The sequence below is a fragment of the Pollicipes pollicipes genome, unplaced genomic scaffold (genome assembly GCF_011947565.3).
Source record: "Pollicipes pollicipes isolate AB1234 unplaced genomic scaffold, Ppol_2.1 Scaffold_7231;HRSCAF=8579_pilon_pilon_pilon, whole genome shotgun sequence".
Classification (NCBI taxonomy): Eukaryota; Metazoa; Arthropoda; class Thecostraca; order Pollicipedomorpha; family Pollicipedidae; genus Pollicipes; species Pollicipes pollicipes.
Genome location: NW_023597034.1, coordinates 22,678,191 through 22,747,731, shown reverse-complemented (window position 1 = coordinate 22,747,731; position 69,541 = coordinate 22,678,191). Strand labels below are relative to the sequence as shown.

At 53.3% G+C, this 69,541-nt stretch overlaps 5 protein-coding genes across 15 annotated transcripts in view; 2 read left to right on the top strand and 3 right to left on the bottom strand.

Annotated features, from left to right (window-relative positions):
* The first annotated feature begins 10,945 nt into the window (after positions 1 to 10,945).
* Pdf (Pigment-dispersing factor) lies at positions 10,946 to 20,846 on the top strand. The gene is made up of 4 exons (XM_037232749.1): positions 10,946 to 11,171; positions 13,109 to 13,220; positions 19,984 to 20,123; positions 20,434 to 20,846. The coding sequence occupies exons 2-3, from the start codon at positions 13,116 to 13,118 to the stop codon at positions 20,116 to 20,118; spliced, it is 240 nt and encodes a 79-aa protein (XP_037088644.1). The 5' UTR covers positions 10,946 to 11,171; positions 13,109 to 13,115; the 3' UTR covers positions 20,119 to 20,123; positions 20,434 to 20,846.
* ORMDL (sphingolipid biosynthesis regulator orosomucoid 1-like) lies at positions 20,842 to 27,484 on the bottom strand. 5 transcript variants are annotated; one of them, XM_037232743.1, is made up of 5 exons: positions 27,443 to 27,484; positions 26,252 to 26,317; positions 24,202 to 24,382; positions 23,305 to 23,456; positions 20,842 to 22,212 (listed from the first exon to the last, which is right to left on the bottom strand). In XM_037232743.1, exons 3-5 carry the CDS (start codon positions 24,370 to 24,372, stop codon positions 22,077 to 22,079), a joined length of 459 nt encoding a protein of 152 aa, XP_037088638.1. In that variant the 5' UTR covers positions 24,373 to 24,382; positions 26,252 to 26,317; positions 27,443 to 27,484; the 3' UTR covers positions 20,842 to 22,076. The 5 variants fall into 5 exon arrangements, with proteins under 5 accessions (XP_037088638.1, XP_037088642.1, XP_037088643.1 ...); XM_037232747.1 differs by lacking the exon at positions 27,443 to 27,484 and adding an exon at positions 27,419 to 27,434; XM_037232748.1 differs by lacking the exon at positions 27,443 to 27,484 and adding an exon at positions 26,958 to 27,184.
* A 589-nt stretch (positions 27,485 to 28,073) lies between these two features.
* On the top strand, positions 28,074 to 51,402 carry LOC119109166 (propionyl-CoA carboxylase beta chain, mitochondrial). Its single transcript, XM_037232742.1, has 8 exons — positions 28,074 to 28,259; positions 46,069 to 46,308; positions 46,569 to 46,715; positions 47,456 to 47,575; positions 47,918 to 48,105; positions 49,002 to 49,207; positions 50,176 to 50,384; positions 50,700 to 51,402. Exons 1-8 carry the CDS (start codon positions 28,083 to 28,085, stop codon positions 51,018 to 51,020), a joined length of 1,608 nt encoding a protein of 535 aa, XP_037088637.1. The 5' UTR covers positions 28,074 to 28,082; the 3' UTR covers positions 51,021 to 51,402.
* A 350-nt stretch (positions 51,403 to 51,752) lies between these two features.
* On the bottom strand, positions 51,753 to 65,218 carry LOC119110299 (NADH dehydrogenase (ubiquinone) 75 kDa subunit). Of its 3 annotated transcripts, none has more exons than XM_037234065.1 (15): positions 65,154 to 65,218; positions 61,687 to 61,843; positions 61,043 to 61,150; positions 60,525 to 60,662; positions 59,590 to 59,675; positions 59,087 to 59,228; positions 58,723 to 58,944; positions 57,719 to 57,805; positions 57,168 to 57,284; positions 55,823 to 55,952; positions 54,960 to 55,111; positions 53,413 to 53,791; positions 52,875 to 53,050; positions 52,457 to 52,591; positions 51,753 to 52,108 (listed from the first exon to the last, which is right to left on the bottom strand). In XM_037234065.1, the coding sequence occupies exons 2-15, from the start codon at positions 61,831 to 61,833 to the stop codon at positions 51,956 to 51,958; spliced, it is 2,172 nt and encodes a 723-aa protein (XP_037089960.1). In that variant the 5' UTR covers positions 61,834 to 61,843; positions 65,154 to 65,218; the 3' UTR covers positions 51,753 to 51,955. The 3 variants fall into 3 exon arrangements, with proteins under 3 accessions (XP_037089960.1, XP_037089961.1, XP_037089962.1); XM_037234066.1 differs by having other exon boundaries at positions 65,132 to 65,197; XM_037234067.1 differs by having other exon boundaries at positions 65,141 to 65,179.
* A 3,493-nt stretch (positions 65,219 to 68,711) lies between these two features.
* Positions 68,712 to 69,541, bottom strand: part of LOC119110709 (E3 ubiquitin-protein ligase NRDP1) — a 10,563-nt gene continuing 9,733 nt past the window's right edge. For all 5 annotated transcript variants that reach the window (XM_037234614.1, XM_037234618.1, XM_037234616.1 and 2 more), the window contains one exon: positions 68,712 to 69,541. This exon is cut by the window's right edge and continues 35 nt beyond it. In XM_037234614.1, coding sequence (XP_037090509.1) covers positions 69,419 to 69,541 — 123 coding nt within the window. In that variant the 3' untranslated portion in view covers positions 68,712 to 69,418.

The following is a 69,541-nucleotide window of genomic DNA, read 5'->3' as shown; positions in this document are numbered from 1 at the left end:
ACCTGGTAATGGGTCGCATTTGCACCAGAGCTACTCGGTGTTTATTTAACAAATTGCTTTATGGATTATCAGCATGGGAATCAATGCAACGGATGTTCAGCAAGTTGGAAAGAAAACCAAAATGTTGTCAAGGGCTGCCTGCCATTGTTTATCTCCGGCTCGCGTAATGAAGTGGTTCGATCTCGTTCAGAGGTCTCGAGACAGCTCATTCCACGAAGAGAAATTATTGCGCCATGACTGCACCTTTCAGAATGACTGTGAACGCGTATTCCCATTTACAAGAAAACGAAAATATGCAGTTCATTCCTTTTACTGTATGAAGGCCCCCACTTACAACAAAATCACCGGATGTACCCATTTTATTTGGGGGGGATTTTCTTCGTTCTTGATCTAGTCAATCCATACGGGTGCGTGCATTGAAGGCCGGTGGATTGGACACGTAGGAGGCCTGTTTTCTCTCTTAGACAGGGACCTCCGAGTGTAAAGCACTTAGGGGGCCATCAACTTGCGTGATCAGGGACTGTGGGGCCTTGCTGGTCCAGCCCGGGGCGCCTACCGGCCGCTATTCTGGTACACAGAGGCCAGAGTTACAGCATCGACCACTTCCGTGACGAAGTAAGCCTTCTAGTCGGAGCAGTTGGCCCTGGATCAACGCAATGGCCCTCACTGATGTGAAAGGATTCCTTATTGGCATAGAGGTCCAACCATGAGCATACAGACCCAAGTTCTGTTTGTCGGGACTCTGGCCGAAACAAGGCGGGACACCCTAGCGGAGGGCTGGGGTGGTCTCTACTAATGTCTCTTTTAGTCTTGATTAATCTCTAAATCACGTCCCCATTAATTGTCAGAGAGTTTGGACCCACGCAAGAGGCCTTTTCACGATCGGGGTCCCGCCCGTGTCTCTGTTCAGAAAATCTGTCCCCAGCTGGCACAGGATAGCCAGTTTGGTCCTGCCGGTCCCTTGATCGACGCATAGATCTCTCGCTGTTTCCGCGGCCGGATTAATGCAAGAGGTCTTCTAGCTGATATTTGCGGGCCCTGGCCATATGCCTGCATGTAAAATGAGCCTCAAGGCTGACGTTAGACCGACTGTTTGATATTGGCTGCCTCTGACCGCCAAGACGTCAATAATTATTGTGGGGGTCCGACCCGCGCACGAGGCCACCTGCGTGGGCGGAGGCCGCTCTCGGACCCTTGGTCGTTGGCTCTGAGGAACCGGAGTGGGCACGCGCCGCTTGGGTCCCTGCCTATGTCCTTGCGAGCGGCCCTTTCACCCTTTCAGAATCAAAGCATCTGCGGCGGGTTCCTTGTCGTGATGAGCTGTGATGAACCCAGAGCCTGTGGCAACGCACCAGGGCTCAGCAGGGAAGTTACGCTGCAGCTTGGACCACTTAGGACTACGATGACCACTTATGTTGCGTCAGCTTGCGGGATGCCGACGGAAACGGGACGCGCCCTTGCCAATGTCTAGCAAAACACAAAAGGAACCGGACCTGGGAACCAATCTCCCGTTTGATTTGAAGAGATAAGATTGCCGAGAAGTCGTCAACGCCTGATGTGATCAAAGCTCTTCGAATGGCGGCCTGGAGAGGCGGAGTCCTGACTGCGGCCGCCGACATGCTCCTCGCCTTCGACCAGACTGACTTGCCGACGGACGTCTGCAACTCGGGGCTGGTTCGTGTAGGCATTCTTGTTAACATAAACGTCAAAGGATGTGTTCTCACCCCGGTCTCAATGGGAGGCTTCCAATGTGGAACATTCGGCTGAGCAAATACTTACTGCAGAAACTTCTCGGCGTGCGTGAAGAGCTCTGTTACGGCTGGCACCTCTAGGACATGCTCCCCTCGCGACACCCCTTGACACGTGCTCCCTCGTGGCATCCCTGGCACGTGCTCCCACGTGACATCCCTGGGACGTGCTCCCTCGTGATATCCCTGGGACGTGCTCCCTCGTGACACCCCTGGGACATGCTCCCTCGCGACACCCCTGGGACATGCTCCCTCGCGACACCCCTGGGACGTACTCCCTCGTGACATCCCTGGGACATGCTCCCTTGCGGCATCTCTGAGATGTGCTTACTTCATGACACCGCTGGGGCGCGTGTGCCTCGTGACATCCCTGGGACGTGCTCCCCTCGCGACATCCCTTCGCACGTGCTCTCTCGTGACATCCCTGGGACATGCTCCCTCGCGACATCCCTTGGACGTGCTCCTCTCGTGACACCGCTGAGACGGGCTACCCTCGTAACACCGCTGACGGCTGGGACGTGCACTGGATAGACGCTGTGCTGTGTCAACCACGCAAAAGTGTCAAGCAAAATAGTCACAAGTCAAGTCACAAGTCAAGCTGTGTCAAGCAAAAAATATTTATGCGCGAGTTATGTTCAGCCGCTCCCGCCACATGCCAAACAGGAGATTTTGACCATCAGATGCATACGAGTTTCATTCCGCAAAACCAGAGGCGTTCGTTTGAAAACTCACCCAGAAGTGGACATGTGGCTGGTTCCCAATGTTGGTTCCTGGTTCCTAACGACCCCTTCGTGAAACGAGACCCTGGACGCCGGCTCACACTGGTTCCTTTGCAAACACCTGCCACCGGTACCTGGATCCCATTGGCTCTCTCATGAGCACCAGACCGTGGTTTCTGGATCCCATTGATTCTCTCGTGAGAGCCGGACCGTGGTTTCTGGTTCCTATTAGTTCTTTCTCAAACAGCAGTATCAGAACCTTGTCCCTGGTACCAATTGGTTCTTCCGTAAACAAGGGACACTGGCTCCTGGTTCTCACTGCTTCCTTATCAGACGCAAGTCCCTGGTTCTTGGTTGTTATTGGTTCGCTCACGAAAACTAGACATGAACACCAAACCTGCTTCTTACTCTGTGCTAATTTGCAACTGAACATATGTGTTGTTCGAAATGAAATATGACCTGAATCAATTTTGTAAGGCACGCTTATGGTATTGAACAATGCGCAGGTAGGTTAATATGAAAAGCAGCGGTACGTAATTCCAGCTCATGTATTATGATGTCAAGAGGCATTCTTGCGCCAAAGTTCAAGCAGATGACAACAATTTTGGGCACTGATTTGATTCTGCACTGCGCACTCACCTTGCAAAACACCATGAACGGGTTTTCGGCGGTGACCTGCCCTCAGGTAACCCACTGCAGCCGACGGAGGCGACCTTCGAAGGTGTACCACCTCAGTGGCTGTCTTTGACCCTGGCGGCCAAGCTGAGGCGAGTTTGCATCCGCCACATTTCACGTATGTGCTTACGGCACCTGCCACCTGGGTCTACCCTCTCGCTGCTTGGAGCGCAGATGGTTGGCATCGGAACTTCTCAACCCTTTTTTGTAGGAGACTATAGCGCGTACCAAGCACGTGTCGTTTGGAATGCGCCAACATAGACATACGCGGGGTGTCTCCATATTTAGCCAAAGAGTCCACACAGTTTCAACGCTGGATTACGAACACGTTTTGACATGCCATCTGTGTAGGCGTCTCCTTTGAACTTCAGCTTGGCGAGCTGCAGTGCCACACGTCACCTTGACAGTGCCACGCGTCACCTTGCCACTTTAACAGTGCCACACGTCACCTTGCCACTTTGACAGTGCCACACGTCACCTTGACAGTGTCACACGTCACTTTGCCACTTAAACAGTGCCACACGTCACCTTGACAGTGTCACACGTCACTTTGCCACTTAAACAGTGCCACACGTCACCTTGACAGTGTCACGCGTCACCTTGCCACTTTGACAGTGCCACACGTCACCTTGACAGTGTCACACGTCACCTTGCCACTTTGACAGTGCCACACGTCACCTTGACAGCGTTAGAGTCACCTGCTCGGTGTCGGTGCCACATGTCACCTTGAGCCCTTGGCAATTCCACACGTCACCTGGCCGGTGCCAGTGCCACACACGCCACCTTGACACCTTAACAGTGTCACCTACGTCACCGGTGCTGATGTCTGAGGGCCTGGCTACCTGCAGTGTCGTGGTTCAGCTGCGCATCTGGGGATCCATATCTTCTGGATTCGATTCCTGCCCGCCCTTCCCGCCAGGGTGAGCAGCAGGCGATGCCGCACAGCCCCAGCAACTGAGCGTGCCTGAAAGCCCCAGTAACCGTGTCGCATAGCCTGCTGGAATGATCAAATTCATGTACGGTTGCGATACAATGATGGATTGTCTGTTGTAGCTAGACCACAACGATGGGATCTTACGCAAGAGGTGCTCATCGCAGTCACCTGGTCTCAGTCAGGCTCTTGAGCTCTGACTGCGACTGCGCTCTGCGGATAAGCACTGCGCTTGATAAACTAGCAGACAGATTAGGAGGCCTGACGTGACAGTTGTCGGACGGGGAAGCCCCATTCTCACTGGGTAACGGACGTGATAGGGTGTGACCCCGCAGCTGGTGGTCGATCTGGGTGTGAATGTGCTTCGGCGCGAAGGGCGCTAACCTGGGGCTTGAGCGCGCGTCCGACGCGAGCGCAAAAAAGGCTCGAGTCACCAGGTTATTAGTCGGCATCCATTCTTAGGAGGAGGCAATTTGAGCGCAACTAAATGTCATAGTCTATTCCAGATACACTGATTAGTGCTTCTATCTTTAGGTACTAATTACTGTTGTGATAATATGCCGACTCTTTTCGCTTATTGGATGACACGTTTCTTGCCAAGGAGAAACACAGCCGTTATCTCCAGCATGTTCAGTGCAAGAGGGTAGTGAAGGAGCACTATCTAAAGAATGCGATCATCATATCCTTGTTTTTTGACGCAAAGAGGTAATATCAATATATCAAAAGTGTTCTGTGTGTCTAAAGAATATCTCTGTGAGCGCAGACGTATGCCAGAGGTTCTCGATGTCAAGAAAAATTATATTATGCATCGCAAATGCTACCACAATGTCGTCGTCCAATGCGAACGACATGCGACCTAAAATAACTTTTTGTTGTGAAAAATCCGGATCAAACGTTAGCCCAGCTCTTTATGATCTGACGTTGCAAAAAACACTAGACCACCACCTTATGACGGCGAGTATAGACAAACGCAGGCAAAAGCGTGGTTCGTTGTGTGCATCTAATCGCCCGTTCTCGGGTGCAAATCGCTTTTTTCGCATTTCGTATAAGGATGTTCGGATTTTAGCTGACTATGTCATCATGCTTGTTTTTCAAACTTTTGAAGCAACTTATTGCTCAGTGCATCCTGCGCTTGATTTTGAGGAAAGCTCTACTGAAGTTTGTCGTCCTTCCGTCGGTGTCCATGTTTACAAGATTATAGCCATCCTTTGCATGCTTTTAAGTAATGTAAATTTAGACGCAACTAACACACATGTGCACAAAGTGTGGTAGATTTGAAGTGGTCGTAAAATTTTGGCATTGTTGGTACTAAGGCATATAAAGCAAGCATTTGAAACAAAATGAGGGGACACAGGGTGTGGTGCAAGCAGTCATACACATCTTATTGCATAATCATTTAAGACAACACTTTCCTTCTCTATGCAAATTTCGACACCTTCGCTATATGATGAGTGTCAGAGACAAGCCAGGTACGACAAATAGGGGTGGTAAGTAGGTGTTGGGCCAGAAAGCTGACTACTCTTGAAAAAAATCCAAAGCGATGCACTATTACTCTCCAAAAGAATCAAATGCGACGCACTAACTGCTCCTCAGAAGAACCAAATGCGGCGCACTAACTACTCCTCAGAAGAACCAAATGCGGTGCACTAACTACTCTCCAGAAGAATCAAATGCGACGCACGTCGTCACGACCCTATCTATGTAGCGCCGGCGACTTCGTTGGCTCTCTTGGCACTCAGAGCCATGGAGCAACCGGGATTCAAGCCCGGGCTCCCCACGTGAGAGTCCAGGGCGCTAACCACCCAGCCTTTACGTCCCCTGTTTCTAGCTACTCATGTGGCCATATGGACCTTATTGGCGCCTCAGGTAAGGCAGTCATGTGTATGAAGGGCACAGCATTTGAAATCGTTGTGTAGAGTCGTTCGGAGGGTAGTAAATAAAGGGAGGGAACTGCCGAAATTTTCTGCAATATTTTAGTGGCTTGCGGTAACCGCAATCCTTCTCAACATTCTGAGTACGTATCTTCCCCCCTGAATACGTATCTTCCTCCCTCAGGTATGTGCAATTTTTGTTCTGTGATTATTGCGATCCAAAATGCATCCTGGATCCGCCCACGACCATCTGCATTCGATTAATACATACCATAACATGGTAATACAAGGTATGGGGGTCACCAATCAGTGTTCGGTAGGCAAAAATGGCGCCATGCTGCACTCCATCAAAATCCGTCATTCCCATTTACCCGCCCTTTTTCAGCCACGAAGTTCCGTTCGAGGAAAGCTTTGCGAATAGAGGCATTGATTTGTGGTTAATGGATGCCAATGCTGTGCTTACGTCATCATATCACAAAAATCGGCTAGAACCTCGCCTTCTCTTTCTTAGAAAATCACGTCTAATTGCTCTGCCTATGAATCTATGATTTTCAGGTTTTAAACATATCTAAACTTGTACCGCAGGCGTACAGTGCCGACAACGCTACTTCAATTACGTGAAAATCGGGGCACACATACTGCAGCGATGATTAATTAAATGCACTTCAGGAAGCTCTGGTTTTCTTCCTGTTGCCCCCTAACCCCTCTTCAAATCATCTGTTTCTGGCCTTTAATCTCAGCTCGTATAGTCCGATTTATGGAGGAAAGGGCCAGCTAAAATTAGCTTCTACGCTCTCCTGAGAAAACTGGCAATAAGTGATAGCCCCGCGCGGAGGGCTTATAGTGAATATGGGTTGCCAGAATCCCGCTTAAGTGGTGCGCAAGTAAGTTTGAGGCAATATGTTCGGTAGTATCGATGGCTATTATGGCGGCCGTAAATGGTATAATGGAATGCATTAAATCACTGTTCGTAAAAGACATATTGGGCCTCATACAGAAAGGTACAAGGTCAACCAGCTACATATGTCCGGTTCTTTTATCGGCTCGATCTTATCGTCTAGACTGAACCCTTACTGGTTAAACTGTAGTTACTTGTAAAAGTTACAAGAAACTGCAGTTTAAGGAGATGAATGCTATTGTTTTGCCTTTGCCCTGCGTGGGAAGCGGCCACAGGCAGCCTGAGAGGATAAAAGGAGTAAAGAAGAGTAAAGTGGTTTGTTTCGGTCAGCCTTCCACCATATGATCTGTCCATGGAGGAAATAGCTTTCGGCCACTGCTGCGCGTTGTATCAGGTTGCCTGTCTCTTAATCCTCGCTCTGAAGAAGCTCGGCTGTTCAGAGGCCAGTTCAGGATGACAAGTGGGAGGATTACAGTACACAGAGACCGTAGCAGGGAATATCAGCTGACGCCTGGCAGCGGACCGTCACGCACGGCGTGCAATCGCGTCCAAACTTTTGGGATCCTCTGGGGCATCTATGGGACTTGTCCTGCCATAAAAGGCGCACCTCTGGCAGTTCTGGTTTCTGAGAAGCCACCGCCTTTCAAGGGAATGTTCCACGTTAGAAGATGCAAACTTCAGAAGCAAAGTAAGGAAGCAAGCATCACGTGTGATGAAACAAGCTTACTTATAACTATCGGTAGACTTTTGAGTGGAACAGGCTGTTGGAGACAACACAGTTTCTCTGTTTAGCAAATACGCTTCACAATACGCCATTGTCTGATGACGCCATGGTAACTTGCACAACATTGATTCAGAGTTAATTGACAGCCGTTATATCTGGAAATCGTGTTCAAACACGCCAGATATGACCGACCCAACAATTATGTTTTTCTTGGTCTTGTTCGCTGCATGGCCAATAAAATGGTAAGATTTGAATGGCGTAATTGTGACGCCATAGATGCCTAGGTGACCTTGAAATAGTCTGCCCGAAATAGTCTGTACATCTTCGCTGGTGTGAAGCTCAGAAGTTAGAAAGGTTTAGGTCTTAAGAAGGGCATGTCTGTGAACTGCACCGAATGATTTTTAACATGGCCATTTCAGCTCAAAACCGCATACAAATGTGGAACACTCCCTTTAAGGAACACTACACGGCGGTCCACGGCTGGTGCGGGCCACGAGCGACAGCCGACGATTCCGCGGACGGTGCGCGTCGTGCTAACACCGGTGCGTGAACGAATCCCTATATCATATATATATATATATATATATATATATATATATATATATATATATATATATATGTGTGTGTGTGTGTGTGTGTGTGTGTGTGTGTGTGTGTGTGTGTGTGGGTGTGTGGGTGTGGAAATTTATAAGAAAGTTTTCGGAACAAATTACCTTGGGCGTGGTTTAATAAGGTCAGTTACTGACCTAGTAACACGCAGCTTATTTCTGATCGCGGGTTTTGTCATGCTCATCCACTGTTTTTTTTTCCGCGAGGCACTATCCTTCTTAGTTTCAAAAGACATCAACCACCCAACCTACATCAGTTCGCGTTACGAAAAACGGTGAATCAGGACGAAAGTTAAGCGCTCCGCAGCCTGGCGCCAGGGCTTCCCAGCCCTCCTTCGGACGTGCGGTTTCCCCGTGCGGGACACGCGGCCTCTCCTGTGTCGGACACGCGGCCGCCCTATTGCACGACGGCTGCTGCCGTACCGGACATGCGGCCGCTCCTGTATCGGACATCTGACAGTCCCATTGATCGAAACAGCGACGCTCTAGCGATCGGCTCACCTGCGACAGCCGCAATGAGGTACTGGCGCCAAACGCTCTGTTAAGATGCAGGACATTATGCAAAGAGTATTTCACGCATTGCTATATTTGTTATAAATTTGTGACATGTGGTCATTAGGTCCAAGGTCCATAGCTGGAACATATGAAATGCTGTACTGGGATGCACCCATAACAGATTTGTGGGCAAATCTCATGGGCGGCACCCTTCCCAAATGCTTCTTTAAAAGTCACGATTTGGGTTCATGAGCGGCGCTCAACTAGCAATTTTTAATAATCACTAAGCAAGGTTGTCACACAATGAGATAGTCGCAGCGGCCGAAATCCGAAATAATCAGCCAATCTCGCCAAGCACGGTTAGTTACGCGGACGCTGGCCCGCCATCCATATACTCCAGGCCATGAAGTAGATTATCCATTGCTGGATTTCTGGTTGTTACTTTTTGTTTGGGCTGTAAACATTTCGCAGACCGTTACGCGGAACGTGACCGCTAGAAGTCTTGGTTTTGGACACTATGGAAATTCAGACAACGCACTCGAATACATAGGCCACAGCCGTGATATGAAAACAACATAAAAATTATCTGCCTAAGTTAACAGTTTGCAAAACAGTGTAAAACTGATATGAATACAGTGGATTTGTATGGGTTAAACACTGATACGGTCCCGTGCGTCGTGAGATAGCGCATGGGGTTTGTTGCATACCATTTCTGGTGGTGATACGGCCGCTGACCAAACATGTTCTCGTCTTTCTCCGGACATGCGACGTCTCAGGTTTGAAGCAACCCAACGTGCTCACCGGCCTTCAGCCCGCTGCGCTGGCTACTCATGCACGAGGACTTACGCCCTAACCAAGGGGATGTTTGGCATTTCCAGCGAATGATGTTTTAGTGCAAGTGACGTTTGCGAAGCGAAAAAGTATGATGTTTATGACACATTGGATTTCAGTTACCTTTGTTTTGTGCCGTTTGCTGCTATTATAGTTCGGTTCAACGGTTTCTGATAAGTGTTGCTCCTGGTGGCAACTTAGGCTATTAAAAATTTCGTCTGTGACATAAGACACTTTTCATCCGTGCTTATGGGCATGCCTTCGTAGCTGAAAAAGATGAATTCTTGCTTAGGTGTCGAGAAAAGCTTGTGGCCAGCCTTGTTTGATGTGAAGCATATGAAGACCTACTTACCCACTTGATGACTTATTCGCTCTGGTACGAATGGCTGACTGAAGCTGTAGCTGAATCATTCTACATTGTATCACTGCTTCTCAATCAGCACTGATTCATTGAGTTTATCTGACATCAGACATCAATACATCGAACATCAGACACCCGTTGTTCATCAGACACCAATCACGTTTACTCAGAAAGCAACTGAGTGACCTAGCTCATCGCGTCACACTTTGCCACTTAGTGTCACATTCATTCTTCTTTTTTTTTGCAAGTTTAGTAAAACCATCACGGCAATGTTCTGAATCCTGCTAAGTTTGGTAATGCTATCACAGCAATGTTTTGAGTCGCGCCATATGTAATTGTTAGCTTAAAGAGGAGTGATCGAGGCCAAGAGCACTTGATATCGGGGCAAAGTTGTGCGCTGTTGTACCGCACACACTCTGAGTATAACACAAGTGTCAGGCTGCAACTAATCTAAAACTGTTGTTTTTCGGCTCGCATTTTGTGGCTTTTGTATTCAATTCAACCCTAAAAAAAACTTACGTCGAGGTCTTTCTCCTGTCAGCGCAGTTCATGATGACCAGGACTGTAGGTCTTCCTCAGACCAGGCGTTGAAAATGTTTGTTTTACACCATAGGTACCATGTTCATGTTTAAAGTCTGTCCCGAACCACACCCTCAGCATTTCCGAATGAGCTCCACTGTTGGCTGAAAAATCTCAAATGCGGATGCAAATTGCCTGAGTTTTGCACACAAAGGTCCCCTTGAGCCTGCTTTGACGCACAATGCTTGTGCTTCCCAATGTCTGGAATTTCAATGTTGAGTCTCAGTGACACCCGGCGCCGGTGTGTGCCATGCCTCAGTAGCACCCGGCGTCGGTGGAATCCATGCCTTAGTGACACCCGGCGCCGGTGGATATCATGTCTCAGTAGCACCCGGCGCCGGTGGAATCCATGTCTTAGTGACACCCGGTGCCGGTGGATGCATGTCTCAGCAGCACCCGGCGCCGGTGGGTGCCATGTCTCAGTAGCACCCGGCGCCGGTGGATGCCATGTGCGCGTCGCCGACGGCGTCTCCATGTAGCTTGTGCGTGTGTGGCCGACAGGCTGGAGCGGGGGACACTGGTGATGAGCGCGGAGCGAGGTCGGTGGCCGGCACCCCGGCCCGCTCATCCCGTCATCACGTGCGCCGCTGTCAGGCCCAGCAGCCGCCTCCATTCATCGGCAGCGCTCCGGCCCGCGTCGACTGCGACGGCTCGCTATAAAAGCGGCGTCGGAGCCGACGGACCGGCAGAGCAGCCGACGCCCGCCGCCGTCCCTACACCGACCAGCTGAGGTGAGCTGATCACGGTCCGGGGTGGCGTACCGCGCCGCGCCGCCGCTGCTCTAGCGCCCAGACAGGCGAGGGCAGCTTGCCTCGCGAACGGGACAAGGGGCAGACTCCCGACCACAAGGACCGCCTAGCGGAAGACGCGGATGCCTAACTTTCCCCTCAACGTTTGTGGCCATGGGAATCCTAAAAACGTCTGGGGTACGTCGCACAAAGCGTACTAGTTATAAACATTTCTAGCTTTTGCAGTGCAATAGCCAGAAAATCTAACTACGACGCTGTGCGCGACGTACCCCAAACGACTCTAGGATTCCCATGGGCCTGCAGACGGCTTAAGCAATACACGTCTGTCGTGGCCACGGCACCCTCGGGTCCGTGTTGACCCTTGCTGGCCAGCTGCTGCCAGCTGACCTATCCATTACGCCCTGACTAAACAATACGCACGCTTTGGGACTTGCACTCCCTGCCGCCGAAACACGTATTGAGTATCTTTTCCCCAGACTATAGGTCCATTTTCCCCTAGACATCAATGTTCAATTCCATAAGCTGTACATGCTGCCACGAGAGTTATACACGGCTACAGAGCATTGTAAAACATTTCACTTGCACATACCTCAACGATTTCTTGCGTCCCAAGCACTTCATGTGCGGGGGATTTTCTGGCTATTATTTACCTGTTTCATCACCTGATGCGCCGGCTAGCCTGCCTATTTTTCGGTATACTGCATTACTTTCTACACGGCTCCGATTTGCCCCCGTTTACTGTCACACGGCCACTCATAAGCGTTTGCTAGCGGATGCAGGGCTGCGACGTGTCTCCCGGCTCTTGCAAGAACGGCGTGGTGTAGGCTAGGCTTACGGTGGGTCTCTGCCTTCCTTTTTTATAAGTCTTTTCATATTCTGTTCTGTTCTCTGAGCTGCACTGTGGGAGCTTATGCAAGTTCTAATCGCTAGGAATATTTTTCGCTGAAGTGTGATGAACGCGTGCATTTCTGCATACACAGTTACATAGACCGCCGCGAAAGATCATTTGCGTAGTTCAAGTGAAAAATGCAAAAGACTAAGCTCATTACTTCCTCCGAGACTTTGCGCCAGTTTTCCATGCATTGTGTTGCTATTTGCATGCATATGTACATATACGCAAGGGCTATTCTATAACTGACCATTGACTGTCTCTTCAGAAATACTGAACACGCTCTCTTAATTGTGTAACGAACCTCCTTCCTATCGTCATAATTTGTCACATCACAACTAAAATGTACCACACCGACTGAGGGCAGAGAACCTGCGGCACGGACCGATCTAACAGCCGCCCGATCAAACGTGTCATGGCCTTGTTCTGTGTCGCCCTTGTTTATTGAACTGAGGCCTCTCCCGCCGCCCCAATAATCAGACCATTTTGAACGAGCTTTTTTTAGTCACGAGCTTCAGTCACCCTTTATCTTTAAGAACATGTTTCACGGGTGGAGTAGCATGTTTCACTTCAGCTTTAGCACTTATGTTGCTTCCTATCGTTGAAATGTGAACATATGCGGCATGGAGCCTATCCAACGCGATAAGGCGGAGCGACGATGCGTGATGCAGCGTCAGTGGCGCACTCTAGAAGCATGCACATACGCACAGGGTACATAAGGCACTTAAAACCAAAAAGGACACGCTCGCTTTCACGAACTTTGCATCCATTTAAAATCGGCCAAGAGTTCAAGACCGTCCGAGGAAACTCCTACAAAACTCTGGAAACTCTGAATGCTGAGTGCATCCCAGACACCTCCCAATCAGACACCAGCGCGAGCACCTCCCAGCCATCTTCCTGCCAAACGCTAGAGCCGAGTCTTCCCCAGACAGCTTCCTCCCGCAGACCGGGGAGCTGAGCGTCGCCGGGGCGAGCGTGCTACGTCTGGTTGACCTTGCGCCGCCGCTGACCTGGCGTTCGTGGGCTGCAGTTGCATCATGAGGACCGGACTGGTCTGCCTCCTGCTGAGTGTGGTGGTGGCCGCGGCCCTGGCCGCGCCCGACCGATACTCCAGCGACGAGCTCGACCTGGGCACGCGGCAGGTGAGGACGCCGCCCGCCGGGCGCACGCGGCCGCCGGCTCGCTGCTGGCGGGGATCCCGCGGGAGGACGCCGCCCGCCGGCCCACCGCTGACCGGGATCCGCGGGGGGGGGGGGGGAAGAAGGCGCAGCTGACACCGAGACGAGATGCGGCTGGCGGGGTCTCCAAGAGAGGACTAGGCCCACAGCTCTCCCCTCTATGCCAGCGAAGGTGGAGAAACCACCGAAGCTAGATTTGGTTAATGCTGCTTACAGACTTCAAACTTCAATTCAAATTCAAACCTCAATGTACTTCAAGCCCCAAAAATGATGTTGAGGGTAGTGTCGCTCATACCATGCTACGAACTACTGGAATGATGCACTTTTAACACGTACAAACTACGAACAGCAAGGAATACGAATAAACACGCATCATTCACATGATCAGCAAAGTGGCGCGTCCATTTTCGGCACCAGCATAACAAAATCAAGCAATTCTAGGCCTTAACAGGATAGCAAATGTTCGCCTGCGTAGATGGAACAGTATTTGGGCTGTTCATACAATCCCTGCTCATTACCATTGCAAAATTATCGCATAATTAAGCATGGTATCAAACGTCCGCGTCCACTCACTGCGTAATCCTTCCGTTGAGAGCTTATCGAGACACGCTAGCAGCAGCCGGTCCTGGATTCTGAGGAGCCATCAGCTTAGGCAGGACGTTCTCAGGTCTGAATGCATGCAAAGTTGCTCCGAATGTTTGCCTGGCTCCATTTGCTTCGAAATTCAGCTCCAACCGGCATATAAATGTCACGAATACAGACGACGCTTGGGAATAGCTGTAAATGTCTCTGTTCGTGGTGAGGCATATGGCAGGCAACCATCCGCTTAACTCTGAACCCGGCAGGTCATGAGGCCACTTGCCCACACACGACTCGATGAGGAGGGACGTTCTCCCCCCCCCCCCCCCTCTCGCCTTCTGTGTAACCAATCCACGTATTGCGCTGTTTAAATGGACATGGTCACAAACAAACGTGTGATGGTGACCGATCACTCACGGACGTCAGCATTAGCATCGCTAGTCGTGGAACCTCATTGGTTGGCTCAGGGCACCTATGACGTCACAGATCAGCTCTAGGAATAATGGCCACTGGCTCCAGTACGATGAGCTTGTACCATAGATTTGGGAAACGTAGCGCACTCGAGCACAAACATGCACTGTTGCCAAGCTGTTAACTCTAGATCTTAGTCGCTTCAGCTTATATAAGGTCGTATTAGACCATGGGATAGTATCGTCCCTTCCGTTGATGGTGCGATGTGGTGCATGCTACTTGGATTCACTTTTGCAAGGTTGCAAATTGTTTCACTTTTGCAAGGTTTCAGTTTTAAGTATGGATGGCACCAGCAGAATCATGTCTAGGTGCATGGTCGGTGTGGTAAATGTCGTCGTCCGCACGCAGTGACTCAGGATAACGCGCAGGAAGTTTCATGATACATCTCTTGTCTTTCCACCACCTGTAGAACTCACTACGTTTATGTGAAAATTAACATCCGCGTACCAACGTATTCCGCCTCCAATACAAGACACTCGGCAGTCTTATTCGGCATGCCATGCTCTAACTCACAGAACATGAATGCGAGAGACCTGCCCTTCCCCTCCGAAGCACTGTCTTGAGCTACGCAATGCTCTTGCAAGGATTCATCTCGCTGAGGCCGCCTTCAAGATACCCCACATATTTTCGATTAATTTCAGCGGCCTTGTCTCCCATGAAGACGGCCACCGGCTCGGCCACTATGGTCCTGTAATTTGCAGGGCCCGTGCTCAACATTCGTGTCATTGGCCTCAGGGCGAGATTTTTCTCAAATCTCGTTGACATAGCAGTCTGTGTTAACGCTGTTTCTGTAACTTCATGCGCGGTGCTGTGAGTCGTAGATCACTCATTCCTCCCACACAATCACATCCTAAGATCCCCAGTTCTCAAGGCGGGAAGATGGTACTTCCACTATCTTCGTCGTCCGCACACGGTCGTTTTGACGTTTTTAGAGCTTCGTAAGTTCGAAAACAGACTCGCCGTTGCCAAGGATTCTCCTGAAGACGTTCTTGCTCTAGTTCTCCGGGTCGTTTGCATAGCTCACCTTTCCTTTCGCTTTTGGCGCTAAATTGTGTCCGTTTGGTCTGTTTGCGCGCCATGGGACCTCATGAGTATTTCATATAACGGTAAACAGTCCTTCTGAGCGCCTCACAACCCTTGCGTGGCAATTTGACCGATGATTTCCGCAATCTTTAGTCTTTCTTTGGCGAGGATTTGGCAGAAAGTTTGGACTGCCCGGCTAACCCGCAATAGTCGACCCGAACGCTTCTGGTCATGGAGGGATTCTCATGTGAAAATCGTCACCATATGTTCACTATCTGAGGTGACAGCCTCAGTGCCTTGACGATATCCCCTAGGCTGGCACCAGCCTGGGCCATTATTGTGGCCTTCACACGAACATTCAAGTAAACGTTTGTCAAGCTCCAAGTCCTTCCGACGGTTATATCAGGATGAACTTTTCCAACCAAGAAAAATATGAAAGCCGTTTCTAGCTTTACAGTCTCCACGGTTACTGCACGGTGCCACCGGACTCCACCAGTGGCAACACCGGCAAGGCTTCAAAGGCTGCAAATCGTTCATGTTTTACCTTCGGTTTCTGTGAGTAACGAGGTTTTACCTTAGCAGACGATCATGTCGTGTAACTGTGCGCCTTTCTATTTCGTTTCCCGGGCAGTGTGCAATACCAGGTATGGTTTTCATGTGTATTTGACTTCCATCATTAATACTGAGAACAGTATCCAGAAATCTCCAAGAAACTTTGAAAGAGCCCCACAGCAAATTTCAGACCACTCAGATAAATGTTGGCCATGCTCCTTTTTCAATGCCTGCAAGAGGTGACGGCAGTTTGATGTTGCAGTCTACACGCGCGCAGCGCAACATCGCTGGTGTTTTAACACCAGCCTTACGCGTCCCATGTCTCCAAGACCTGAGAGTTTCTGTCGCTCCTCATTCGGCGTTTGTTGCTCGTTATGTCGTTCCTCATGTTGCCGCGTCAATGAAATTCTTGGAGAAATAGTCAAGATAAGAATCGATCCCAACGAGTCCATTTCATTGACAAGAATGTGGCGTATGCCCCTGTCTATGGGCTTCACAAACGCTTAAGTAGCACAACCACTTGGACGGTAGAGCAATTGTACACATGTACCTCTAAGACTGAGCATGCATATACGGGTCATCAGACTATCGATATTTCTTGCTGTTCACATTTGCATTCGAAGTGACTCACCGACGACTCGACTGACTAACCCCTGACTCCACTTATGAAAAAATCTGAACGGCCGACCTTTTCACGCTGACTCAACGGCAGTGCCTACTCCGGGTTCCGGTACCACCGGTTTGGTTCACCAAGAGCCGTGGTTCTTTCAGTTACAGGGAGTCTAGATAGGAAGCTTTCCCAAAGGCACTAGTCATACAGTTCGTGTGCAGCGTAAATGCGACCTTGAATGTATGCAGTTGGTCGCTCTAGCATTCGTAAAACGCGTTATAGCGGGCTAAATGTCTGAAAACGGCGCATTGCTTAGGAGTGCGTCACTAACAAAAAGGTCGCCGAGGTGCTGATCGCAAGTCATGCTCGTTGCTTTTGGTGTTGGAACACTTTTTCACACATGAAGTTGTTTTGCCTCGAACCCTGTACATTGGTGCCATATTTCTGCGTGGCGGATTTTGTACATGTGGAATGCTTAGTACTTTCCTAGCATTGTTTAGAAGCAATGCATGGCAGACAGTGATTTCATATGTCCCAAAACTGGGCCGACTGCTGTATGGCATGGGCGGGGATGAATACCATACCAAAACGCGGATACGAAGCCCCATGATACACGTGGCAAGTTAGAATTCTTAAATGAAGTCCAGACAGGGTGGGCTTCCGCGCGATTCTCTAGCCCATTTAACTTTCCTCTGCAATTTCCAAGCGAAATTTTCAAACCAGCCGCACATTCACAATGGGATCAAATACCTGGCCGGAACTGGCACGCCATGGCGAACCCAAATTGGATTTTACTGTCCGACTAGCAACTCTGATCGCAGTGGGTAGCTGAACGATGTAAAACGGCGACGACTCCGCCACCGTTGGCCCGTCCCGGCCGGGTCACCGGGGACCCAACGCCGTCGCCGCCCTGCTAAATCGGACGGGACCGGGCGTATCAGGCTGGGTTGGCCCGGTCTGAAAAGCAAGCCAGCCGCGCGGCCGCGGGTCCGGCTGACCCCCGCCCTCGAAACGGGAGTCGCTGGGCCGCGGGCCGAGGCCGCTCGAGCGGCTCCCGGCTCAACCGCACCAGGCGGCTTTCCGGAATGTGCGCGTCGCCGCTGTCCGTCAGCTGATCGACGGTGGCGTGTCGTTGAACTCGGCCACATCCGCGGTCGCGCGCTCCGATAAAAAGCGGCGGACGCGACGCGCGGCGCGCGGCGGCGCTCGCGCCGCGCCCGCTATTCAGGCGTGACATGGGCGGTCGGGCCGACCGGTCGGTCCGGCCGGCCGACCGCCGCCGCCGGTCACCGACGCGCCGACCTCGGCCCCCGGCTGACCGGCTCTCGGTAGGGGCAGACTCCGGCCGTGGCCACTTCCGCAAGTCTTACGCGACCACGGACCTGGCAGGCTATGGTGGCGTGGTTAGTGCCCCAGCCGTGTGGGTATGTCATTTTCACAAGGGAGTCCACGGGACACGCTGCCGTATGCAAAACGATTCCATTCAGGCGAACCCGCCGAATATCGCGCCACTCTGTGGCAGCCAACCGCGCGCTAGGCTTGCACGGGAAGCCTAGTGAGTGTGCCACGTGTGCCTCGCAGTGAGCCACGGGGAGCCTGGTGAACCGAGTACGTTTTGCACCGATTTTGAACCGACACTCGGCCCAAATTGCTAGCTAAAGGGCAATTAAAAGATAACGTACGCATAACCGGGGTGGGGGGGGGGGGGGGGGGCGCAGGGCGCCGATACTGCCCTCAAATGGGACACTTTCGGTTTGGACCGCGAGGCTAAATCATTGGGTCACATAACAATTGGTCTGAAAGTGTCATCACACCATGAAGCGCGTCAACATTTTTGAAGGGACTGATCCATATTTGTATGGAATTTGGGACCGAGGTATACATTTTCAAAATCATTATTTTCTTCTGTTCACAGCGACGGCCTTTTTAAGGCTTCATATCCTCTCATTACTGAGCCAGGCGCTTTGGAAATTGCGCAGACTATTTCACGCCGCCCATTTTGAAGGTGCCCAGAGATGTGTGGCGTCACAGAAATGTCACAAATGTGCACGAATTCTGTCTCCTCAATGACCATACTCAAGGTCAATAACAACATGACCATGAAATTATTTGAGTCTAGGGAACGCCAGCACGAATCACCGCATCAACGGGCAGCCACTGGTCTCCAACCAGCTGAACGCGTTAAATGCAACCCTTGATCATGAGGCGCGTTTTGTGATACACGATAATGGAATTTGGGCAGTCCTGCTAGTTATGACGGACACCAGGCTGGGAATCGAATAACTCAAATATAGCGCCGTGCTCAAGAACGCAACTGCAAGAAACCCCTAAGATCACGGACACATATGCAAGAGCACCACGAGAAGGGTCAAACTTTTGCAACGCCCGAAACATAGATTTACACGCAGAGGCCACCAAAGCCACCTCACGACGCGTAGAGGTGCCACAAGTCAGTCACCCCGAGCGCTAATGGCAATGCTGACACGGCCAAGCGGGCAGCGACTTTTGATGTCATAAAAATGGTGCGCGACGTAATTAACCGGTGACGTATTGAGGGGTATGTTTACTAAGTAGTGAAATCTTGTTGTCTACGGTAGTCATTTGCACTTGATAATGCATTTGGCAAATGATAAGATGTTTGACGAGCATGCTTTCAGTTTGTCCGATGGCCTGTTTCGGTACACTGCGCTCTGAAACACGCCTATCATAGTGTTGCGCAGGGATAAATGACTATCTCCAAAGCGATAGCTTGTTTATCGTAGGCAATTCGTAGGCGTTTGGCCCTGGCGTTCACATTTCAGCGCCACGCAGAGTTACAAGGAACACCGAAGCATGATTTAGGATCACACACATGAAAATACGCTCACTACGTCCCGCCCGAGCAAGACGTTTGGGCACCGCTATGCATCTATTAACCCTGAGTATTCCGAGCCTGAAGAGCAGCGATGCTAGCACGAGCACGGCACAGCACAACACTCTGCCGCGTGCTGACGCCCCTTCCCCGGGCTGGAGAAGTTGGTAATGAATGGTGTGGCCGAGTGGGGACCTCGCGACTCACGACCTCCCTGCGGCTGTATAGTCGAGCTGAGCTGAGAGTTCACCACCCATTGCAAGTCCTGGGTACATTTACTTGCGACATCTGTTTTGCAACGGGATAGCTGACTTGTCTGTTCAGCGTCGTTGATTGAGGTATATTGAGCCGACGCTACATTGAGCACGGCTGCTGTGGCGGATCAATCTCAAGCTGTTTTGACAGCATTAGGTTCGGTATAAATGCCCAGTGGTCGGAAGTGATAAGATACCGGAGGAGTCGACACCCTCCCTCGTCAAAGTTTCACTTCGTATATTGGTGTCCTCCACTCCCCAGTGGCGTATTGAACCTTTGCAGGAGGCCTCGACTTGTGTACATACTATAGCCGACGCACCCGTACCGTAAGCGGAGAGCACCGCTCGTTCCTGCCGTGACGGGGGTCGCTGTTCTGGCGCCGGCAGGTGATCGGGGAGCTGGCTGGCCGGATTCTGCGTCTGGCCCGGCCCGCCAGCCCACTCGGCACGCAGAAGCGAAACTCGGAGCTCATCAACTCGCTACTCGGCCTGCCCAAGATCATGAACGACGCCGGACGATGAGACCGGTCAGTGGGCCGTCGGCCGCGGGCCCGGACCGAGCTAGGGGTCTTGGGGTGGGACGCGTGCTGACGGCCCCGCCTGTCCGCGTGGGACGTCTGTGGTATGCTGCCGTACAGTGCTGACCGTCTCACCAGGTTTGCGGCGGTGCTCCCAGGGCACGACCACTCTCAAAACGGACGTCCTGGAAGCAATCCCCTGCCGTGTTTGCGTGAGACGGACGCCGCAGATTCGCCGAGCCCTCCGCTAGCGCTCCGCGCCGGCCGGCGGATCGGCAGCGCCGGGCTGCAGGCTAACTGCGCGCCGTCTGTGCCGCAGGGCGATGACGACACAGCTCTGCAGGGCTGCTGCTCAACGGCGGCCGACCCCCCGCCCGCCCACCACCGACGCTGGCGACATCAGACCCCGTGTACATACGTTATAGGTGGCGCTGCCTGAGCAGAATCCTTCCGTTCGTTTTCAACGCTGGCAATTCGTTTCGCCGTAGTGCGATGGCTGTTATCGTTCCCACGGACGTGTCATGAGGGCACGGTGTTCCAGATTTTGTCGCGCGTCAGGGGCAGTGCAGGGTACCTAGATGTCTCGCCTTGCAGAGCGCGCCTGCCCCCCGGTCACTCCACCTACTCCGCATGAGACCCGCTCGGAAAAGTAGCGTCGTTTCATCCTACTCGTCCTCTACCGGAGCCCGTTGCGTTCAAACCAGGTGGCGCCAATACAGCCAGTGGATATCAGTGTTTGTTTTTGTCCGAGGTTTGATGAAACAGGCTGAATATATACAGGTTACATTGCAGACGTGCCACCGTGCAGGTGAGACGAGGTCATCCGACGAGCCGCGCAGGCCTCCCACGACGGCACCTTGCTCCCACGAAAGACACGCACACAGCACGCATACACAGGTACCGTAATATACATCCGGGCGAGCGAGAGGCTCTGGACTCCGAGGCGGACTACAAAGTCCAGCTCGACCCCCGCGCCCGCGTCCCAGACGCCAGTTCCTGGTGTCCGGCCAGAAGCACGCGATCACATGGCACGCCACGGCGCCACTGTAAGATTCCAACCTCAGGGAGCTGGGCGTCATCGTTCCTGCAGCTCTAAAGGAGGGGGTAGCACCATTTTGCACTGGCGTTACAGCGACGGACGAGAGCTATCCTTGCTACAAAGAAGACCGGAAATGGCGCGTGCTCACCAGCGCCAGCCACAGGAGCGGCTTCACAAACGTCTCGCGCGACCAGGCCAGATATACGGAACAAACGGGACACGCCCATCCTCGTGCGCCCACCACACGGCAGGGAGTGGGCAGCGGCGGCCGGCCCGGCGCCGCTCCTGCGGGCCGCCTCTCTCCGCGCAAGCTCAGCCTGACCGACCGACTGCCGAGCGCCCAATATCACAGTCTTCCCGTGGCCCGCACCGCCTACGTACACAGCACCTCATCGAGCTTTGCGGCACGGACACGAGTGCAGTTGTCAATACGTAACGCCCCTGCGCCCCGAAAGGCCAAACAGTGAAGAGGAGACGGCATGCTGCACACTGCAAGTACGTGAGGGTAAGTTTCGCGATCGCTTCTGTTCAGCTTCCCCGCGACCAGACCAGCAGAAGTTGTCCCACGCACAACTTTGACCTTCGTCACTGAAAGGTCAGTTCTAATTGGCGCCACCTGGCTGACAGACTGGGCCGGGAGCCTGCTTCAATGCGGTACGGCACGGCACGACTCCACTGCCAGCGGGCCCACGCGCAGGTCGCGGCCAGGTCCGGCCTGTGACGACCTGCCACCTCTGACGCCCGCCCGCCGGCTCACAGCGCACGCCCGACACACACAGCCACGCCTCTGATAATCATACACCACCTACAGCCGGGCCGGCTGTCGGCGTGGGCGGCCCGGGCTCAGGCCCGGCCAACACGCGCCGCCGGCGGCGGACGGAGCCGGCCGCGACCGAACCTCAGTCTAGCCAAACCGCCACCGCTCAGTCATCGTCCGCGCTCGGCGGCCGCCGCTGGTGAACGAACGGCAGCTTGGGCACCAGCGCGAACAGCAGGCTCACGAAGTTCACCACGAAGTGAGACGTGTCGTAGGCCGTGTAGAAGCTGGTTAGGATGAATCTGAAACGGCCGGTACGAGACCGTGAGAAACCTGGCCACTGCGATATATGTAACCATAAATGTGGAAGTGTATGAGGGCCACATCCTAACTGCTCCCATACTTCGATTGACGGCGCATATTTGGTAGCTCTGATTGTCTTTCGATCATCGCTTTCGGCAAACTTCAAGTTCAACTTCGAAAAGTCACCGTTCATCCTTTTTGCAAACGCTGGTGCGTCGCTGTATTATTTTGGCGTTGGGCATGTATTGGCGTATCAGAACACGGCCAAGCTCTAGCATGTTAAACGCATTTTAAATCCAGTTCAGCCTAGAACATGCTGTTCCATATTTCATCACGAGGTCTTCAACTTCATGACAAGTCAACGAGACAAGGAACATACTGATCGGCGATAAGAAACATATTGACATAATGAGCTACCGTCAGCAGTCACACCGAAACAATACTTCGAAACCAGCTGGAATAAAACGTGTGCCAACGTGGTTAGTTCAAATTGTACATCTTTACGTCAAAGGAGGATTAAATGGCCAGTTTTTCCCGCAATCGATCACGAAAGTCCTTTGACCGCCTGGAGCTTCGTGACCTTTGATTGCGCCTCGGCCCGTTCACCCTGAAGCGTAAATGACCCTGTCACAACGTGTCTTAACACATCATATCAACGAAAAAAAAGGTTTGCAATGCTTTGCTGTTCTTCTTACAGGCTCCATTCATGTGCTTTGACTATTATCGTTTCAAGGTAGCCTACAGGAAACCTGTACTATTTTTGTGGCGGCATTTAACGACTTTCTTACCATTTGGTGCCGGTATTTCCGCTCACAATAAAAACCCGCTGCTAATCGACTGTCTTCCTACGTACATACCACATCTACAGTTACAGCTTCCAGTGGACTGAGCGGGCTAGCAGCCCGCCGGGTTACATCAGGTAACAGCGAAACCGCCAATAACCCCCACCCGCTTCCCAGTCACTGAACACCGAACCCACAATCTCCACACGTTTCCACACACCGCTGATGGCATGCATGGGCGCGACCGCGGCGGGGGCGGGAGGGGGAGGGGGGGGGGGGGGGGAGCGGGGCGGGCGAGCGGCGACTCACAGCGTGACCGGCACGGCCGTGAGGAACGTCTTGGTGGGCGTGTTCTGGCGTCCGCCGTCGATCTGCTCCCACTGCGAGAGCGTGTGACAGCCGCCCTGGTCGCCGTCCTCCCACGGCGCGCCCTTCACGCCGTGCATCAGCACAAAGTTGAGCTGCAGCAGCCGGTCCGTGACGTCACCGACGAGGTGCGGCCGGTCGACGGCGTCAGGTCACCAGAGCCCACCGCGCGGGCGCCCGGACCGCGCCATCCAGCCCACTCCCGGCAGACCTCCGCCGGCTCCCACTGACACGGCGGCTGGCGACGCTCTCCAACTCAGGTCTATTAGAGGCGTCCATAAATAACCTAAGCGTTATATTGGCCACACTAACCATACACCCGCGACAGAGGCAGTCATTTGCTCTCCAACAGCGCATAGCACGAGACAGCGGATACCAGCCAGTTCAGAATGGCAGCAATGCGCAGCAGCCAGTCTTCGGCAGTCACTCAGCGATGACCTGAGGCCGCGGGGCTGGCGTGGTGGTAGACCAACCGACCGAGCGCGCTGTGGAGTGCTGCAGTTTGGTCAGCACCTGACTGCGTTCTCGATGACGTTGGCCAGTCATGTTGCGGAGGATATTGGTTCGTAACTAGCTGACTGTGTTGCGGGCGGTGATGATGGTTAATGACCTACTGACCATACTGAAGATGGTGCTAGTTGGTGACTGACCGCAGTGGGGAAGATGTTGGTTGGTGAGCAACTGGCCGTGGTGTGGATGTTGAGTGGTAACGACCTGGCTGTGCTATAGTTTGTACGGACAACTGACTGTTGAAGGTGGCATCGGTCGGTGATCAAATGACAACGCCTTGGATGGTGTTGACGACTGGCCATGCTGTAGCTGATGCCGCTGCCGACTGACCGTGTTGTGGATGATGTTGGTCAGCGTCCAGGCGGTGGCCACGCTGATGACGGGCACGGCCAGTAGCGCCAGGTGCAGCGCCGTCACGCCAACCACGTAGCTGAGCCACACGCCGCGGCTGCCCAGCCACGACACGTTCGGATTCGTCTCGCCCCGAGCCCCGGCGTACATAGCCGCTGTCCTGGAACAGACCCCAGCGTACAGAGCCGCTGTCCTGGAACAGACCCCAGCGTACATAGCCGCTGTCCCGGAACAGACCCCAGCATACAGCGCCGCTGTCCTGTAACAGACCCCAGCGTACATAGCCGCTGTCTTGGAACAGACCCCAGCGTACATAGCCGCTGTCCTGGAACAGACCCCAGCATACAGAGCCGCTGTCCTGTAACAGACCACAGCGTACATAGCCGCTGTCTTGGAACAGACCCCAGTGTACAGAGCCGCTGTCCTAGAAAAGATCCCCGCATACAGAGCTGCTGTCCTGGAACAAACCCCAGCATACAGAGCTGCTGTCCTGCAACAGGGCACGGTGCACAGAGCTGCCTTTGCTGTCCTGCAACAGACACCAGTGCACAGAGCCACCATCTGCTGTCCTGTAATGGAACCCAACATACAAAGCCACTGCTTTGTAACAGATACCGGCATACAGATCTGCATGTCCTGTAACAGGCCCGGTGTGCAGAGCCCAGCACATGCAACTGCTGCCCTGTAACAGACCCCAGTGTACAGAGCAGCCACCCTGTAACAGACCCCAGGGTAGAGAGCTGCTGCCCTGTAACTTCTTACTCGGTCCCAGCAGCACTGGCACCGTCCAGCCTACGCACATTAATTTTGCATGCATTTTTCAACTACTTCACACAAATATGGATGTGACTATTGCCATACTTCATAAAAAGTTTGTGCTTTGTTTTTATAATCATAGGAAAAATCTCTATGATGAAACTCTTGGTTTTTACATGGCAAGATCATTTTACACTTTGAAGCAATGCCACAAATATGCAAATCACCTGAGCACCCCCCATAGTGTAGCTGCAGTGTGTGTGTCATGACTGTAACACAGATTTATGCAGGTTCCACTATAGATTGGAAGATGTATGATAGTCCAGAAATAAAACATGTACAAAACATAAATAGCATAACCCTGCTATGTTACAAAAATAAAATAATAAATTATGCCACAGTTGGGCTGTTGAAAAACAAATACCACTCTGACATTATGCTACAACTGACTGCCCAGATAGCTTTGACAAACAAACTCTGTAACACTTCCAGTGGCACTGCTCTCTCCTAAGCTTATCATAGCTGGTCAGCTAAACTTGGCAACAATCTTATTCTACTGAGTATGGCTTTAACACTGGTATGCAATGTCAATGTCTAGCTGGTGGTGAATTTCACCTCATTCCTAAATTATGCACTATCATATATCACTGAAGCATCATGAGCACAACTATGCTGCTGCAACAAGTGCCCAGTCATCACTCAAATACACCTGCCTACACAGTAAACCAACTAGTGTACAGCTCATCCAGTAAGTCACCTACCTGGCCTGGAAATGTGTCTATTTCAACATATGCTTGAGCAGTGTCCCAAATGAGCATTGCATAATCACCAATCATTCAAGTCTTAACATAACCTAACATCAGTCATAACATATTCTAAATGCAAGGTGTTTGGTAAAAAACTTTTGAAATATCTTAGCATTCTGCAGTGCATGTGTAACCTGAGTCTAATACATTTCTGAGATCATGTCCTTCTCCACAGCCAAGATTAAAAGTACTATCCAAACAAACTGGTGCTGCCTGGTAGTTATAGTAAAAACAGCACATAATTTTGCAGCCCAGAACTGTGAGTAGAATCTAAGTGCTGGACTGCAAATCTCAAGGTCTTTGAGCAGGGCATGCAGAAAAACAGACAATGCTCTAACTGGAATACCATTATTGATGGCAAACAGGGGTCAACACAATTTTTGTCACACCTGTTTGTCAATCATTGCACTGTTAAGAAGTCATGAACAGTAGAAAGTTGGTCATTTATTCCATATGTGTGAACTCACCACTTCAGTAATGTCCACTTGCTATGCAGTTACTTAAAATAGCTTAGTGGGAGTTTCACACAATTTCTGAAAACAAAATATGATAGAATAGTCACCAAAGATGGTTACACATATAGTTTCCTATACACACAAGAAAATATTTTTAGCTAAAAGGAATTCAAATGGCAAAAATCAATATTAGCTGTATGCTTGAGTATGTGCATGCATGTAATGGGGCTTTAGAACACACTCAGCTGCTGAGGCTGCATGGCATCACTTGCCTCTAATCTTGGCAAAAGGGGTGGGAGCAGCAAGGACAGCATTAGTCAAGAGATACTGGCATAACCATACCTCATATTTCACCTGACAATGTACATAATCATCAAAATGTTCTAAATTGTGCATCTCTCTTGCCTCAACATGTGATCCCAAAGCCAAACTTGACTATTTCACATTGATTCTACTATATGCATCCATATCATTTGTCAACAAGGAAGTGGGTAGGAGAGTGCATACTTGCAGTTAACAATACAGACTGATCATATATTTAGCTGACATTGGTTTTCATCATAAAACTTAGCTCCTTTGAGATCACAATACCATATTACATGGCTCACTTACATAAATTTTATATATGTGCATTTATCCCATTCAGATGCTTAGTACATGTGAAAAAATTCCCCAGCAATAATGCCTGAGCATGAAAAATGAAAAATCCCCCACACACCTCCATAATTCTAGCTGATAGACCTGTGAACACTTTATTTACACTTAACACTTTATACCTATCACTGCTTGAGCTTTGCAAACTACACAGTGAATCATATCTTGTCATAAAAAGTACACAAGTACAGGGGCAAATATCTGGTGAAGGAGCTAACACTAAAACTGGGTTAGAACCAACATGTATACTTAAAAAGGAAAAACGCAATGTATATACTTCCTTGTAGCAAAAGAAAGTGCATCGGCCATCACAACACCTAGCACCCATGTCGGGACCCCCCCCCCGCCAGTTTAACAAGATTTCGGAAAATTGCACAGCTGGGACAAGCACCGTTCCTGACGTCGGAGGACAACGAAACTAGAATAAGTTAAAAAGTTGAAAACGAGCCGCACACGTTTCATGGAGGACATGGGTAGCTGATATTAATTTTCCTGAAATAGTGGAATATGGGCCATCATTCCTACTCAAAACGTCAACCACGCAAATACCCGAGCTCGGTGCCTTGTCTTCGAGATCCTACATATATGACACATGAGCGCGCCATAACGCAGAGCTTGCTCATCACCCAGCTGTTGCAAAAGGTGACGTCATTAAAACTTGTATTCATAAGTGTCCATGCCATCTTTCCTTTATGTTTCGCTGAATTTCACTCATTGGGGCATCTTTCATCAAACCCTCCCCGTTTGGTTACAATCACAATTATTAGGTCCCATAAGACCATTTGGCTATCGGATTCGGGCCCCCCTGGCCCAAGAAGGTTCAGACATTTGGGACCTAAAAGGGCTACGGATCCCCTTCTATCAGAGAGAGTGGACTCTGGGACTAAACTCTAATGTCGCGATTTATATGGGTCGGAAGCGGTCGTGAAAAACGTCTATTCGATGCCGTTCACCGCCCGTTAATGAGCAAATCAACGCATAAAACCCGGCAGCCACATATGCAGCGTTGCACTTAAACCAAGGATCTTCGTCCATGATAGAGACGACGACGAAAATATAGAAGGCTTATTTTAAATCCGAAATTTCATCGGGGCATTTATGCGGTAGCATCTTTGCATACATCAAGTCCTTACTTCTTCCAAGAGATATGGAAGCACTTTCGTGCAGCCATATCAACATGGCTGCGTACATGAAGGCGACCGGGTTTTTGCGCTCCGGAAACAAGCTTGCTCAGACGGCACATAATGTGGTAAAGCGCTGGCAAGGCACTGCCCACACGTTAGCGGTTGAAGAGCAAATCCGGAAAAAGCGCGATGAGTCTCTCCAGGGTGGAGGCCAGAAGCGCATCGACGCACAACATCGGAAGGTGAGCCGTCTGCGCTGCGCCACCGTGGGGTCTTGCGTTGTTGGGTCTCATCATTCGACATATCTGCTGTATAACACGCCTTAGTCACAATTGCTGGTGTGTTGCTGGCATCATTTATCAGTCATTACATTCATTATTTATATCTATCGTGAGTGAGGAAAAATGTTAAAGGTTTATGCAGTAACTTGAATTTGGTGTAGGCTATTGGGGAGAAGAACAATTCTAAAATCATGTCTTTTAGCTAGACTGAAAAACTGGGGTGTATTTCACTATGTACACAACTGGTGCTGTTGGATGTCCTGTAAGAGTACTTGACAGGTAACACTGCGCGTGAGTTGGCATTAGTGATTGCCAGAGACCATTGATAATTGGCTGCCAATAATTATTAAATTTACTAGCTTCATATGTAGACACTTTCTCACATTGTCTGGAACTTGGATCCTTCTTAGTGTTTTTAGCCCCAAGACATTTTGTTCTCCATATATATATAATATATATATTTTATATATATATATATATATATACACACTGCAAAGAACTAAAAAATTGTTCTCTGTGAGTGACATTAGATGAAGGCAAGCTGTTCCTGCAACTTCAGCATCGCACACCACACTCATGACCGAACAAGGGATACTGCTTGTGGGTTACAGCCAAAGATCCCTTCCATATCACACACAATGTTTCCTTGCAATGCATTCAGTGCCCAGGTCTGTTGCTGCCCACCAGCACATGTTAAACCCACCTACCATCCAACGACACTGACATGCTCGCACGCCAGACCGGAGCCGGCACCCAAAACAGTTATGTTATGTACACATATTTTACACATGTGTTTAAATGATTATATATGTTTTTTAGATCTGCCTGTCATTTAAGCCTAGTTTTTCCAGCCAACACTTCTTACAAAATCAATAAGGTCCTAAAAAGCAATATCAAAACTGATAAACAACCTACAGCGGCTCTGTTGTTGAAGACAGCTATATCGCGTCTGCCCAAGTATGTAGCTGGCCCACCTTGTTTTGGAGAGGCCACGTGAGGAGCAGTGATAGCCCACTGGTTGGCATCATAGATATAGGCAATCTATGAATTTATCCAGTGTCATACACTGAGAAAAGTCATTTTAGGCTCAACACTGGTGAGTAGATGTAGTGATGCTAATTTTATGTTGCTGGATTGCCATGTGAGGAGGAAATAATTCCTCCACCCCTGCTGCGTTGGCCTCCGAGCCCCGATCATGCAGCAGCCTGGCATCCCAGGTGGTGTGGTTTTGTACATGACTTTGGGGAGCGGGTGAGCAGAGAAATATTTTGTCCTGTGGAGGGGGTGAGCGGAGAAATATTTTATCCCAAACAACTGGTACAAACCGTGTTCTCCCTGATTTTGACCAAGGTTTTCTCAAAGTTGGGGAGGGGCTAGCATCCTATCCAACTAAATAGGGAACTGCACACTTGTTTCCAAATGAAGAGCATCTAGATCAGTAAAAGCCCAGGTGGGTATCACATTGCCCCAGAATCTTTCCTCTGGCTAAGAAAGATTGTACCTTGGCTAGAATGCAGCTGCACTAACTGCTATGCCCCAGGTGCTCCTATATATATATATATATATATATATATATATATATATATATATATATATATATATATATATATATATATATTGTGGCTTGCATGACATTTCAATAATAAACCTAGCATCATGTGCTCTGGGGAATGGTGTATCTGGTGCACAACATTTTAAGCATCTGCTTCTATCAGCCTTTATTGGGACTGACACCTTTACAATAGAATTATAAATATCAGCAACTTTCTATCAGCTCCATAGCTTAAAAAATGTAGTAGGTGCAAGCATTGACTTAGGAAGGAAGCACTTATTTAGGAGGCTAGAATATTTATGAATTGCAAGCAGCCAATTTCTAATGGTCTTTGGCAATCACTTAGACCAGCTAGAGCATGGTGTTTACTGTCATCTGCTGTCAAAGAATGTCCATTAGTGCCAGCTGTGAATGCAGTGCAAATTCACTTGTTTTGTGTTTTTTTCTCACTACAAGGCACAATTTTAATATTTCTGTTCTCCCCCCCCCCCCCCCCCCAAGAGCTAAAACCAGATTTCAGATACTGCTTCCTTCCAAGTGTATTTTCACACCTACTGTATCGTGGAAGCCATGGAGCAGGCAAAAAGTTGTTTATGTAAATAGTTTTATTTTAAAGGTATAAGTTGATTAGCACTAATCATGACATGCTTAAAATGTTATGCACTTGTTGCAGAATTCCCCAGAGCACACTGTGACAATGTGATGACTGAAATGCCATGCAAGCAACTATAATATAAAATGACCATTCAGCACAAATAAATTAAAGTACTACACTTGTCACTTACAGGATGGATGCTAGTGCAATGTCGCACTGACCTAGGCCTCTATTAACCTAGATATATTTGATTTGGGACCAGAGATGTAGGTTTCCATCCAATTCGATGGGACTCTAGTCCTTCTCCTAATTTTGAGAAGAAATTTGGTCAAATTCAGGGAGAACACAGCTTGCGCTGTTTGTGTTAAAAACATTTCTCTCCTCACCCCCCCCCCCCCCCTCACCCCAAAGTTAGGTACAAAACTTCACCATCTGAGATGTCGGTCTGCGAGGGATCCTGAGGTTAATGCAGCACAGGTGCAGGAATGATTTCCTCCTCAAAGAGCAAGCCAGCCCAACATGGTTAGTACTCCTACAATTACTCATGAACATCAAATCTGATTCGATACTATTCTCAGTGTATGATGTTGAGCTGAGCTTGTGTAATTTTGTTATCGAAACCCTCAACCAATGCCACCATCACTGGCCTACACAGGGTTTGCAGCGACAATGCTGGAATGGCTGCACCTCTCCCCCATTGCAGTAGCTGGAAGCATCAGCTGAGACTGGGACTAAAAACTGATGTATGTAGCAGACACACTCATTATCCAAAGCAGCTCATCTAATCACTTTGAAACCTTCACCAACTGATTCAGTGTTATGACTTGAGTGCTGGGTTGGTAACATTAAGATCTTACCTGCAGTCAAACACCTCAGAAATTCCAGGGGAAAAATTTAACTTGCAAATGCCGACAATTGAAATCCAAGAATCTACTGCATCAATCACTGCAAAACTTTCAATATTGGATGTATCATAATGAATAGCCCTGATACAGTCAAATATGTCACGACCCTGGGTTAGGTCAAAAGTCATCCAAGTGCACAAATTCCAAAATTTTGGACTGCAGACAAGTCATCTCAAAACATATTGCGCCAATCGTCTTCAAGCATTCACCATTCTATGAGACGTACGTGGTCGCTGTGATATATGCCATGAAGCAGTAATACGCTGTTGTTTTTGTAGTGCCTGAGCGCGCGGGTAGTTTCGATGTTAATTGTGTGGTTCTAAGCGTTAGTGCCATAGCATTTCTACGTATTTTGTGCGCAAAGCCAAGAGCATCATGTTTTTCGTAAACAAAGATACCCGAAGAAGGTTGTAGAAAACATATTCAATTTTTGGCACAGTTGAAACTGTCGGAATCACGCATTAACACGGCTGCGCACGGTGCGCACGGTGAAGCCCAAATTTTCCGTTGACCCAAGCAATGACTTGTTTTTCGTCATTTTTGCCACCGATTGCTTTTAGGACTTGTACCTCGGCGACAGGCTATGCACACAGTACAGAAGACAAGTCCCCAATTAGGCCTCCGAGGCCATGGATCTGTCACAGCCGAAAACTGAACAAACCGGTCCGTTTCGGCTAAGCCCTTGGAGTTTTTTTTCACAGCCGGGCACCTCAAATTTGCAACATCCGCCACAGCCGTGGCCCATGCTTAGTTAGATTCGGCAGTTTTTTAGCGACTTGGAGGAGCAACCAACAAAAGGCTGCTGAGGGGCGTGTACATATTGACGACAGAACGGCAGTCGCGCACCACACGTCGACCAGTCGCGCACCACCACGGTCACATTTTTAAAGCCTTTTTAAAGGGCTCCACAGTTGTATCGAGTATATGGGTATCGAACTGAAATAACCGCGTTAAAGATGATGGAGTGCAGTTTACAGCCCTGTTTTTCTGAACATCTAAACCTTTCTAGTTTCCTAGGTACGCGCCGTGAAGATGTACGGGCTTACGAGGAGGCCATTTCAAAGTCATGCGGGCAATCTTAAAGGTCATCTTTAAGTACACCAATCCTCGCAGGGGCGGTGTCTTCGGCCGGTGTAGGGGACTGGCGCCCCCTCGGGCCCCAGTTCCGGTAACGGGTGGACAGCGTAAGCTGTTCCTCTCAAGGCGTAGCGACCCTGCTGGTACGCGAGCTCCTGCTCCTTGTCCCGCCCGCTTCCTTTCCATTACCCGCTTTCCCGCATCCGGCCCACTCATCTTTTCTAGTCTTCTTTTTATCGGGGTCGCCGTGGCCCCTCGCCCGCGTCCCTGGGTTGATCGGATCCTGGTGGCTGAGGGGTGCGTCATGCGGGTTAGTCGCGGCACACCCCACTGTGGCCGGGATATCCGGGGGCGCCATACGAGTCTAGCGGCTTGTCGCCTCCTCTGCGGTTGGGTGTTCCTTGCGGGCCTCCGCTTGGGGCGCCTGACCGTGCGTAGCGGTTTAAGGCGCCAAGGAGCGACGGCGTTGAACCGTGGTCAGGACGGGGAGGGGTCTCCCCGGTAACACATGGCCGTGTGGAAGGCGTCGTTCGCCCCGTATAGCACCAGAGTAACCCTGGTAGCACCACCGCCCCCTGGGCGAGTGGGCCGTCCCCCAGTTGGGCTCCGAGGTGGGGCGGGGGGGGGGGGGCTTCAGTGCTGAATGCTAAAACCGTACGTGCATGGCGACTTCAATCCCAAAAAACACCCGCATCCCCAAAGAGGAGGGGGGGGGGGGGGGGGGGGAAGGCGAACTGAAGCTACAGGTGGTACGGCGTCAGCGCCTACCCCTCGAATCTTGATTTTTCGAATCGCCCTTTCTGTGGCTGCTGGTGTTGTTGTCCCTTTGGCCCTTTCGAAGGTGAAATGGAGGTGATCGGTTTGGAAAGGTGCTCCGATGCGGTAAGCTCAAGGACGGCGGGATCGAGGTCCATTTTCAAAACGGAGAGGAGGTCAAAAGGGCCATGAATTCGCATAGGTTTGTGTGCTGTGTGAGGGATGTGAAAGGGAAGAAGGGCGTGTCAGTGGCGATGACTGTGGAGGTTCATAGGACAGAGAACTCGTCAAAAGGTATCATCAACTGTTTTGACCTGAAAGATGCCAGTGATGAGGAAATAGTCGACGGCCTCGCTGCGTTCGGGGTAAAAGATGGCGCATCAAGGTGCGCGGGGGTGCAGAGTTCGTCCCCACGAACAGCATTGTACTGGCTCTTGACCGTATTGACACACCATCTGAAGTAGGGGTAGGATATGTGAAGGTGAAGGTGCGGCTTTTTATACCGAACCCCATGAGATGTTTTAAGTGCCAGTTGTTTGGACGTACAATGGATTTCTGCCGTAACCAGCCAGCATGTGGTATGTGTGTCCCTCCGGAGCACCCGAGTGATAAGTGCGCTGCAGCGAGCCCATGGTGTGTGAACTGTGATAAAAACCAGAAACCTCATTCTGCTTTCGATTGTGCATGCCTGGCGTACACCAGGGAGAAGGAGACCATTACACTGAAAACCACGAAGAACATCTAATTTCGTGAAGCGAGAGATCTATATGAACTGAGCCACTCTTAGACATCGTATGCCACAGAGGCCAAAGCTTCCGTCGTACCTTAAATCTCCTTAGATCAGATGACTGGAGCGCATCTCATTAAACTACTCCCATGGTTGGGCTGTCGGTGGTACCGGCGTCTCAGGTGCACGCCACCGCATCGGCAACATTATCGCCCCCGTCTCGTTGGCACCCTGCGCCCCCCGTGAGGCACAGGCCAGCTTGCCAGTTGTTACCTCGCCGCCTCACCCCACACCAGCGGAAAACAGTGAGTGGACTGTAGTACGCCGGAGCCGAACCTCCCGGTCTCATCCGGTAAACACGCGGTCACCGTCTACACAGCCGTCCTCCACAGGAGCATCACGTCCTACAGCGCTGAGTGAGACGATGGGACGAACATCGGACAACCTTGAGCGCCATGAGGCGGAGAGACGCGCGGGAGGCCAAGCGTGTACGCCTTCAGGAACAGGAGAGGGCGAAGGCGGCCAAACGGCTGTCGGGTACGGGCCTCGAGCCTGCTCCCATGGGGGAGATAGTCCCACCTCCCAGAAGGCGGATGGAGGCCTCATCAGGCGCCCCAGCGATGGCTCCTCCGCTGCCACCGATGCCACCCCGGGTCACTACTTCTCCAGCGGCATCCCGTCTAGAGGGGGGCTCCCGGAGAGGCGCGGCCCGTCCGGACCAATCTCGCCGTCAAAGAGCGGTGGCCCGAGGGTCCGGCCTAGAATTCGACCGTGTTCTGTTGGTTCAGGTACGCGGAACGCAACATTAGAGCTGAGCTGCTGGTGCAGTTCTGGTACATCGTGACCGCGACGTTCGAGCGCGGCTTTCATCTCTTCTAAAACGCTCGTTTGCAAGCGTTTTTTAGCAGGCGAACACTAAAGCATAAGTTGAGCCGCCATGCTTTAGTGCCATGACACATGTCTTACAATGGAACTGTAGGGGCGTAAGAACTCATGCACAGGATCTCTAAATTCCTGTAAATGACCGCTGTCCAGTGATCGTCCGTCTGCAGGAAACGAAACTAGGGCTAGATTCACATTAGACGATCAAAGGCTATTCAGTGGTCCGTCAATATGAACGATCACACGCAGTCGCACGTGGCGGTGTTTTTTTAGCTATCCACCGCAGCGTATCTGCCCCACCACCTGGTACTTGACACAGTCTTCCAGGCCGTGGCAGCTCGAGTCAATTTTAATAATCGACTTAGCACGGTGTGTTCGCTGTATTTGTCACCTGGAGTGGCGTTTCGTGCGGCAGAACTCAGCCGTTTGGTGTTTGATCTCCCTCCACCCGTCATGATTTTGGGTGATTTTAACGTGCACCACGCCGTTTGGGGATTCAGCCACACAAACACGCGTGGACGCTTGCGTGAACACTTCATCCGCCAAGAATCATTGTGCCTTTTAAATACCGGGACTCGGACACACGTAACACTGCCCTCGGGCCGGATGTTAACTATTGACCTAAGTCTTCTCAGCTTCCTCTGAGTCTTCTTCTGAGTCTTCTGAGTGTTCCGAGCCCACAGCTCATGTCATGTTTTACTTGGCATGTCGCCGACGATCCTGTGGATAGTGACCACTTTCCTGTGTGGCTAAGGTACCTGGATGGATAGATTGTTGGGCCTCGGCCTCAGAGATGGAATGTTAGAAGTTGACTGGCGTGAGTTCGAAACTCGGCTAGATTCTGTGTTTCCAACTGACCAACTTGGACAACCTGTATCTGCTTGACGTCTTCACGCCCTTGCTGCCAAACGTTGCTCATAAAAGCATTCCAAAAACCACTGGGCCACCGCGTCTCACGCTAGTTTCACGGTGGACAGAGGGTTGTCGAACTGCTATTCGTGCACGCCGACGCGTCTTCAGGGCTTACGATCGCAGTAGCACTTTGCGATATGATTGCATTCCGCAGAGCTAGAGCGCCGGCAAGACGCACCATTCGCGAGGCAAATCGTGTTTCCTGGAGGCAATACATTAGCAAACTAAGCAGTTTCACTCCAAAATCACAGGTGGGGTCCCAGATCAAACGAATTTCAGGTCATTTTTCCTTCACCCCAGTACCAGTGTTGCGTATGCGTGGCGAAGATGTGCAACCTACCGATGTGGCCAATGCGATTGCCCGGGTACTAGCAGACCGCTGCCGAGCAGGGAACCATAGCATACAGTTTTTACGTCGTAGAGCTCGCGCCAAGCCAATTCCCGTGAATTTCTTAACGTCCGAGGGGCGTAGTTACAATTTGCCATTTACTATGACTGAACTCCAAGCGGACATTTCAGCTTTGTGGAGCGTGGTAGGAGGTCCCGATCACACCTACAACAAAATGTTTTAACATCTCCTTCCTCGTGCTTTGGAGCCCCTGTTGTGTAGTTTTGACGTGGTATGGAGGAGAGGTGATTTCCCGACAGACGTGCGGAGTGCTACGGTAGTGCCTCTTCTTCAACATGGTAAGACGGGCTTAGATCCGCTGGATTACCGGCCCATTTCTCTCACCCCATCGTTATGTAAGTTGGTGAAAAAATGGTGAACCCGAGGTTGTTGTGGTGCTTAGAAGACAAACGCATTTTGAGCAATATTAAATGCGGATTTAGGAAAAACCGCTGCACAGTGGACCACCTTGTTGAACACTTGACACTGCTGAGTGCGCTGCTTTTAAACAGCTTCGCCATTTAGGTGCCATCTTCATTGATGTTCAGAGGGCCTACGAGTCAGCCGGGCGTCATGGACCTGTAGTCAAACCCTTCAAATACGGCATTCGTGACCTTATGGGCATCTTTTTGCAGGATCTTTTTATCGCAACGTCTTTTTCGCGTAAGGGTCGGCCATCACCTTTCAGACTCGTTCCTACTGGTGGACGGAATACTGCAAGGAAGTGTTTTAAGGGTCGCATTACTTGCTGTTATGATAAATGATATTCACACCACACTCCGCATTCCATCGGCTGATCCCTTCGTCGACGATTTTGTCATCTGGTCATGCGTATCAGGAACAACGACTGTGGAGCGACAGCTGCAGATGGCCGTCAGACGCCTTGAGAACTGGGGAACACTTAACGGACTCTGGTTCTCGACGGCAGAGACAAAAGGTGTACACTTTTGTCGACGTCAGAATTGTTCTAAAATGGAAGTTCAGTTACACGGGCAGCTGATACCATCCGAGCCAAGTGCGCGTTTTCCCGGAATTCAACTTGATAGCCATCTGACGTACCACCAGCATGTTACAACTCTTAAGGAAAAGTGCTCCAAGTCTCTGAACATTCTAAAATGTGTCGCACGAACATCCTACGGGGCTGACAGAAAAACGCTTTTAGTTGTGTACCGCTCTCTCATGCGCTCGAAGTCTGATCATGCCCGTTTTGTGTATGACGGTGCCTCAAATTTTGTTAAGAACACCTTGAACACGGTCTATCACACCGCGCCCAAAGTCATCACTGGTACTTTTCGACATCTCTAGCAGCTAGCTTGCTCGTTGAAGACAACGAACCGCCGCCAGCGGTCCGAAGGAAGTTGTCAGGCTTACGGTACGCTAGCAAGCTGGCGCAACTCCCGGATCATCAAACACATAGTACTGTGTTTTCGCGCGAAACATTGAATGTTTTCCAAGGCGAGCAAACGCGAAGCGCCAGGCCTTTTTGCCAGCGTGTCCACGATGCCCTTCACGAGAGTGGGTTGAGTCTCTGGGTGTGATGCGCGTATCCCGCCTACCAGCCCCTCCATGGACGCTGGTATCACCAGCCATCGATGTGTCGGACGCATGGTCGAAAACAAGACATTATACCACGGCTGCTGGAGCTACAGCCTTACAGCACATCGAAACGTATCAGGGACACAAAATCACATATACGGACGGTTATAAAAGGGATACGGGAGTTGGTCGCACCTCTGTGCGCGGCCAAGACACATGATCATTCACGCTGTCGACGCAACCGTCTGGATATACTGCAGAGCTGGTTGCGATTAGTAGGGCACTATGCTTACAGGTGGACGAAGACGCCTTGCACTTTGTATTATCAGGCTCGCTAAGTATCCAGTTGACATCAAGACGTTTTAACCCCACAAGTCCCGTTGTACAGGGCATTTTATTATGCCTTGACTCCTTATACCAGGCGGGGAAGAGCGTAACAGTGTGCCGGATTCCGCGCCACGTAGGAATCACCGGAGATGAGCTTGCAGGCTCCGCCGCAAAGCGTGCTACACTTCGTCAATGCACAAGAGCATATCCAATGCCTGCCACAGATTTATACCCAGCTATATCGTCATTTTTACTACGTCAGTGGCAAAGCATGTGGGATGTGTTAGGTGCCAACAAACCGAAAATTATTAAGCTGGTCATCGAGGAATGGCAGACATCCCAGCGTGAGTCAAAGTGGGTGGAAGTAGTTCTAAGTCGCTTGCGAATCGGCGATACTTACGCCACCCACAGCTACATTTTACGTCGCGATGAACCGCCTCGGTGCCGCCAATGTAACGCAACGCTTTCTGTGTGCCGTGTGTTCATCTCTTGTCCTGCATGACGCATGGAACGCCTGCGGTACTTGGCCCGGCTGCACCGTCCCTTGCGCTCTCCGATGTACTCGGCAATAACTCAGCACTCACCAAGCATCTGTTTAAATTCCTGTCACGTTTTAACTTCTGCTCTATATACACACCGACTCAGATTATTCGCGGCACATGATGGTTTTTTTGTTGTTGAAAGTTCTGGTCAGCTCTGGTTAGGACGTGCGCTATGGGCGCCGAATGACCGCGTAGTTGAGGCGCCCTAAAGCCCCAATTACTACCACTACTACGACTTAGTACACCAATAGTCAAATTAAGCTGATTACATCATATCTGATGTTTGCTCCAATATCTTCAAATGTGGGACATTCCCTTTAATCACGGCGACACGTGGGTGGCACTATGCACGATGTAGCGCCTGACTTTCAGTAAAACACTTCCGCTGAGTAGAAATTCAAATAACTGATTTCACTGGCTTAATAAGGCCAGCCCAGCCAATCTGCTCGTTGTATTGAGATTAAACATAAAAGAAAAAGACGTATTTGTGAATGACTCCATGTTTGCAGCTTCAACAGGAAATTAGGTATTATGCATTGAATGGTAAGGCTTCGCAGCAGTCTGAGGGGAAGGTTGTGAAAGCTGAGCTGTCTGCAAGCAAGAATTTGGGAATTTGTGGAATTTGATGACTTTTGGCCTGACCTAGGGCCACTTAATGTTCTACGGTGCGAGGAAATTAGATATGGCACATCCAATGATGAAGGTTTCACAGCGATCGGTGCAGTAGTTTCCGCGGTCTGAGTTGTCCGCTTGCGCATGCGAAATTTTCATGAACGTGCGTGGCTGCTTCATGTCCGTTTTTTAGTTCCCGCCGTCAGCCAACATACCTAAGCAAATTGATATCTCCCGCGCTGCTGCTGAGATATCTACCAGGACTCTGGTTGGCTTCCATAAATAGACCTGTTTAGTACTGCGATCCTTTTGTACTTGATAGCACGAAGCCGTTGAAAGTGCCCCATAGATGCAAATAGAACAGTATTTGAGTTTGCGCTTCAAGCCCAGCGTCAATTCTGATTCCTGGATGGCGTCTACGCAGGGAGGCGTGTGGTTAACGAGTGGGAAATGAACGGTGGGCTGTCGCTCAAATCGCATAGGCGCGCCATCTGTCGCGCCTGCCACGTTGACGATCGAGTGGCCACCTCCAGCAAGCACTTCTGATTATGATGTGTTTACGAGCTGGACAGGGCGAGGTGCCGGTAGTGTAGCTGCTAACGCATCTGCGCTAACCGCTGCGCGTCTGGGAAGCCAGAGGTACGGCGTTAGATTCCCCGCGGTGCCTGCCCTTCCTGCCAGGGTGAGAGGCAGGCGACGCCACATAGCCTCTGCAGCTGAGTGCGTCGTAAAGCCCCAACTACACACACGAGCTGGGCTGACGGGGCTGCCAATACGACTTCAACCATAAACGCCGCTTCATCGCGAGCATGGACTGCGTACATGCCGCATTGGTGTCAACCGCACAATGTGTAGCTATATAGTGACAAATTGTATTGCCAAGTGCTCCAAATGATAAGATGCCAAAATTGCGTGACATCCTGTTTCTACAAGAAGTTGAACCACCAACGTGATGCACAGCGACCCCCTGATCACAATACAATATCGTGTGAAATGTTGCAAACGTGCATCAGTGATGGCTGACGGTATCTCAACTCGACCAACTAACTACCCGGCATCTGATGGCGCGGCTGCTATGCTGCGATCCGGTGCTCTAGTGCCACTCGGGTCAGCGCGTGTCCGGATTGGGCTGCGGCGTAATGGGCTTGAACACAAACTGCGACACGTGCGACACGCGGCGCGGCACGGAGGCGGGTGGCTGCGGTGGCCACCAGGCGGCGGCGGTGCGCGCCGGGGAACGGACCGGCGGTGCGTGCACCGCGCCGGCGCTGCGCACGCGCAACGCGTCGTAGTCGCGCTGCAGCTGCTGGTACTGCTTGTTGCGCTGCGCCAGCCGGCCGGACAACTCCTCGGACTGGCGCCGGCTGGCCTCCAGCTCCTGGCGCGCTTCCTCCAGCTGGCGCGCGCTGCTGGCCACCTCCTTGTCCAGGTGGAGCTTTGTGGCGTCAATCTGGCCCTGCAGGCAGGCCACAACGCTCCAGTATGTTGCTGAGGTTCGAAAGCCACCAAACCCGCGGTTTGGTGGCTTTCAGCGATCCAATGTTCCAAAAAGTCACGTTTGGAAGCGATGTAAATGCGATGTTCACTTGGCCAAAAGTCAGGGTCAGTTCACAATCCAGCAGTGTCTAATCGGGCATGTTTTGAAATGGCGGCTGCCAAAAGGACAAGGAGGTGGGACATTAGCACAACGTGCAGGCTCGTGACAAGTGTAAATGGATGGTACCCGGAAAGGTTTTGGGCATGCGGCTCACACGACTGACGGTCTGCGCTGGACGAGATGGAGAAACACATGGTTTACATTTCTTCCGTCAGTCGTCTGTTGCCTAGCAGACGGCGCACTCACCTGCAGCTGCCGGATGTGCTTCTCGTAGTAGCGCTCGAGGTCGTCGAAGCGCCGGCGGCCGCGACTGACCGCACCGGCCAGATAGGTGCGGTCCTCGGACATCTGGTACATCCAGAAAGCCAACGCCCGGCCGGCCACGTCGCAGATGACGTCCGGCTTCAGGCCGGCCAGCACCATCGACTTGAACCTCTCGCTCGGGTTCACCTCGATCTAGGCGCAGGCCGGGAGGGTCAGTCACGGGTGCGAAAATAGTCAGTGACGCATGCGCAATGGGAATGACAATAGCGGTCATTTCCACCCATTTCCTAAGTTTATATATATATATATATATATATATACACGCACGCACGCACGCACGCACGCACGCACGCACGCGCACACGCACGCACGCACGCACGCGCACACGCACACACACGCACACACACACGCGCACGCGCACGTGCACGCGCACGCGCACGCGCACGCGCACGCACACGCACACGCACACGCACACGCACACGCACACGCACACGCACACGCACACGCACACGCACACGCACACGCACACGCACACACACACACACACACACACACACACACACACACACACACACACACACACACACACACACACACACACACACATATATATATATATATATATATATATATATACAATGTGTGTATAGATATATATATATATATACACCTCGAAAACCCCAATAAACAATAAATTTCCATGATAGTTATTGAAACTTGCTGTAATTTGCTATGCGAATTATTGCCCGCTCTTGAAATCATAACTGAGGTAAAAAAATTGGACATTTAAGGCCTTGCTTTGTTTTACTTCGGTACTCTACCATCCATAATTACAACTCAATAGTCCAGCATCGACATGCGCCGCGCACGGCTGTCTCCAACTGACCTGGATGACGTCGAGATTGTCGTTGAGTGACGCGTCGCAGGTGGGGCATTTGACGGGCGTCTGCTGGATGTATTTATTGCCGTCCTCTTCGCAAAAGGCGTGCAGACAGCTAGTCACCCAGGCGCGGACGGTCAACGGTTTTCGGCATTTGTTGAAGTTGCAGACGAGCTCAGTTGAGTCCGTCATGGCGAGCTATTTGATGCAAAGACACCTGGTGATTTTTCGAACCCGGCTAGGCGTCGCACGTCAAGAAATGACAGGAACTGTCCTTGCCTCCTCCTCATGGGCATAATCGCCACTAGGGTCGGTGAGATCCGGACCCTAGTGACTTTGGAGCAAATCAGAGTAGTTTGTGCTTTGGACCGTGTAAAATGGTGCGAAAACAAGAATGGACCCCGGTGACATTCAAGGCTTGATCCCGTCAATGCGATACTTCCCCAACATGAAAAGCCTTCCACTGGTACCAGCTGCGTTTATATACCGTATCATTGAACATTATCTGAACATTATCACCCACATAGGGGCGTAGAAACTGAGGTTGGAGCAGGTGAGCTGCGGGGACACACACAGGACTTCGCACTAGGGGGTGGGAGGTTGGAGCTTTTTAGCTTTTACCGAAAGTCCGGTTTTGCCCGCTGCAGGCCCATGGGATCGATCGCATGGTGTAAAACAACGTCGTGTGCGCTCTTACGCATCTAGCTTACAAGTGTGCCAGTTTTGAGTGTCAAACTTTATTCGCCCATATGTTAATGCAAGCGAAAAAAATCACGGTATACTCGTGCTCCTTCTGGACAACTACGTGGATACGCCTCAGGATAGGGGGGGGGGGGGGGGGGCGAGGCCCCGAATTTATGAGAATTTAGCATTGGCGTCCTTTCCACACTGGACAAAATAACCTAACATAGCTATTGCCTCTGCAGCTTAGAACGACTTCCATTGTCACTACATGTACGCTCATGCAAGGGTGTAATTTCCAAAAAAGTTGTGTGGGGGGCTCAGCACGGAAAAACACAGACTATTCCAAAACGGAGGTTTGTTTCTCGTCGAATTTGATGCATTTTCTTCTCAAATTGTGTGTGGGGGAAAGGGGCAACGTTACAAGAAGTATCGCGGATGGGTGGGCGAAGCTCGTTTGTGGAAGGGAGAGGGCTGCCCGAAGAAGTGCTGGTCCTTTTTGCGACAATTTTGAGCAATGGGGTTGACATGTTATTGGGACTTGGCCCAAAATTTGGGAAGTGATATGGCCCTCTCAAATACGTAAAAAGTCCCACTCATTGCCAGAGCCTCTGCAACTGAAAAGGGCACATCTCCGCGTTCCAGCAGGAGGCTTGACCCCCTCCCATCCCCCCCCCCCCCCGCTGTATGGGAGACAGCAGACTACATCCCTGGTTAATGCTCAAATCTGGGTGTTCATTACCCTGGCAGCGCACATCTCGCTCTGAGTTTCTTCCGCATAAGATCACTCATCATCGGGTTTTCTCCTCGCTGAGGTCTTTATTACGATACATACCTTTATTGGCCGTCGGTCCTCCCGCACAAACGACCCGCGGTTCTCGCCAGTCTGTGTACTTTTTGGTGAACCCAAGGTAATACAGCCACTGGCAAACAGGACGGTGAGACAACACAAACCATTCCTTACTCTGCGCCAATCAGACTTCCCACTACGTTGCCACCAATTCAAGGCAGGGCTTTTCAACAAGGCCGTTTACTGAAACCTGCAAGTCACAGTGATTGCCACTCACCAGGTGGACCGGGGTTGGCGTCAACGGAGCAGAAATAAAACCTCAAGAACTATTAAAATGTTATTCACGTACGCAGTGCACGACTGTCTTTCAAGGGCGAACTAGCTGTATGGAACTGTCCATAATTTGCGTTAAGCGTGTAGAAGGACGGGGTGGATGGAGCGTAACAAAGAAGGTAGCGGAGATTTTGGATAGTGTAACGTTACGGTCAGGGTTGGTAGCAAATTATATAAGAATCATGAACGCAAAATAAAATATTGAGGCGAGATACCGTTGGCTTCTTCTCATAAGTAACACGTCCGTTACTTTTTTACACTCACAAGTTATTAGGTGCATTTGCGTGGGACATCATGCACATAGATAAGACGGAACTGATAGCCTTTTTCCTCGTGTTTTCCTTGCACTAACTCGATAAGGGCCAAACGGACATTACACTTAATGCTGCGTAGTGTGGGCTGGGGTCGCCCGGCGTAGCCAAGGATCAGGGAGGGTTGAAAAGTTACGAAAAGTTAACGTTGTTTGTGGACGGTCCTGTTCTCGTCGAGTATGCAGCCGTAATCCGTGTTCTCATTTTTTCGTTCATTGCATTCCACAACAGGGCCCGCTGTGTGTTCGCTCCATCTGTGCGCATGATGGTGGCCTTTGCTCGCTGCCCGACCGACATATTTCTTTATCGCTTAACTTTTTACTCTTTGGAACCGGGGTAGCTGAGCAGGTTATAGGATGCACTTAACTGGAGATGTCAATGGTTTTCTTGGACTGGTCATCTTTGTATGTCGTGTGCATCATTTATATGATGGCTTGTTGCGCGAACGCCGTAGAGCCGTAACCCCCAACCTTGATTCCGTGGGCGGCGGAGATGGTGGGTAGGGGCAGGCAGCCGTTCCTCTGCCGGTTGACTGATATGAAACAATGTTGACGCCTATGACGTTGCGGTGAGGGAGCGGGGGCAATTTATTTGGTCTCTCCCCCCGCAATCTGTTTAGAGGTCAAATAGGTTCCTAGGAACCGATTGTATTACCTTCTGCTTCCTTTCCTGCCAGCCTGTGTTTGCTCAGTCTTTGTAGTAGGGGAAATCCACGCGGCCTGCCTCTCGTGCCGTTTACGCGAGAATTATCGCGTCATGCGGGGGAGGGAGGGAGGGGCCCGAGCCCCGAACGCCTGGGAAGATGTAGCTCTAGACTCACAGTAGCGCATGGAAAGGAACAACTCGAAGCGCCTCTGATCTACCTCCACCAATCCTAGACAAACTCTCGCACTCCTGAGGCTTACCTGTTACGCTGGTACGGCAGAAATGGTGGGTACAGGGGACAGTTAGCGCATCATACCATTGAACCCCGCTAAAACACCAGTTCAGCCATGGAGTGTAATATTATTAGCAGAGTTGCAACCAAAGATTCGGGAAAGCTCGTCCCCTAGTCCGTATTTTTTGACACTAGATAGTTCTTTCGGTTCTCTTATGAGTGCTGACTGAGCCCCTAGCTTCTCCATAATAAAAAATCTAGCCCGCGGTGTTGCATTGAAGAAAACCAGGTAACGATCGTTTTGCCCTCCACCCAGAGGGTCTACGGTCACCGCCTTCCGTGGTGCCGGTTTCTAAATGGTGCGTTGTATCCATTTAACCAACCGACAGGAGAACCCAGAACTGTGTCATCACTGCCACGGATGACGAGTACGAACACACATTTTGTAACTGAATCGCAATGGATTGAAATTATCAATGACTACGGGTGACGGAAGTCCTCTTATGTTGGGGGTCGAATTCAGCTATTGCTTTCCAGTCAGCGTCAATCAGGCCAGTATTACATTTCAGAAAATTAAAGGGCTCAACCACCTCTGGACCCTCAGGTCCCGTGCCCCGCTGATTCCCTGACATATAATGATCATTCATCGTTGGTGTGGACGCTTTCATCGGAATTGGACCCGCGTTATAAGCTAGCTATGTCAATTAGCTTTTGGGGTGGGCTTTCGTAGAAAAGTGCTGGAGAGGACAAACGAAACTCCTTATGGTTAGAGAAGGCGTGCCAAGACTTCTCATAGAACTAACTTTCATCCTTTGAGCATTGGGGTTGAATTGTTTTAGATGGTAGGGGGGGGACGTTCAACATTGGGATGATGGTTGAGGGGAGCATGGCCTCTCAAAGAGATTCGAAGTTTTATCCATTTTAGCTTCCTGAAATCAACCTATAACCTTTAACTCAGAGGAATTTTTGCAATATCCGAATCCTCGGGCACAATCAGTCAAGATTTCCTTGAAACTATTGCATAATTCGTAAATCTCCGGCGGCGCTGTGACATTTTTCGACACCGGAATGTGTTGTCGAATCACCGTCATGCATTGGTGTCCTCACATGGCAGCAGACATCTCGATGCCAGCGTGTCACCCCCGACACTAGCAGAATGTGCTGGCCATGCTGGCCGTTCCTTCGGCCGCCAGTGGCGTCGCTGACACCGTCTTCCTGTGCCGCAGGGGAAGCTGACGGCTCGCGAGAGAGTGCGCTTGCTTTGCGACGCCGGCACGTTCGTCGAGTATGACGCCTTCGCCGAGCACACGTGCTCCGACTTCGGCATGGAGAAGCAGAAGGTGGCCGGCGACTCGGTGGTCACGGGCCGCGGCTCGGTCTACGGCCGGCCCGTGTTCATCTTCAGCCAGGACTTCACCGTGTTCGGTGGCAGCCTCAGCAGCATCCACGCCAAGAAGATCTGCAAGGTGGGTACCGCCAGCTAAGCCCGTGGGGCTGCTGTGACGCTGTTCCAACCCAAGTGAATACCCCGATCAATACTCTGCACGAAATCTTCGCTGACGTGGATACGATAACTGGGCCTGGAGATTGGATGCAGCGGTGCGTTGTTTGACGCAATATCCTGCCTGGGGCTTCAACGCGACGAAGAAACGGCGCAGGGCACGCTGCGTGCCCAGCCCGGTGCGTCGTTCGCCGCGGCGTCGTGCTGACCTTGACCCGAGCGCAGGTGATGGACCAGGCGCTGCTGACCGGGGCGCCAATCATCGGCCTGAACGACTCGGGCGGCGCGCGCATCCAGGAGGGTGTCGAGTCGCTGGCCGGCTACGCCGACATCTTCTTGCGCAACGTCATGGCCTCGGGCGTCGTGCCGCAGGTGGGTGGGCGGGCCGGTATGGGAGGCTCTCTCGCTGCTCGTGCCGGTACTCGCGAATAGGTCCTCGCAGCTGGTGCTGACGTTTGAGGGCGTCTGTCACGCAGCTTGTGCAGAAACCGACAAGGGAACTGTCCCGAGCTATGCAGACCTGACGCCTATCCCATCCCACTTTCGGTGGGGAACTCTGGCGGTGGTGTATGGCCCCGGCGGCAGGGCTCTCGCGGTGTTCTGGCTCCGGCGGCAGGGCCCTTGCAGTGTTCTGACTCCGGCGGCAGGGCCCTTGCAGTGTTCTGGGTCCGGCGGCAGGGCTCTTGCAGTGTTTTGGCCTTGGGGCTCTCGCGGTGGTCTCTGGCCTCGGCGGCAGGGCTCTCGCAGTGGTCTCTGGCCTCGGCGGCAGGGCTATCTCAGTGGTCTCAGCGGGACGACCTCCTGACCTCTGTGTCGGAGCTCCCGCATTGGTCTGATGTTGGCGCCAGAGGTTACATAACTCGCGCCTCCGTTACACTCGTGCCCCCCCCCCCCCCTGCCCCTCTCATCCATCAACCGCGGTCAGCGTCTCTGGGCCGATGAGTAGTAAGGATTAGATGTAATAGCTTCATGGAGTTTTACTGTGCTGTCATTTCGGTGGCCTGATGGTGTGATGCCTGTGTTTTGCGGGGCTTTGAGGAACCCCGTCATGCTAGCCAGCTCGTCGCCTGGCTTGGTTCGTACGTGTACACCGGGGGCCGGACCGCCCTCAGATATCTCTGGTGATGGGGCCGTGCGCCGGAGGAGCCGTGTACTCCCCCGCGCTCACCGACTTCACGTTCATGGTCAAGGACACGTCATACCTCTTCATAACGGGACCGGATGTCGTCAAGGTGGGCTCCGTGGTGACCCGGCCTTCGTCACGTCTGGTCGGGCAGATGGTGGCCAGGATGCGCAGTCCTGATCAGTACCTGTGCTCATCTCTGCGTCAGCTGTTCTCTGGTTCTGCCTCAGTGCGCTGGCTTCCCTTCGCGTGGACCTCTCGGCTGGTGTTTGAATGTTCCAACTCTCCATTATCCGGCCTACTCTGCTCGCGCCAAAGCGTTTGCTTATTTACCGACGCATGCAAGCGCCGTAGCCAGTGCCCCCAGCAGCTCTCAGGCCGTTCGTTACGACAGCACCTGCAGAGTATTTTCGCGGTGCGTAAACTGTCACCGCCCACTGACGTGTTCCAGTCCGTGACCAATGAGGACGTGACGTTCGAGGAGCTGGGCGGGGCTCGCGTGCACACCTCCGCGTCCGGCGTGGCGCACAACGCCTTCGACAACGACGTGGACGCGCTGCTCACGCTGCGCTCCCTGATGAACTTCCTGCCGGTCAGCAACACGGAGTCGGTGCCGGTGCGACCTTCGGACGACCCCTGGTGCGTGGACGCGGCCCGAGCACGGCCAGGCGCCGCAGTCGGTCTGAGCGCGCGTGGAGTTGCCGTTGGGGGCGCTGCTGGAGTAGGACGTTGCGCTGCGGTAGAATACTGCACTCTTGCCGTCAGGGGCTCGGTAGTAAAGTATGGGGAACTGGATATGTGCAGGAGTTTTTGGAGCTGCCAGTATACGCCATTGTAGGAGTATTTAACGTTTACTGGTGAAGCAGCACGGAACAGCTCCCGAAACAGAAATGATGTATGTGACACGGAAGAGAACGGGAGCTGGGCGAAACGCTGATGAAAATGGCATATTCTTAACACAACGGTTAGATGAAGTGTTTATTTCTGTGTCATGTATTGTGTTTATTGCACCACTGACCCGACCCGCGTTTATTGTACCAAGACCCACGTCCCAAGACCCACGTCCGCCTGATCGCCCCCGTACCGCCCCCCCCCCCCTTGCCCCCCTTGCCCCCCCCCCCCGTGACCGCCCCCCTAGCGTGTCCCCTGCCCCGCGCCCCCTCTCCTGACGTCCCTCCACCCGCGCCCTCTGACCCGTGTCCCTCTGACTCGCCTCCCTTGATCCATGCCCGTCCTGAACCCCTCCCCCAGGCCCACGCCCCCTGAAACACATCCCCCTGACCCATGCCCTCTCCCCCGAACCGCCTCCCCTGACGCAAGTTCCACTGAACCGCCTCCCCTGACCTGCGCGACCCATACCCAAGTCCTCCTGAACCGCCTCCCTCGGACTCGCGTCCCCCCCCCCCCGAACCGGCTCCCCCTGATCCACGCCACCCTGAACCCCATCCCCCTGACCTGTGTCCCCATGGCCCGTGTCTCCATACCGTGTTGTCCTAACCCGTGTCCCCCTGACCCATGTCTCTGTGACGGCTCAGGGACCGGGACGTGCCGGGCCTGGACACGGTGGTGCCCCTGGACCCAATGGCCGCCTACGACATGCACAGCGTCATCACGTCGCTGGTCGACGAGAACGAGTTCTTCGAGCTGATGCCCCACTACGCCAAGAACATCCTGATCGGGTTCGGCCGGCTCAACGGCCGGACAGTGGGCATCGTGGGCAATCAGCCGCGCGTCGCCGCCGGTACGAGTGCCGCGCGTCGCGCTGGAGGCGCCCGACCGCTGCCTCTCTGGATGGTCGGCTGGCTCGTCAGATTTGAATGGTCATGTCTATGTGGAGTTGCGTTTGTGCGCGGTGATTGATCGGGTAGGTTTACTCCCGTTCCAAAGTCGTGTTCATATGATGCTCCCTTTTATGTTGTTCTGCTGGGGTGGAGGGGTCCGCTCGCCGGCAGTGAGGTCAGCCGCGCGAATGTCCGTTACCTCCGCTCACGGCGTGGGGAGATTCTGATGAGCCGCTGCTTCTTTAGCTCGAACTGCCTTCTAGCAAACCTGAGCCCCGAGCGGAGGGCTCGGCTGTCGAGGCAATCAACTGATACTTTAGTCCGCCACGCGAAAGCAGGTGATATGATGCAGCGTCCCTTAAATGCCATTTCTGAGGTTCTCAAAGATTTCCCATGTTTGTGAGAATCATTTGCGGCGAGCGGGCATAAGGTAATCGATAATCATATCACTCATCTTTGGGCAATATGAAAAATCCTGATGCGTTAACTAAAAAAACAGCCACAGAAAATGGCATCTCTGCCACCAGAAACGGTTGAGATGGTGCGTCATATCGTATGCATTGAGAAGTTCCTTAAACAGTATACCTGGTAAGGCCCGGCTTCCCTGAGCCGCCCACCGCGCCATGTCACCGCTGCTGCGGCGGTATGAGGAGCGGTACGGCTCAGGCCTCACCCCGCTGATCGGTACCTCCTCCACTGCCGCCCCCTGCTGCGGCGGTATGAGGAGCGGTACGGCTCAGGCCTCACCCCGCTGATCGGTACCTCCTCCACTGCCGCCCCCTGCTGCGGCGGTATGAGGAGCGATACAGCTCAGGCCTCACCCCGCTGATCGGTACCTCCTCCACTGCCGCCCCGTGCTGCGGCGGTATCAGGAGCGGTACGGCTCAAACCTCGCCCAGCTGATCGGTGCCTCCCCCGCTGTCGCCAGGCTGCCTGGACATCAACTCGTCGGTGAAGGCGGCCCGGTTCGTGCGCTTCTGCGACGCCTTCAACATCCCGCTGGTGACGTTTGTGGACGTGCCGGGCTTTCTGCCGGGCACGGCTCAGGAGCACGCCGGCATCATCCGACACGGCGCCAAGCTGCTGTACGCCTACGCCGAGGCCACCGTTCCCAAGATCACTGTCATCACACGCAAGGTATGCACTTGATTGGGGGTCCATTCACGCTGTTGGCTGGCGTGTGTGGGCTGGAGTTACTACTTTATCCGTGTACTGTGTTGTTTATGCTCCAGGGTCCGCTACTCAGCCCTCTAAGCTGTCCGGTCGCTCCTCATGATCGCCATACGCGGTCCCAGCATGTTCGGTGTCAGGCGCCTGTTTGGCCGTGTGCCGTTTGGACGCCGTCGCATGGCTACACGCCCCCCCCCCCGCGCCCATCACCCCGCCGTCACTCCCCGTCCAAGCCCGCGACACCGCCGCCCGCCTCACAGCGGCCGCGCGCGCGCCCGGCAGGCCTACGGCGGCGCCTACGACGTGATGTCGTCGAAGCACCTGCGCGGCGACACCAACTACGCCTGGCCGACGGGCGAGATCGCCGTCATGGGCGCCAAGGGGGCCGTGTCGATCCTGCACCGCGGCGACCCGGACCCGGAGGCGCGCGCCGCCGAGTACGCCGCCAAGTTCGGCAGCCCGCTGCCGGCGGCCGTGCGCGGCTTCGTCGACGACATCATCGAGCCGCGCCACACGCGCCGCCGCCTCTGTCAGGACCTGGAGAACCTGGCCAGCAAGCGGCAGCGCAACCCCGTCAAGAAGCACGGCAATATCCCGCTGTAGGCGCTGCCGCCGCGCGGGGTGGGGACGTAGGGTACTGTGCAATCGGGCGACACGGGACTGAGTGGCCGGAGCGCGCGGTGTCGCACGAGCTCCGCGCCACCTCCGCTGCCTTCGGACGTGTGATAAAAGACCAGTGGTTTTGGTTGACGTAGCTCGCGCGCGACGATGTTTTGAGAACTGAGAATCTGTATCGATTGAGGTCGTATTGGTTGCAGGTCTGCCTGTCAGTGTGTATTGTTAATATTTGGTTGCGGCTGACGCAGTGCGGTCCATTTGTATCGATGTCTTGTCTACAATTTATGTTTGTATAAAGCATACCTCGTTTCCGTAGCTCGGGACTCGTGGTTGAGTTTCTTTGTCACCAAATATAGTACTGATGGAGTTACAAGTGTAATCGAAGCGAAATATCCGAAAGGAACTACGCCCTTTACAGTGCGACCGTTGGTGCGGATGGTCGCTCGTGCCGCAAGCGTAGTGGTTGACGCGTTTAGTATGTTAAGTCTGCGTAGTGGCCTCTATCGCGTTTGGGAAACCGGAGGTACGGGGCTCGATTTCCCGCGGTGTCCGCTCTTCCTGCCAGGGTGAGAGACAGGCGACGCCATGTAGCATCAGCAGCTGAGTGCATCATAAAGACCGAATGATAACAACGATCGTGTCCCTGTGACACGCTTGAACACATCTGACGCAGAGCCGGTCCGCACTCTCAGCCGACCCACAGCCAACACGCCAGCACACCTGACCTTCACATATATTCACAAATAACCGTGCGCGGAGCCGCTCACAGATCCGTCAAACCCGGCCGGCGAGGACGGCAGGGGCACACCCCACCCCGCACGCGGCGGAGCGTGCCCCGTCTGTACAAACACGCACGCTAACGGGCCGGCGCCGGCCCACCCGGCCCCCATCACGCTGCTAGTGCGCCACGGCGGCGCCGTCTAGTTATACTTGGATTCCCGCTGCTTGGCCACGGCCTGCACGCACTTGGCCATGGTGGGCGAGGCCCTGGAGATGCTGTTGGTCATGTAGAAGTCCTCCAGGTGCAGCAGGGCGGGCGTCACGGGCGACGTCTGGGACTGGGCGCTAATGCTCTGAAAGCACGGTCACGCGCCAATCAGCGGGACGCATCGGCGCATCGGCGCCTGCAATGTCTCCGAACATAGATCATGATTATCCCAATATTCATGGTACGCACACTTTGTTATCGGTCAAACCAGTTAAATGCACGGCACTTCAACTGTTGCGCCTACCATCAGCGTTTGCGTCCAGACACTGAACGCTGTTTCGAGTTTGGCGCATCAGATAAGATGCTCTGTAGCCAAAATACAGATTACCCTCCCCATCACCCATTCCGTACTCGATATATAAGCCAAGTCGCATTTACACTGTCACCGCGCTAGCTCCGCTCCTGCCCGCGTACAGAAATAGCGGTGACTAACCTTGGCCAGCTCGGCCGCCTGCGCGAAATAGTTGGCATCCTCGACATCCCCGTAGCGCGTGAGGTTGGGCGCGATCTCCGTCATCCGTCGGCGAATCTCTGCCAGCGTGTCGTACGGCAGGGGTTCGCCGACCACCTGCGCACAGGACGCTTCACATGATGCCGCCGCCCCACCTCGGCGCGGGGCAGGTCACATGCTACAATCGCTCGCCCACTGCCCATGTACAAAACACGTCAAGTGCCACCGCTCTGTGCACATCTGCGTACAGGGCACTCACACGGTACTACGACTGGCAGTGGATACGCTGGTGGATCGGCTCGGGAGAGATCAAGGACAGCACTCACTGACACGCTCAGGAGTGCCCCGAAGGCGCCCGGGCAGGGAGGCACGCGGCAGACAGTCGGCGGCGGCTGCTCACCTCGGAGAGGGCGCGCACGATCTTCCAGTCGTCGCGCGCCAGGCCCGGCGGCGTGACGGCCGTCAGTGTCTGCTGCGCCCGGCCCTCGGTGTTGACGTACGTGGCCTGCTTCTCGGTGTAGGCGGCGCCCGGCAGCACGATGTCGGCCTCGGCGGCGCCCGCGTCGCCGTGGTGTCCTGCCGACCGCCAGAGGTGGGTCACTGGTCCGAAGTGACCGCACAGTGCTGCGGCCGGCCGCACTCTCTCTTCACGCTCCTCGCATCGCCGACGTGCCGCTGTCACGACCGCACTGGTTCGGCAAGCACTCAACAGACTAACATCACCTTGGCCGCTCCAGAAACATAAGGACACGAAGCCTCGCTTATGCAACTAATTATAATCGAGATACCGTCGCATTCAACTGTACATAACCCAGAGAACCTTTGGATCCACTTCCTAGCGAAAGTGGAACATAGTGCGGAAGATTGAGTTCGCGCTGTAAGGCCGTGACCTATGCCAGTTACATGTGGCCAGGTGTCGCTCATCGTCTGTTACGTACCCATGTAGATGACAGTGGCGTTGTCGGCCAGGTCCTGACGCGACACGGTCTCCTCGTCAGCGCCGAGCAGGAGGAGCGCCCGCGGCCGGCCGGTCCGCGCCGCCGCCACGCCCGGCCGGTAGCCCAGGTCGAGCGCCGCCGCCTGCGACGCCACCCGCTGCAGCACGCTCAGCACGCGCCAGTCGGCCGGCGCCGAGGCGCGCGCGCGCAGCTGCTGCGCGAGCTGCTGCGCCAGCGCCAGCAGCTGCGCGCCGTTGGGGCCGGCCAGCGCGGCGGCGCCCAGCACCAGGATGGGCCGCTGGGCGGCGGCCAGCTGGGCGCTGTAGGCGTGCTTGCCGGCCAGCAGCTGACGCAGCGTGTCCAGCGAGTCGCCCAGGTGCTGCGGGGCCCCGGTTTGTGACGTCAGAGGCGGCCTACTCCGGGATACAGACCAGGGAGCGTAGACGCCGGACTGTGTTGACAGACAGCCTCAACGTGAAATAACTTCCCTAAATTACCCCTAGTGGGAGATTACGCAAGTTTTGAGAACATGTCTTACAACCGACGCGCTGATGTAGCTCACTGCCTGAAAACGCATTCCACATCACCTTCTTTTTTTCAGTACGGGTACGACGAGCAATGAAAAAGGAACCGAAATGTGAACCCGATGTGAACTAGCTGTGATTTATAGCACGGCTTACAGCTGACACGTATCAAGTACAGACAGGCCGGGTGGTTCCAGGACGTCCGCGCCAGGTCCGCGCACGGCTTGTTCTGTACACCGGCAACCCAACCTTTGGATGTTTTGTCATCCACCTGGCCGTGACCGGTCGGTGGACCATGCGTTCGTTTTTGAACAGAGAAATCACCAATCCTTTCAATTGTTCAAACAGCCAGAGATTAGTAAAAAGGGAGATGGCCACCATCGATCAGTCTTAGCAACTCAAACCTATAAAAACATGCTTGCAATCCGCACTTTTTGTTAGTCTAATAAATCATATTGTTTTTTCCTAAAAATTTGTCCAGGAATTTGTTTTGATATTTTCTTCACAGATTCCAATCCTATGCCCACATAGATCGTAATGAAGCTTGGGACATGTACTAAGACTAATAAATACATTTATCCGATCCCTGACTCTGTACGAGGTAGACGATTCAAGGTGGACGATGTAGACGATTCGAGGACGACGATGTGGACGGTTTGAGGTAGATGAGGTAGACGGTTCGAGGTTAACTGTTCGAAAAAGACGGTTCGAGGTAGACGGCTCGAGGTAGCTGGTTCGAGGGAGACAGGGTAGACGAGAGGAACGGTTAGAGGTAAACAGTTCGAGGTAGACGGTCCGAGGTGGACAAGGTAGACAAGGTAGACGGTCCGAGGTAGATGGTTAAAGGTAGACGGATCGAGGTAGACGAGGTAGACGGCTCAAGGTAGACGGATCGAAGTAGACGAGGTAGACGAGGTAGACGGCTCGAGGTAGACGGTTCGAGGTAGACGGCTCCCACAGTGCTCTGAGCAGCCGGTTCGATAGCGCTGTCCGTTGAATGGCAAGTTCGCCGCCGCCGCTGACCTGAGCCGGATAGTTGAGCTCCAGCTGCGGTCCGACCACAGCCACCTGCAGGTCGTTGTTGATCCAGGACTTGCGGATGCGAGCGTTCAGCAGAGGAGCCTCGTAGCGCGGGTTGGTGCCCACCAGCAGAACCGTGTCCGCCTCCTCGACACCTGGCGCCACGTCAGACGGCGCGCGCGTCACGGCGGTGCAGCGGACAGATGCGTGTCTCGTGCCGACGGCGATGTGCGGGGTGGCCGTTCCCAGGTCGCGCGTGGCGCATGATCAACGATGCGGAAGTGCGTATGCCACTGACCACGCACGTCACGCTGGGTGCGTGACTGTCCGTGATGTAGCACGGCGCGGTGAAAGTTTTAGCGGCGCAATGCAAATATATGGCGTGCCATCATAGGCGCGCAAGTAAGTAACGCATTAACCCACACGCGGCTTGTGCACTCACCACCCACAAATTGCAAGTACAGAGCTGTCAGAGCCAGTTTCCCGCGTCCAGTTGGCAGGCCCACTGGACGGTCGCCGCGTCCGTCAGGGAGGCCTCGTCAGAGAGGCCCCGTCAACGAGCCCTCGTCAGGGACGCCCTCGTCGGGGGGCGTCCGTCAAGGAGGCCCAGTCAGAGAGGCATCATCAAGGAGGCGCCGTCAGGGGGCCCCATCAGGGAGGCATCATCAGGGAGGCGCCGTCAGGGAGGCCCCATCAGGGAGGCATCATCAGGGAGGCGCCGTCAGGGAGGCCCCATCAGGGAGGCATCATCAGGGAGGCGCCGTCAGGGAGGCCCCATCAGGGAGGCATCATCAGGGAGGCGCCGTCAGGGAGGCCCGTCAGGGAGGCCCCGTCAGGGCGGCCCCGGTCGTCCACCGTCGGCTGACCTGCGATCCTGGAGTTGAGCAGGTAACTGGAGCGCAGGTCGGTGCCCGAGCCGTCCGTCGGGAACGTCTCTTCGGTGCAGAGCATCTCGGAGCCGAGCCGGTTCACCAGGTCCTTCACGGCCGTCAGGCACTGCCGGCCAGCGCGGCGGCGGCCGTCAATCACCGACGCCGACGGCCCGCACACAGCGGCGGTGACCGGCCGGCGCACTGAGACTGAGCCCAGCCGCCGATCCGACCCGCTCGTGTGGGTCTCACATAACCAGCGCATCGCGCACATCGGCCCTTTTGCCACCGGGCCAAATCGAATTATTTTGTGGGGATTATATGCCCCCCCCACGTCCACGTTGGCCAGCCCCCCTCCCACAATTTTTTGCTGGAATATTACAAAAGCATAGAACCGTGTTGACCATAACACAGCTTCTTCTTTCATATTTCTACGTAGTGGCGTCACCATGGGGGGGTATAGCGGGGTAACTTGACCAACCTCAAAATTAAATCCTCAAATAGGGGGTAACTTAAGATAATGGGGTCACGTTTCATTTTTACGGATTCGCTTTTATCTTTGCCAGCCAAATAAATCCACAGACGCATCTTTCCCGCAACCTTAGTATGACATTTACGCCACTGATTCTGCGGTCTCATGAAGACTCTTATGCTAAGGACATTTTGTCTGCTATCCATGGTAGGCAACAACGCTCACATTGCTTTATCCGAGACAACCAATTCTTTATTGTATTATCTCATACGAAAACATAGCTTGAAACCCAAACGTTTTGTTTTCTTGTTTGTTTTTTTCCGCACGCGCATCGATTGGTCAGATCATAGGCACAGTTCAGCTACAAAATGAGGAGCAATGAGCAGCGCAAATTTTGCTGGTACCGATTTTGCATTCGATTCCGTGCTCACCATTATTTATTTCTGGCATTTCGAACTCGCCAGCCCGCTACTGCAATGAAAGCTCTACGAACCCATTTCGCCGCGGGCCGTCATAACACAAATAGCACGAAACGACCTTTACCCGCGCTATACAACTACACGACTGCCGGCCGTTCTGTAACCAGGCTGCCACTGCCCGGGAGTGGGGCTGAGTAGGGTCCCTGGGGGGCTCTCAGTTCGCCCCCCCCCCCCCCAATCATTTACAAAAATTGACACCCCTGCCTAGTGCGTTTTAACTATAGTGACACAGTGCAATCCAGCAGTAAATAACCGGTCCCGCTATCTGGCAAAGAAGTCACCATCGCCACGACCTCCCGCACGGCGGCAGAGTGGCCACACCAGCTGGGTCAGCATGGGACGGGGCCGGTGTACACCTGAGGCGCGGCTCGGCCCTCGCCAGCCGGCTCACCTCGGCGTCGCACATGCCGCCGGCCACGACGGCTGTCCCCTCGCCGGCGGCGCGCAGACACTTGGCCGTGGCCACCAGGGCGTCCTCCCACTCCACCGGCTGCAGTTCCCCGTCCACCTGAACACCGGAAACGTCACTCACACGCACACACACAGCACCCTCCAACCAGGATGGACCCCGGCCACCCGAACACAGCAGCGGCGGCGTTAATGGCGTGGATACTCCACCGGCGGCAGCTTCCCGTCCACACGAGCGCAGGAGAGAGGCGGCGACACCGGCACGGGCAGCCTCTTCTCCGCCGGTGCTGTTCTGGCCTTCTACATTGACTGTCCGCACGAACGAGTCCTATGTACTGGGCGACATCGCACGTACTACAAACCCTGCCCATGCTGCAATGCCCATGCGATCAGTCTTTAAAATGACATGATCCACGTGGGCCAGCAGTGCGGCAACAAACTCCGTCAGGCTGAAGTACGTGTACCGACATATATGCCCGGGAAGTGCTCGCGACCATACGCCTTCCTCGGCGCCAGCCAGTGTCGCGGTCTCACCCTCAGCATGGGGGCCACCAACCGCTGCCGCTTCAGACCGTCATAGGAGAAGCGGGCCTTGTCGTCGATCCACTCCTCGTTGATGTCCTGGAGAGGGGAGACGGAGAGTGTGATGGAAGCCGAGTCGAAGACAGTCGAGAGGCGCACCGCGGACAGTGTGATGGAACAGAGGACCGAGCGGCGCACCGCGGAGGGTGTGATGGAAGACGGCCGAGGGGTGCACCGCGGAGGGTGTGATGGAAGAGGGCCGAGGGGTGCACCGCGGAGGGTGTGACGGAAGAGGGCCGAGCGGCGCACCGCGGAGGGTGTGATGTGAATGCGAGGCCGAGCACCCGCGGAGGGTTTGATGAACAGAGGACCGAGCGGCGCACCGCGGAGGTGTGATGGAACAGAGGGCCAAGGGGTTACCGCGGAGGGTGTGATGGAACAGAGGACCGAGCGGCGCACCGCGGAGGGTGATGGAACAGAGGGCCGAGCGGTCCGCGGAGGGTGTGATGAACAGAGGACCGAGCGGCGCACCGCGGAGGGGTGAGCAGAGGGCCGAGCGCACCGCGGAGATGATGAGCAGGGCCGAGCGGCGCACCGCGGAGGGCGTGATGGAGCAGAGGGCCGAGCGGCGCACCGCGGAGAGCGTGATAGAGCAAGGGCCGAGCGGCACCGCGGGGCGTGATGGAGCAGAGGGCCGAGCGGCGCACCGCGGAGGGCGTGATGGAACAGAGGGCCGAGCGGCGCACCGCGGAGGGTGTGATGAAACAGAGGACCGAGCGGCGCGCAGTACAGACCTGACATCGCGCGCCGCATTCAGCAGCATAGCGCACTCTAAATCGAGTTAAACCAAGCGCCTCTTTAAATTCAGCAGCGTGAGAACGCCATGACACATGGCGCCAAAGACAGCAGCTATTCCGCGCCAAGGGGTGCGTGGCAGGACCACACAACGTCCCCATGTCCACATTCTGAGCGCCGGACGCGTGCGCTCGGCTCGCTGGCGACAGCCAGAGGCGTACCTCGTTCATACGCGGCAGGATGCGCAGCACCTCGCCCGTGCGGGTCGCCACGACGATGTTGCTGCCGACGGCGTCCATGACGTCGACGCTGTCCGTCTTGCGCACCTCCCACGGCCGCGCCGTGAACGCGTACGGCTTGGAGGTGAGCGCCCCCACCGGGCACAGGTCGATCACGTTGCCCGACATCTCCGACATGAGCATCTTCTCCACGTACGTGCCCACCTGCCGGGCGGGCGGCGGTCAGTCGAGTGACGTGGGCGGTGAGCAGCGCCGGCAGACGGCGCACCAACAGCATCCTTTCAGTGAGACAGCCGACGCCGCGGCGGTCAGACGTCCGCCGGGCTGGCCGCCGTGCCAGTCTCACCTGCATGTCACCGCCGCGGCCGGTCGTGCCCAGGTCATCCACGCCGGCCACCTCGGACGCGAACCGGATGCAGCGCGTGCAGTGGATGCAGCGCGTCATGATGGTCTTGACCAGCGGGCCGATGTCCTTGTCCTCGACGGCTCTGGCGAGAGACGAGTACTCCGTCACAGCCGGCCAAGCCGTTCCCCGCCGGCGGCACGGCTGTGGCAGCCACACTGCGACGGGTCACAACCCCACCAGTTCACCTCATCAAAACATAACGAGACTGTACAAATAAAGGCAGACTGAAATGCTGAAAAATGCTGTCGATTTACACAGATGTTTGGTCGTGTTTAAGTTATTCGTCTCAACTGACGCAGTCATCAAAACGAGCTAGCTATCTTCCGCTGCCGCCTCAAGTCTGAGCCCTGCCACCCGAGACAAGCACTCTGTGAGCAGGGTGACTGCAGTACAGCTGGACACGCGCCGAGCTCACCAGCCGCTCTCGAGCGTCTGCCGCTCACCGTTTGCCGCTGAAGGCGTTGTCTGTGAAGCGGCTCTTGTCGGCGCCGAAGGTCATGCTCTGGTCCTGCAGGTCACATTCGCCGCCCTGCCGCGCACTGCACAGCACCAGATGTCAGCTCAGTGCCGGCAAACGCAGACCCAGACACCAGCTCAGTGCCGGCAACACACAGCCACCAGACGCCAGCTCAGTGCCGGCGACCGCAGACCCAGACACCAGCTCAGTGCCGGCACACACAGCACCAGCCGCCAGCTCAGTGCCGGCAAGCACAGCCGCCAGACCCCAGTTCAGTGCCGGCAAACGCAGACCCAGATACCAGCTCAGTGCCGGCAAACATAGCCGCCAGATGCCAGCTCAGTGCCTGCAAACGCAGACCCAGACACCAGCTCAGTGCTGGCACACACAGATCCAGGCGTCAGCTCAGTGCCGCGTGCGCAGCCAGCGCAGCTATAGACCACTCAACGCCGGCGCACACACGCCGTGCCCACTCAAGTGCGTGCTCTTGTGCGTGCCGAATTAGGCTCAAGTATGGTCGCGGGCTACAGCTGAATAATCGGCAATGAGCATTTATTAAGTCTCGCGATTCATTCCAGCTTTGTGTCACGGCTGATTCATTCTGGATTTTAGCATGTCAGATGGGCTCGGAACACCAACGGCATCCATCCAATGTCGACACAAAACGTGAACACCGAAACAAACGACGCACAAACGCATGAAAACGACAGAGCCCTCGGATCTCCGGCACGGCGCCGAACTCAGCAATGCCAACAGGCAGGGTGGCGCGGCACACCAGCAGACAGCTGGGCGGCGGGCCCGGGCCCATCTGGCGTCCGTCCGCCGGCCGCCGCCAGCGCCAGAGGGCTGGCGGCGGCCGCGGGACGGGCGCGCCGCGCCGCACCAGCGCCGCGCCCCGGAGGGCCGGCCGGGGCGTCCTACCTGGTCGCAGATCGGACAGTCCAGCGGGTGGTTCATGAGCAGGAACTCCATGACGCCCTCGCGCGCCTTCTTGGTCATGTCCGAGTTGGTCTTGATATTCCAGCCTTTCATGACGGGCATGGCGCAGGCCGCCACGGGCTGTAACGGGTGGGCGGTCACCGGCGGCACGGCTGCGACGCTGACTCTGTCATTCCGAGGTCAGGACATCGACCGCACGGCCAGAACGGATGATCACCGCAGCCACCAGTCAAGCTTCAACTCACCCAGCGCAATAATATGACTGTGACTGTTGTGTACTGTGGCACATGACACCAGATTGCACCATGTCACAGCATGCAACATGTCGTCACATTTACAACCTCGTCATGCTGCATTATGCATCATGACACACGGCCACCTTGCGCACGCGCCATTCATCATGTTTTGACAATCACATCTGGGCACTACCAAACGGTTTGGCTCGGATGGCTGCCTGGCTGGCCAGGCAGGGTGGACGGATGGACGGACACTGGACACACCTTGGCTGCCTTCTCCACCTCCACCAGGCACATGCGGCAGTTGCCGGCTACCGACAGCCGGTCGTGATAGCAGAACCGCGGGATCTCCACCCCGACCATCGCCGCCGCCTGAAATGTGTCGCAACCATGAGACGTCAGGCCGACAACTCGGTGACTGTAGGGAAACAAGAAAACAGCTGTGGCATGGTGGGTCTAAAGCCTTGTTCCTAGGCTCGGTCATTTCCACCTCTTTAAATAACGTGCATGTAGCAGTGAATCTGTTACTTAAACCACCAAGAAACAGGCAGGCACTTCAGTAATCTTTAATTGTCAAAAGAAACCTTTTGGATCATGTTAAAATGATAAATACTACTGTAAGTTATTGTTACCAGCTTCTCACAGAGAGGTGATCAACAACAGCAGAAAGAACGAATTTTGGATCTGTTCCGGCAAACTGCACTTATATTGCTGAGTTGCATTCAGAGATAACTAACAGGCTGGCGATGGGACCCACCAAATTGATTATCCCAGCAGCCCACGACAGAGATGTCGCCAGTGGACCTTCTCCAGTCTACTGCCACTCCATAAGGGGGAGGGACAGCCCAGTCTCTTGGCGTGCCAGTCCAAGAGCCCCCGATCCAGAGACGGAGGATACTCTGCCTTACCTGCAGTACTGTGGTACCAGGGTCAACCAGCACACTCTGGCCGTCAACAAATACTTCAATCTTTTCTGGCTGGGTGCTCTGCCATCTGGCGGCAGCCCCGGCCACTGGCTGCCGCAGCAGGCGCGCAATGGCAGGCACCCGCAACATGACGACACACCTGCAACAGGAGGCATGCCGCGATGCTTTGGAAGTAGTATGTGTTACCAGCACACTCTACATGATGGCTGAGGAGGTTAATAGTCCTTTCTATTACCTAACCTACATTGCATGACTCAACACCTTCTTAAAGATTTAGATACAATGCTCTGATTGATAGATTTCTGGAGAGAGCGAGAGAGCGAAAGCGAGAGCAAGAGAGCGAGGGCGAGGGCGAGGGCGAGGGCGAGGGCGAGGGCGAGGGCGAGGGCGAGGGCGAGGGCGAGGGCGAGGGCGAGGGCGAGGGCGAGGGCGAGGGCGAGGGCGAGGGCGAGGGCGAGGGCGAGGGCGAGGGCGAGGGCGAGGAGCGAGGGCGAGGGCGAGGGCGAGGGCGAGGGCGAGGGCGAGGGCGAGGGCGAGGGCGAGGGCGAGGGCGAGGGCGAGGGGCGAGGGCGAGGGCGAGGGCGAGGGCGAGGGCGAGGGCGAGGGCGAGGGCGAGGGCGAGGGCGAGGGCGAGGGCGAGGGCGAGGGGCGAGGGCGAGGGCGAGGGCGAGGGCGAGGGCGAGGGCGAGGGCGAGGGGCGAGGGCGAGGGCGAGGGCGAGGGCGAGGGCGAGGGCGAGGGCGAGGGCGAGGGCGAGGGGCGAGGGCGAGGGCGAGGGCGAGGGCGAGGGCGAGGGCGAGGGCGAGGGCGAGGGCGAGGGCGAGGGCGAGGGCGGGGCGAGGGCGAGGGCGAGAGAGAGAGAGAGAGAGAGAGAGAGAGAGAGAGAGAGAGAGAGAGAGAGAGAGAGAGAGAGAGAGAGAGAGAGAGAGAGAGAGAGAGAGAGAGAGAGAGAGAGAGAGAGAGAGAGCATTGCTATCTTTCGGCCATAGAGCACAACACCAAACAGCGGGCTCCTTGTCGGTTTGAGCTCTGGGGGCCCATTTCCCCAGCAGGGGCACGGCCGGGCCCGCGATTTATATCAGTCAGGTGCTCTGTAGCAATGAGGGGCTCCTGTATCATTCAGGGGCTCGCACTGCCAAACAAGGCATTCTGTGCTGACAGGTGGCCTCGAGTCAGACAGAGGAATACTTTCTCAACAGGTACAGGGATGGAACCCTGAATGACAGAAGCTTCTTTTGTTAGTTGGGGCCCTCTGACAAGATGCACTTGTGTTACACAAAGCCACAGAGACAAGATGCCACCAATGGAGACAGTGTCAGCCTGAGCCAGGACACTTGACTTAAAGTACTGGCAAATATCCATTAGGTTCCCGGGTAGTTCATAACTGGAACACACCTGTCTCCTGACTCTTCCTGAGGATAGTCAAACATTGTAAATTTGACAACCAAAACATTATGATTTCATGTAAGCATAGAGAGTTATACAAAACCATCAATCTGTCAGACTGGCAATCTGATTTTGGATTAGGATTAACTTCTTTGAACTTGGGTCAGGTAAGAAAGCTGGACCAAGGTCAAACCAAAATGTTATTTTGCTGAAGACATTCTTTCAAGAGGTAGTTTTTCATGTTCATTTCAAATTTGTGATCACAGGGACATCAACAGACATCCTATTTTAATTTCTTTCTTTCTGTGTGCTGAGATCTCAGTGGGATCAAACTGAAGTTTATCCAAGCATGTCACATTCAAACAGCCACCCAGGTTCATGTCAGCCTAGACTGGACACCCACTGGGTTTACATCAAGCACAATATCTCATATTGAGTTAAATGAAATAAGTCTGATGGTTCACAAATGGGAGTTTAAGTTAAAAAGAGACTGGGTACCACATGATCATCTTTAAGTGGCTTCTAAGGATATTGTAATGCAAACCAAGTGCCATAAAGATATCACAGAATACCAAACACACCTTTAGATCCAATTAGAGGTGAGCATATCCAAATCATTATTCACAGCTCTTGTTTTGGAATGAATGCTTGGGAATTCTTCCCAAACAATTCAGCAAATTTAACTATTGTAAAACACAGAAGGGTCAGATTGGCTAAAGCACTATAAATGGAGCAAACCATGTTCTCCCTGATTTTGACCTAGTTTTTTTCTCATAGTTGGGGAGGGGATGGCATCCTATCCAACCAGATATGAAACTACACACTTGTTCCCAAATTAAGTACATCTAGGTCAGTAAAGCCTAGGCAGGTATCACATTGCCCCAAAATATTTCCTCTGGGTGAGATTGTACCTGGGCTAGGAAGTAGCTGCATTAGCTACAATGCCCCAGATACTCCTATTTATGTTATGGCTTGCATGATATTTCAATCATAAACTTAAGCATTATATGCTCCAGGGAATGGTGCAACAGGTGCAGGGCATTTTAAGCATCTGCTTCTATCAGCCTTCAATGGGACTGACACCTTTACAATAGAATTATCAATATCAACTTCTTTTTATCAGCTGCATAGCTTAAAAAATACAGTAAGTGCAAGCATAGACTTATGGAATAAGTCCTTTCTTAGGAAACTAGAAAGTTTCAGAATTGCAAGCAGCCAATTTCTAATGGTCTTTGGCAATCACTGAGACCAGCTTGAGCATGGTGTCTACTGTCATCTGCTGCCAAAGTCCTTAAGTGCCAGCTGTGAATGCATCACAAATTCACTTGGGTTATTTTGTTCTAACTACAAGTTGTAATTTTAATACTTTTGTTCTCTTCCCCCAAGAGCCAAAACCAAATTTCAGATACTGTGACAAAGTGATTATTTCTCTGAAAATTTGTGACACTGAGTATAATTTGAAAACTCAGCACAACTTGGCCTGGCCTGCATTTAGATCATTCAGGCATGAGGTTCAGCATACCAATGTAACCAAAGCATCCGCCTCTACTGGTGAACTTTTGCAGACCAGCATACAGCCAGTTTGCAAAACATAATAAACTGACGAGGTCTTGTTGGGGCAGGATGGGGAAAAAACATTCAGTTGTGGCTGAAATTCAAGACGTCCGTGCGCTGCAATTTCGACCGTGATGCCGCTGCTGCGGCAGACGTGTTCGGCGTAGCATGTATTTTTGAAGTCTGGTCAGCAGGTGCACATGTCCACAAAATCTTGTCGAGTAATCCAGCTAAAACCCCTGGCTAGAAAAGATCAGCCCTGGACCCAAGCAGAGCAGTCGTCTGTCCTATATAGGGAAGGATCCGAGCTGCCTCCAATATTTCGTCGGCTGGTCTGACACCTTTCGTGCCCTGGCACGCAGGCAATATGCGCAACACACCCAACACAACTAAGAAAAAAAATCGAGAAAATTACTACACCCCCGCCCCATACACGATTTCGCTTCCATCAAAGTACCCAACCAGACCTCCACATATATATCACGCACCCAACTCGCCTTAGGATCTCACCTTCCCTGGCCGAGATATCACAATCCGGCGCACTGCCCTGCGCTCCGTCGTTTTCCGCAAGGCCGTGTAAGGAGGGTACGATCATCAAATTATTTCGGAGCTCCATCCGCTCAGCGTTAGCGTGACGTCACTGGAGCGCTCCCTCGGCAAGCGCCGAGCAGACCCCGTGCATTACGTAATCCTCCGAACGGCGTCATTGTTCGCCAGTTGGTTTCAGCACCTCGGTTTTGCACGTAACCTTTGGAGTGAAGAGCTATTCTTTTTGTATTTATGCCGACGTTGTCGCCAGATCTTGTCTATCACAAAGTGACCTCGGTGTGAATCAGAAAAAAACATGATCTAACCTGCGGATGAATCGTCTGCGCTAAAGCGGGATCTGTTAGCAATGGTGCCAATACCGTAAGACAGGCCCAAACAGTCAGAGTCACCGCTCTCGCGCCTTTGCCGTCACCGATTTTTGTGTCACTCACCCGCGCGTGCTAACGGCCCCCAAGCCAGGTCAGCCTCGGGTTCAAACCGTCCCGGATCCCGAATCTTGACTGTCTGGATCCTGGAGCTGAGCTTGGCCGTATAGCTTGTGATGTGTTAGTTGTGAACCACGATGGTTGGCGCGATGTTGCCGAAGCGGGTCTCAGGTGCACAATGTCGGGAGACGACTCCTGCTGTGACCTCTGCAGCCTCAATACCAAGCCCGGAGCACGCGTTCTAAGGTGGCCAGTGTTGCTTCAGTACGCTACCCTCACAGTTTAGCTCATGCATCCCAAGGTGGCCACTGAGGCCCCGGCTAGCTCTACAAACAGTCTAGATCATGTGTCCCTGGGTGGCCAATGTAGCCTCGGCAAGCTCAACAAACAGTTTAGATCATGAGTCCCAAGGTGGCCACTGATCGACCTCGGCAGGTTCAGACAGTCTGGGCCAGGCGTCACGCTGTGACCTCAGCAGGCGCTACAAAGATCCCAGGCCAGACGTCCAAAGGCGGCCGCTGTAGCCAAAGCAGACTTCAAACTCGGTTCACTTCATGCGTTCCAAGGTGCTATAGGTCTCAAAAAGGCACGCGTCTCAAGAAGGCCGTTGCCATCCCAGTGGATCCCACATATGGTGTCAGTTCCTGCGTTTTAAAGTGGCCGGAGCCCCACTCCTCCGCTGCTTCGGTTTCACTGTGACCAGAGGCCTCTACGTCTTGTCCTTCCCCAGTCTCATCACGGTGTGACTGCCAAGCGGGTCCATGCTGACACCGGGACCCCGGTGAACCCGGCTAGACAGCGGCCAGTCCAAGGGGTGGCACTGACAAAGGGGGTGACACAAAACAGGCACCCCAGGGGGCGACACTGTCGTCATGGCCAGCATAACTATAAATGACAAGCAAGCCAACTTACGCTTCACCACGAGCTGCTTGCGCCTCATCACCCCTGTCACAAAAGGACTGTGCGTAGGTTACCTGGAACTTAAAATGCATCGCATTGCAAATGTCGCAAACATCATGTGCGTGCAGAGGTCGCTGCAACAGTTGACCGAGCATCAGAGTGACCACGCCACCTGCACAGTGCGTGGCGTAATGCTCGCTGCGCCACGCCATCATGCAATCCGCGCTGATGGCATCGCGGGTTTTACAGTCGTGCGACGCTGGTCCGTGAGCAAGGGCCGCGCCAGCGTGATAGAAGCCTGCCGCACCAGCCGCGGGACGCAGGGACAGCAAAAGACACATGGGTCTCAGCGAGTAGTTTGGGCACTCATCACATCCTTCCAGAACGAAGATGCAGCATTCGATCGAGGAGGGCGGCAGCTGAGCTCATCAGCTCACCCGGAACCGCTCCATCGAGGTCGCCGGCACTGGACAACTCCCGCTCCGCCGGCGCACTAGACGCGAACGTCGGGGGTCAAAGTTCCGTCGCTGATACGCCAAACATCGCCTGCAGCGCAGCAGTCGCACAGATAGCGAATGGATACCGCCGGCGAGCCGCACTAAGCCAGCGGGACGTCAGTCTAAGCCAGCAGGAAGCCAGGCCCCGTCGGCAGGAATCACATACGCCGGTCATGCCACATATGTCAGCGCATGCCTACCTTGCAAGCCATTAAAAACATGACAGAAACGCCGCAACTTTACTTAACTCCTGAATCAAACTTTGAAACATTTAACACTGTGCTGTATGCGATATTTTCGTTGTGCTCTAACGACGAAGCCAGCGGCGCGGTGGGGCAGACCCAGGTGGCTCCAAAGACGTCATCGCCCTGCAATTTAGCCGCTCAATATCTTATCCATGGGAAATCACATAATGACACCCCCGATTCTGTGCAGCAAAGATTTCGTGACGTCACGCGCGGCACTATGTTAGCGTTTCAAGCACGGGAGAGGTGTGATGCGAAAGCGCCCGAAATCGTCTGTTAACTGCCATGGGATGTCTGTGGTGGACGACTTTCTTAGCATCTCACGGCAGGTACCAATAGTTGTCATATATCTTCGCTTGTTATAGTCATGCAAAATTGCTGATCCGTTTCTGCATGGTGGGCCCCTTCGTTCGGCATGGACATGCAGTGTGGGGCTCATGCTTGGGGATAGGGTTGTGATTTATATGGGGCGAATGTCCCAGACTTGTTTTGTGTTGTATTATTTTCTGTTGGTCATGCAATGATTACACGGCCACTCAGAATCGGCTTGGGCGCACTATGACCTTTGATGTCGACGCGCCCTGAGATCTCAAATTGCCGTCAGTGCTGGCTTCAGCCCCATAAGCATCGAGGAAAGAGTTACCTAGCACACGATGATCACCTCTGGCTATTCTTTGATGGTCATGATCATGACTATGTTGTCTATGACCATGACCATGTTGACATGCCTCTATTCCCGAAACGACGAGATATCGGGAGGATGATGAAAGAGAAACTGACATGTATCAAAATAACTTGGGCCAAATCCGTTGTTAACTACAAAGTTAGCAGTAGGTTGGAATGTTATGCCCTCGGCTCGATCTCTCCAACGATGTGGCTGGGGCAGTACCCATGTGGCGCACCATGCGGCGACTGCATTTGCCATACACGTGAGTTTCCAAGCTAGGTCGGCGCCTGACCTGTTACTGGGTAAACATGCCATAGTCCAACGGAGGCAAATGTCGTTAGGTGCTCGTGCTCTCGCCATTTCTCGTGGTGTTCTTGCATATTTACCCGTGAGTTTAAGGTGCTTGCCTGTATTCACATGCTCGGTCTACATCTTGAAATCGACAGGACCCACAGCTGCCCTTCCAGCGCGGCTCGTCCGCGCAAACGCCTCCCCCGACTGGTCCTGACTCATCGCTGGCTGGCTGGCTTACAGATAATGCGTTCCATCTGCTATGTACAGTAGGAAATGCGATGGGGGGATGCAATGGGAGCGATACTAAAAAAGAAACTATATATGGTGTGCTTGCGTGCCAGCGTGCGTGCGCGCGCGCGCGCACGCGCGCGCGTGTGTGTGTGTGTGTGTGTGTGTGTGTGTGTGTGTGCGGGTGTGTGTGTGTGTGAGCGCGCGCGCGCGCGCGTATGCACGTAGTATCAGCCAAAATGTCTCCGTCTCACAACGCCACACTGTTCCATATATGTATTTTCCGGTCACTCCGTCCAAGCGATCACATGGGCACCAACAGGAGAGAAAGCAACGTTAACACTGCCCTAATCACGCCGGCAACGTCGGGACATGGTTGGGCCTGACCGAGACCCTATCATACACGTCAGACACCTCTGCAACTTGACATGTACCCATAAATATACTGCAACGGTTTATAACGCCCATTTACCCACACGATCTACCGCGGGAGTAGGAGCGGTTTGGCCGCCAAGTTAGATATGTTGTAAAAAGTAAGACGCGCGCCGTCCACGCACATGCGCCATTAAAAACAGCGCCTTCGCCTGCGCACAAGGAAAGCAATCGTTATCACAACCCACTTCAGTACGATAGCCCGACTTAAGAACGCCTCGCGTTCAGCTGGTGACGCTGCGTGATACAAGTTGTGACCGTCAGCAGCCGCAAGACCCGCCACTGGCGCTCACCACGGGACCGTCATGAGCGACGTCTGTCACCTGCGCAACCAGTCGCATTACCCGCCGGGCTCTAACGTTCAGCGGAGCGCAGCGCCCGCCACCCATGCCGCACCACAGCCCCTGACTCACGCCCCACGCAGGGGCCTCGCCGCCCGCGCGGTGAGGCGGGGTCGCCAGCTGACCGGCGCCATCGTCCGTCGCCTGGGGCGGGGGCGGGGACGGGGGCCGGCGCCGGCAGCGACCCCAACTCCAGCTCAGTTCTCGGAGCCGCGGGACCGGCCGCGCTGGTAGCCCATGACGCCGGCCACCACGGTGCCAACGATGCCGGCCAGCGCCACTAGGCCGACGGCCACGCCCGTGTCCACCGATTCCTCCTC

Coding starts and splice junctions, on each gene's coding strand:
- Pdf (XM_037232749.1), top strand. CDS start 13,116: ATGAGGACCGGACTGGTCTGCCTCCTGCTGAGTGTGGTGGTGGCCGCG. Junction 13,221..19,983: donor TCGACCTGGGCACGCGGCAG/GTGAGGACGCCG, acceptor TGGCGCCGGCAG/GTGATCGGGGAGCTGGCTGG.
- ORMDL (XM_037232743.1), bottom strand. CDS start 24,372: ATGTACGCCGGGGCTCGGGGCGAGACGAATCCGAACGTGTCGTGGCTG. Junction 23,457..24,201: donor CCAACATCATCCACAACACG/GTCAGTCGGCAG, acceptor CGGCTGCTGCAG/CTCAACTTTGTGCTGATGCA. Junction 22,213..23,304: donor ACGGCCGTGCCGGTCACGCT/GTGAGTCGCCGC, acceptor CGGCCGTTTCAG/ATTCATCCTAACCAGCTTCT.
- LOC119109166 (XM_037232742.1), top strand. CDS start 28,083: ATGAAGGCGACCGGGTTTTTGCGCTCCGGAAACAAGCTTGCTCAGACG. Junction 46,309..46,568: donor ACGCCAAGAAGATCTGCAAG/GTGGGTACCGCC, acceptor ACCCGAGCGCAG/GTGATGGACCAGGCGCTGCT. Junction 49,208..50,175: donor TCAGCCGCGCGTCGCCGCCG/GTACGAGTGCCG, acceptor CGCTGTCGCCAG/GCTGCCTGGACATCAACTCG.
- LOC119110299 (XM_037234065.1), bottom strand. CDS start 61,833: ATGTTGCGGGTGCCTGCCATTGCGCGCCTGCTGCGGCAGCCAGTGGCC. Junction 60,663..61,042: donor AGGTGGAGAAGGCAGCCAAG/GTGTGTCCAGTG, acceptor CACCCGTTACAG/CCCGTGGCGGCCTGCGCCAT. Junction 55,112..55,822: donor GCTCAACTCCAGGATCGCAG/GTCAGCCGACGG, acceptor ACGTGGCGCCAG/GTGTCGAGGAGGCGGACACG.